Here is a 68,507-nt window from a genome sequence, read left to right as displayed (position 1 = left end):
TTTCATCTCAACTCCCTGTCGATAGCGATTATTGTTGTATTGTTGACTATCTTTGCTTTTCGTGACTGTTCAAGGCTTTTCTCAAGTCAAATCTTGAAGTAAGATTTTTGCACATTGATTGGCAAATAATACATGATTTGGCTGATCATTTTCCATTTAAACGGAACTTTAATGTAATTAATGGTTTTTATTATTATTTATGCTGATTGAACACTTACTCATTATCCAATCAACCAGCAGATCGCCAAAATTTTTGCGGAAATATTTCCGTAGCTGATGCATTTGGCAGTTTTTTTCAATGTCGCTGTTTTTGAAGCCGAAGACTACGTCATAATGTTTCTCAGTTTTCACTATGTAAACAAAATATTGCCAATCAAAGAATCTTTAAAAAACTTTTTTTACTGTGTTAAATAAAATAATCCAGCAACTAAATTAGGCAAATCCATAAACAGCACAAAAACTAACATTAATTTTTCCTTTTTGCACAATTTCAAACAATCGCCAAATTTTACTACTTATTTTGGAAACATTTCGGATGAAACTCTTTAGCGCCATTTTATGGTGACCAAAAGTATCTCAGCACCTGGCGATAATATCTTTGTAACGAAAATTAATAGACCGTTTTACAAAGTAAGGAAAGAAGGAGGGAGCATCATTGAAGGTATCCCAAAACGATTCCCGCAAATTCGGTAAAATCGCACCAAGAGCCCACAATGATTGAAATTTCCCAAAATAACCAAAGCAAGTATAAGGGGATTACGAGCAACGTCAATAGCAATACAGAGAAGGTTTTAGACTCCATGTTTAAAAAAAAGAGTATCAACAGATTAGTCTTTTTAAACATGAGAAGAATAATTTCATGTTTTGGAAATTTGTATATGCTTAAATATAGTGCTTTCGTTTCTAAGTCAATACTATTTTGTTCTTTATACTTATTGCTATTTTACTTTTATGGGTAAGGAAGAAACTCTACTTTTAATCATGTCAAAAAAATGTGTTTTAAATTCTTTCACTTAAACCAGAAAAAAAAGCAAGTAACGATTTTTTCTCATAATTATTACTGACCCAGGCAACGCCGGGTATTTTTGCTAGTTAGGGAATAAATTAACAAAAACTTAAAACCAAATGACTTTTAAGGGTCCACACAATGCAAAAATAAGAATAAAACGGCATATGATAATTTTAATTATGAATTTATTCGAAAATATTTGAGTGTACGATGACTTTTGTGGCGTATTATTTCTCTGTCTCTTCGTTTTTTGACCCATTTCAAAAAGAAAATCCGTCAATATTTCGAAAAAACTACAGGGTTTTATTTAGAATGACGTAGGAATGATGTGAAAAAATATTGGACTTCATATTCGAATTCAGTTTCGCGTTATTTTGGTTTTACTAAAAAATTTCAAAGTGTACGAAGACTTTTGGGAGCCACTGTATGTATGTAACTATGTATGTATGTCCAAGTAACTTCTCCCGAACGACAGTGAACTGACCATCGAACCAGGTATCGATGGATTCGTAATCTTCCCGTCTTTTAGTTTTTTCTATTTAACCTAATCCTCCGATAATAATTAGCGGAGATATCAATCAAAAACTATTAATTAAGACACTTAGATTTCGACATAAAATCCCTACTTTTCGAAGGCTTTCCTCTATTTAAATTATTATTTAGTGCTTCATCTCAACTTTCCGCAATACTGCTTTTATTAAAATTTATAGCATAGACTAATAATAAGAGTAATAATAATTCTTGTTATTAGCATTGAGAAGGAATACTAATGGAGGGAGCCATAGCAAATGTCTCAGTGAAATAAGCTTGGGACCCAATATTTCCCAGGTCAGGTGACTTGTTTTGCTGGGAAGTTGTCGCGTTTTGGCACGCAATAGCTCTTTTGGCATTAAATATTTTTCAGACGACGCGACGGCGCTTATTATGAAGTCGGGGCTACAAATCAGAGCAACTCTGGCTCCAACTCCTTTACAGCATAATAATAAATAAATAAATAAATTACGGATACAAATATAGGCTTATCATTCAAACTCCCTCTCCCACTTCTTTCCGGATTTTAAAATATAACGTAATTGCATTTTTCATGTATTTTGATGTTTTTTCCCTGAAATGACCGGCATGCACTAATAGTTTAAAGTGGTCTGTTATTGACTGAAAAATTATGGATTCATATGTATTGTAATCAATGATTTGAAATGATACCATACGCAGGCATACTTGTATTTAAATTGAACCATAAAAATAGCAAATCTTTATTCTTACGCATCTGCTGTTCACAGGAGCGTGGCGAGAAGATACTCGCCAACCAAGCAAATGTACACAAAATGCTTAAGAGCCGTTAAAATGATTACTAGTGAAGTAAAAAGTGTTTTTATGGAACTAAAATGTTATTTGCACTCAAGATATACATTGTTTTATAACTTTTATAGGTAAAATAAGTACAAAAATTTAAAAATTATAGGCAACTGTCGAATATGTACTCGTTGAATGCATATAAATGTTATTTTTTCTTTATTTAGAAGTAAAAAACATTCGTACATGCTAGGGAAAAGTTACTGGACGCTTTTTCCTCACAATTTGCAATGCTAGAATACTGCACTATTACTAATAAATCTTGTTTTTCCCTTCTACAGTTAAAGGGTGTTATCATGCATGGTTTCAGCTAATGAAAACTTCTTCAGCGGTTACGGTCAACTCGAAATTGCTCCCCATGTCACATGGTACTGTTGTCGTATCGGGTTACACTCTCTCCATCTATTCCTTCTCAATGATTATTAGTCTATGATTTGTAGCGTGAAGAAAATCATTGAAACGAAAGATATGTTGCCATTTTTTGCTTTAAATATGAGCAAATAAAATTCTGGGGTTTTGTTTTAAAGGCTTCTCGTGTAATCAGGGGATTTAAAATGTTTACTTTTTGGTTATTTTTCCGAAAATCTGCAGCAAAATTTTACTGATTTTTTTTTGTTCAAATCTGATTGTTGAACACGCATCACTTGACATAACTTTAATTTTCGAGGTGAACCGTGCTAAGCCCTGTGACGTAGCTAGTAATCATTTTAATAGATGTAGAGGAGTTTACATACACGCATTTTTTTATGTAATTATGTATTTTGTAAAATCATTTTTAATTATTGATTTAGTCGCAGTTTAAGGTATTTTGACTTTTCGTGACAACTTAATATTTGCTAAAATAAATATGTACGTAAACGTATTGTAACGGATTCGGTGCGACTTCCACTTTCTTGAAATGAAAACACAGTTCTTGATAAAAACACAGGAAATTTATTTACACTATGTGCAGGAAAGATCGTCAACAACTGCTAAATTATTCATCAGCAATTAAGCAATTATCACACAACACCGTAAACTCAACGTTTACACACGTATTTACTTCCAAATACGAAAACAACACAGCGAAATGCCTCGCTATAAACAGAGCAAATACACACTCTCAGTTCGAAATCCTCAATCGAAACTCACTGTTTATCCATCGCTAACGGCTTAAATACACCGAAAAGAAATCTCTCAAATATTCCAGAAAATGCTACAACGTTCTACAACTACACTTCCATTGATAAAATCAGTGAATGAAATAAGAAAAAAAAAAGAATAGGGGGTTGTATACTTTAGCCATATGTTAAGGGGTTGTATATTCATTACGGGAAACTATTTACAGGTTACGTTACTACAATAATTACTATTTACAGGATTTGTAACATTGCCCCCTTCCCAAGGACTGCACGTCCCGGGCAGTACAATCCCCAGAAAGGGTGTCGAACTTCTATCACAAGTTTACAAATATTCACATTAATTAATAACTAACAGATACATAGGAAACACAATAATAACAAGAAATATTACTAAACATTAAAAGCAAAAAAAAATTATCTACAACTTTTATGTTATCAACCATGGTTGTTTACGTAATATTCATGAACTATGGCCATAGTATGGGGCTAACCGATCATAATGTACAACCCTAGGTTTTGCAATAGTTGATTTTTGGATCCTCACTACGACGTCATTCAGTCGGTTAAGGACTTTGTAGGGTCCATCCCAATGCGACTGCAATTTGGGTGAAAGACCTTTCCGTCGGATGGGATTCCATAACCAAACCTTGTCGCCTTCGTTGAATTCATGTCCAGTAGACCTTGTGTCGTATCGGGTCTTCATCTTCTCCGCCGCGATGTTGATTCGCTCTCGTGCGAAGTTATGAACGTCTTCCAACCGGGCCTGGAGATCCTGGATGTACTCCTCAGGCGATGCAGGCGCATCCGGAGGACGACCGAAGACGAGATCACAAGGTAGCCGAAGCTCTCGTCCGAAGAGCATCTGAGATGGGGCATATCCGGTAGTCTCGTGGACAGCACTGCGGTAGGCCAGCAGGAATAAAGGTAGCGTCTTGTCCCAATCCTGTTGATTTCTGGATACCATAAGCGAGAGATTATTTAGGATTGTGCGGTTAAATCTCTCCACCATGCCGTCCGATTGTGGGTGTAGTGGTGTTGTCCTAGTTTTCTCAATTCCGAAAATTTGACATAGGCCCTTAAACACAGCAGAGATGAAATTCCTCCCTTGATCGGAATGAATCTGCAAAGGTGTTCCATATCTCGAGATCTAATGTTGGACTAGAGTCTCTGCTACGGTGGTAGCTTCTTGATCTGGAATGGGATACGCTTCGGGCCATTTGGTGAAATAGTCGATGGAAACAAGAATGTATTTGTTCCCATCAGCAGTTCTTGGTAGAGGACCCAGGATGTCGATCCCAATTCGTTCGAAAGGAGCTCCAACGTTGTACAGACGTAGCTTCCCTCTGCTTCTTTTCTTCGGTCCTTTACGAGCAGCACAGGCGTCACAAGAATGGCACCACTTCTCCACGTCATCCTTCGCCTTGCTCCAGAAGAAGCGCTCCCGAACTTTATTGAGGGTTTTCAACACACCAAAATGTCCTCCAGTCGCACTACTATGTATTTCTTTCAGAACATCTGAAATCCTTAATCGGGGAAGTAGTAACTGCCACCTAGATGTTTTGCCGTCGTCAGATTCCCATTTCCGGTGTAGCACGCCGTTCCGTAAATGGAGTGAGTTCCATAAAGCCCAGTATCTTTTTGTTGCAGGACTAAAGATGGAAACGTCCTGCCAGCTAGGTCGCCGGCTGTCACTCTCCATGAACTCCAAAATTGGTTTTATGTCGGGGTCTTCAAGTTGATCTTTTCGAACTTGGTCGTCACTCCATGGATCAGGTTCTGAAGATGTTGGAGTCACTGTCACCTGATAGGCAGTAGGGCTAGTCGTTCCATACTGTTTCTCGATTCGGGAACAATAATTGCATTTCTCAGGACAGGGTCTCCTTGATAAAGCGTCTGCATTACCGTGAGACAACCCTTTTCGGTGCTTGATCTCCATGTCATATTCCTGGAGCCGCTGTATCCACCTGGCTATCTGGCCTTCTGGATTTCTGAAGTTCAAAAGCCAAGTTAACGAGGCATGATCTGTCCGTAGCAGAAATTTTCGGCCGTAGAGGTAATGATGGAAGTGTTCTACAGCTTTCACCATGGCCAGTAACTCCTTTCTGGTGACGCAGTAATTTCGCTCCGACTTTGATAAGCATTTGCTCCAGTAAGCGATGACATGTTTATTTCCGTCAATTTCTTGGGATAAAACAGCTCCGATGCCCTCGTTGCTCGCATCAGTGTCCAGGATGAAGGATTTTTCAGGCTGAGGATAGGCGAGGATAGGCGTTGATGTTAAAGCCTCCTTCAGTCGTAGAAATGCATCTTCGCATTCTTTGGACCATTCAAACTTTTGCTTGCTCTCCGTCAGCTTATGCAAAGGTCGTGCAATGTTGGAAAAACCCTTCACAAACTTCCTGTAGTACGTGCAGAGCCCCAGGAAACTTCGCAGCTGATGGATGTTTTCGGGACGACTCCAACTCTTGACCGCGGATACCTTTTCTGGATCGGTTTGTACACCCTCAGAAGAGATGATGTGACCAAGATAGTTCACTTCCCGGCGGAACAAATTACATTTGGACGGGCTTAACTTCAGATTGGCTTCCTTAAGCTTTTGCAGCACCTTCCTAAGATTTGCCAGATGTTCTTCGAAACTGCGTCCCACGATGATGATATCGTCTAAATAGACCAGACAGGATTCGTAGGAAAGTCCTCTTAACACTGTCTCCATAAGACGCTCGAACGTAGCTGGTGCATTGCAGAGGCCGAAGGGCATCACTTTAAACTGCCATAAGCCTTGTCCAGTTGTAAACGCTGTCTTCTCTCGGTCATCATGGTGTATTTCAACCTGCCAGTAGCCGCTCTTCAAGTCCAGGGTCGAAAACCACTTGTGTCCGGAAAGAGTGTCCAAGGTGTCGTCTATCCGTGGATGAGGGTAACTGTCTTTCTTGGTGATTTCATTCAGCCGTCGGTAATCAACACAAAATCTGGTGGAGCCATCTTTCTTTCGGACTAAGACGATGGGAGAGGCCCAAGGACTGGATGAAGGTTCGATTACATCATTCTCCTTCATCTCTTTCAGGAGGGTCTCAACCTCTTCCTTCTTGGCGAACGGTAGTCGTCTTGGATGCTGTTTAATAGGGGGGTGTTCTCCAGTGTAAATCCTATGCTGCGTTAAATTCGTCCGACCCACATCCTCCGATGTAGATGAAAACAGATGCTTGAAGTCGTCCACCAATTGTTCCGCAGCAGTTCTTTGCCGAAAACATCCATCAGCTGCGAAGTTTCCTGGGGCTCTGCACGTACTACAGGAAGTTTGTGAAGGGTTTTTCCAACATTGCACGACCTTTGCATAAGCTGACGGAGAGCAAGCAAAAGTTTGAATGGTCCAAAGAATGCGAAGATGCATTTCTACGACTGAAGGAAGCTTTAACATCAACGCCTATCCTCGCCTATCCTCAGCCTGAAAAATCCTTCATCCTGGACACTGATGCGAGCAACGAGGGCATCGGAGCTGTTTTATCCCAAGAAATTGACGGAAATGAACATGTCATCGCTTACTGGAGCAAATGCTTATCAAAGTCGGAGCGAAATTACTGCGTCACCAGAAAGGAGTTACTGGCCATGGTAAAAGCTGTAGAACACTTCCATCATTACCTCTACGGCCGAAAATTTCTGCTACGGACAGATCATGCCTCGTTAACTTGGCTTTTGAACTTCAGGAATCCAGAAGGCCAGATAGCCAGGTGGATACAGCGGCTCCAGGAATATGACATGGAGATCAAGCACCGAAAAGGGTTGTCTCACGGTAATGCAGACGCTTTATCAAGGAGACCCTGTCCTGAGAAATGCAATTATTGTTCCCGAATCGAGAAACAGTATGGAACGACTAGCCCTACTGCCTATCAGGTGACAGTGACTCCAACATCTTCAGAACCTGATCCATGGAGTGACGACCAAGTTCGAAAAGATCAACTTGAAGACCCCGACATAAAACCAATTTTGGAGTTCATGGAGAGTGACAGCCGGCGACCTAGCTGGCAGGACGTTTCCATCTTTAGTCCTGCAACAAAAAGATACTGGGCTTTATGGAACTCACTCCATTTACGGAACGGCGTGCTACACCGGAAATGGGAATCTGACGACGGCGAAACATCTAGGTGGCAGTTACTACTTCCCCGATCAAGGATTTTAGATGTTCAAAAGCCAAGTTAACGAGGCATGATCTGTCTGTAGCAGAAATTTTCGGCCGTAGAGGTAATGATGGAAGTGTTCTACAGCTTTCACCATGGCCAGTAACTCCTTTCTGGTGACGCAGTAATTTCGCTCCGACTTTGATAAGCATTTGCTCCAGTAAGCGATGACATGTTCATTTCCGTCAATTTCTTGGGATAAAACAGCTCCGATGCCCCACGTTGGGCGCCAAATTGTAACGGATTCGGTGCGACTTCCACTTTCTTGAAATGAAAACACAGTTCTTGATAAAAACACAGGAAATTTATTTACACTATGTACAGGAAAGATCGTCAACAACTGCTAAATTATTCATCAGCAATTAAGCAATTATCACACAACACCGTAAACTCAACGTTTACACACGTATTTACTTCCAAATACGAAAACAACACAGCGAAATGCCTCGCTATAAACAGAGCAAATACACACTCTCAGTTCGAAATCCTCAATCGAAACTCACTGTTTATCCATCGCTAACGGCTTAAATACACCGAAAAGAAATCTCTCAAATATTCCAGAAAATGCTACAACGTTCTACAACTACACTTCCATTGATAAAATCAGTGAATGAAATAAGTAAAAAAAAGAATAGGGGGTTGTATACTTTAGCCATATGTTAAGGGGTTGTATATTCATTACGGGAAACTATTTACAGGTTACGTTACTACAATAATTACTATTTACAGGATTTGTAACAGTATATATATATATATATATATATATATATATATATATATATATATATATATATATATATATATATATATATATATATATATATATACACACACACAGGGGCGGACTGGCTGACTTTGGCCCAGTCGGCAAAGGAGTATTTTGGCCCATCTCTGTGAATTAAAAAAGTGAAATTAAACAATGCCGAATCTCGATTCTTCCGAGGTCAAGCAAAGACATCAAACTACTGCTAGTTCATAGTTTCCTTCAAGTTTCTTAATCACGTTTTAAAGTTCTAAAAAGAAAAGAAAATTGTAAAACGTAAAATTAAGCTAACACTGGCACTTTTTTATGTGCCTTGAAAGAAGGATACTATTGTTACAAGTCTTAAAAGACACATCTTTAGACTTCCATACTGACAACATGACAACATAGGAAAAACAAGAGGAAAGGTAGGAATCAGGTAAACTCTCCTGGAAATTTTTCGAAATTGGTTCATCTATATAGGAAGGAGAAAAGAATCAGCAGAGAGGGTTCTAGTTCCCTTCTAAGCTATATTTTCAAAATTGATGCCAAAAAGCTAGATTTTGCAATTTTCGGTAACCTTAGAATAGAGGGAAAAAAAGGTTCCGCCATGATTTTGTTTTAATTCCATTTTTTTCCTTTCAAAATTGAAGTCCATATCAGTCTATCTTTGTTTAGAATAGAATGTCGAGGGCTATTCCGGAAATTCTCCGAAATATGAAGTTTTAGGCATGCAATTTTAGGCTACTTTTGGTAAATTTAATGGAACAGGAAAGCATATCGAGACTTTCTACAAAAACTTTTCGATGTTGAACTATTTTAAAACGCAAAACTATCTTTGGTCCGTTAGAAAGAGCACGAGGCTCAGTGATCTCATTTGGAAGCATTTCAAAACTGAAGTCTACTCGACCCAATTTTCAAGTACATTCAGTTACTATAGGAAATTCGGCGACTCAGTTTCGGATTTTTTCGACATTGAAATTTTAAAAACGTAATCTTATAATATGTTTGGAAAGATTAAAAGGAAAGGAGACAGGTTTCCCTTGTGTTTCCTCCAAGATTTTTAACATGGTGCCGTGTTCTTCCGCTTTTCAGCTAACTTTTGACATTAAACTTAATCAACTCTCCTTGCCCCTTAAAAGTTTCAACATAACTTAACAAAAGCAAATTCTTTTCGAAAGGAAAAGATTCACAGAAGCCTGTCCTTGAAACGTCACTCCCTCGTTTCAATCACTTATCCACAAGAATCTGATTAGAATATGTCTGATGTTTTTAGCATTATTTTTGAAACTCAACATTAAAAAGCTTTTCAATATTTTCAAAATAACTGCTATCGAAAACACTTGGATATTGTATGCACCTTGTATACTAAAAAAGGCACCTTTTTTATGTGACAAAACTTCTATCAAAAAGCGCCCTTTTATCTGAAAGCGAACTGCCCCTTTTTTGGTCTTAGGGGAAACATTTTTTCTGAAACTCAAATCAATTTTAGGCTATAGAGCAAATATAAAGGTTACGTAACTCTCCCATGAAAATTTTTAAATATGAAACTTCAAAAGCTATCTTTAGTGACTTTAAGAGAATGGCAAAGGTTGGAAGACTTTGTCTGGAAATTTTTTCGATATTTAAGTCTAAAAAAACACAATTGAGGGCCTTGATGCAAGAACCAGGTAAGTCCAGACTTACTCACTGTTGGCAAGATCAACCAATAACACACCAGTGTCCAATAGAAACTATATTTTCTTTCCTTCATTATTTACAACAAAGCAGAGATCTGATCTTGCATTTGTGTTCTGCTGTTGCACCAATCGGAACATCTATATTGTCCACACGCAAAAATAAATTTAAAAAGAAAAAAAAAAGGACTTACCTGGTTCTTGTATCAAAGCCCTCAATTATAGACAGTCGTGGTGGTTTTAGAAGAAAGACTTGACGTTACCAAAAGTGGAGTTAGGAGACTCTTCCGAAGTTTTTCGAATTTGACTTTCCAAAACCTCGACTTAAGACTTTATTTGGAAATTATGGGAGAAGGGTTGCGAGGTTCGTCCTTCTCGAATCTTTAATCATAAAACCTTTCTCAATTTTAAGTAAATTTCAAATATTTTAGGGTATTAAAGGGTTCAAGGATGCTTTTTTTAAGATTGAAAGTCTTATTTAGGCTATCTTTGCAGACGTAGAAGTGTCAGCAAGTATCCAGAGCTTTTTTGTCATTGAAGATTTAAAAATGCAATTTTGGGCTGTATAGTGCACGTTACGACTGTATGTACGTTAAAGTATTCACAGTCTTAAGTTAAGTACGTGTACTCTCCCTAGGAAATTTTTCAAAATTGAAAACCTAAAAACGTTTTCTACGCTATGTTTGATGACGTAAAGGGGAGGATTCTGGGACTTTCCTAGGAAATTTATCCACTTCGAGGCTTCAAAAAGGTTTTGAGGAAGTAATGGTAGATTTAGGAGCTCTCCCTTTTGAGTTGAAATTTTGTACTGTTTCAGATTCAGTTTATCGCAATGCAGACTTGCTCCCCCGTGTGCGATTCTGAGATGAAGGTACTCGTAACGATAATTTACAATAGACCAATAAAATCTCTTGCCAACTTACAGCATTTAGTTGAATCTGTCACAACCAGCTGAGTACATAGTGAATATTACAGTTGTTTTGTTCCAGTTGGCCCACAATTCAAGATATTTTCCTCTTATATTTGTTGTCCCAATTCTAAATGGGCAGTCAACAATTTTCGTGGCTGCAGAGAGCAAGTTTTTTATTTCTCTCAAAAGTTATTCTAGCCTTAAATTCATTTCACCATGAAATGGATGCATAGAGATAGCTGGTCTACGACTGAAATATCATGTACCGCAGTGATGTCCGACCTACAGCCTGCGGACCACATGGGCCCGCAAATCTGATCTATGTGACCCGTTGTATTCAATGTTATGTGAAACGTAAAATAAATTCTGAAAAATTTCAAACGCACTAATCATCTTTATTCGGTCTTAGGAATGATAGATGCAAAATTTGAATCCAAGTAGTCATATAGGTATTGGTTTTTAAAAAACAGATCCAAAGTTCGTATCAATAAAATAAGCATGCAGTAGTAACGGAAGTAAGCTTTGGTTTATAATTGTCTTTTATTTTCTTTGGTTTCCCATTGTATTTAGGAAAAAAATTACATTTATTCTGACCCGCCATATCCCTCTTAATATGAGGTTTGGCACGAGGTAAAAATAAAAAAGGTTGAGCACCACTGATGCATAGCATCAATCTCAGTTTTGTAGAACTTTTCCCATTTTTTACTTTATGCACAATTTCGACTTGAATTTGAGAGGCAAGAAATTAAGTTATTTTTTAAAGAAAATATATATATACACACACACTCTCTGTAGCGTTAAATTTCACCGCCCTTCTTGAGCGAGCTATTGGCGCCAAAAAAAGAGTCAATTTTTGTACCCTTTTAGGTCTAACTGACGATCAATTTTTGTTTGATTTCATCCATAACTTCTCGACAAGCCACAAGAATCGAGAAAAAACTTCGATTGCTCAATGCTCAACCCCCTTTTAAGTTTTTGACACCAAAATTGATTTAGCATCTGTAACCTCTAGAGCAGCGGTTCCATCTTTTTAAGACTATTATTCATAAAAGGTGGATAATATATTAGCAATGAATGCCCCCCCCCCCTGGAAAATAAATTTAGCTGAGTCCAATAACAAACTAACTATTGCATTATTATATCTACAAGTTACGAAAGGTTTTTAAAAATGTTTTCATTATTTTATTCATTCAAAGAAACTATCTGGTTATTAGTAATTTATTGTTAAATCAAGAAGTAGTCAATGAGACAGTTAATATTGCTTAAGTATGAAAATGTGTTTAAAACTTTTTTTTTCGGCCAAATTACATCGTAGGACGAGCTAAAAGTTTACAGCATTTTTTTTTTTTTTTTTTAATAAATTACTGACGATGTATTTTTTAATAAATTTGATTTGTGACTGTATAATGATTCAATCAATGCATATGTATTTTTCTAACTAGGAAAATTCCGTTTTCCCCATTTGGGCGTAATTACCCCCAGGTTAGGAACCACGGCTCTCGGTTCAGCATAGGGACCAATTTTTGTTCTGCCTCCACTAGTTACTTTTTGAAACATAGCAGACACGCATAACTTAGAAAATTTTCGATTGTTCCACCTCCCTTGGAGGAATCGGCGCCAAAATCTAATGGACACCAGTTCACATAGGGGCACAAGAGAATACTGTTTGACCACGGATTGTATGTAATTTGACAATGTGCCAAGTAAAGACGATTCCATCTGAATGAATCCAGCAGGGGAGAGGGGAAAATAACAATGGGATTTTGATGCACACGTTTTATAATGTCACTATATAAATCAATGAATTTTTGCCGCGAGAACATAGATCGAATATACTTGAGATTTAAAAAATGTTGCTGCGAGCAAATTTTCATTTTTACAAAACAAAGGCTAAATAATAGAGAGGTAATAGTGCGCATCTGAAACAAACCAACATCCCTATAAACTAATAGATACGTCCATTTCCGCCTATAAACCAGATATTAGCCTTTCCATGTAATCGATGGTCAAACAGTACCAAATTTCGTTTGAATTCAACGGTTTTCGTTTGATCTGTAATGACATTTGTTTTGGGGTCAATCCATGTCAAATCATTCAGGCCATGCCACCCACCATCTCCGATTTTGCTCAAATTTGGTGTACTTGTAGATTTTTTCTTGCTGATTATGAAAATATAAATTTTTGTGAGATTTATGAGGGAGTTAAAAAGTTAGGAGCCTTTAAATCTATGCCAAGGTTTTTATTTGCGCCATTTTGATTGACATAAAGACGTGAATAAATGGCTATAACTCATTAACAAATCATCACAGAGCTTTGAATTTTTTATTTTATTTTGTTCAGTATAATGTGTACTTGAATTTAAACTGGGTTTGAATTGTATAACTCATTGAAATTTTTTTTCAGTGAGGGTTTACTTTTAATTTTTTTACTCGAAAACGGAGTAACTTTGACAGAAATTTACTCAAAGTATACCCCCTTCGATTCGCTTTCAATCTTTTTTTTTTATTATTATTATTGAAACATGTATATTTTTCTTAATGGGAAAGTTAGATTTGAAATGACTTGAGCCGCGCTTTTCTTCATTTGTGGTGTCATTTTCTTGGAATAATTAAAAACTACGGGAATGCTTAAATTGTCCTTTTTGATCCAGAAAAGTTATTTTGTCCTTTTGAGTGCGTTTTGAAAAGTGCTTAATACTTTTTCACAAATTCTGTTATTTTATTCTTTTTAGTGTAAATGCATTTCAGAAGTAGAATAATGTTACGATCACGAAACTTCACCTTATTTTTTCATATAAATGCTTCATACTAAAAGAAAAAGAAAATGTCTAAAAAATTAAGCAGTTGGAACTAAAAATTAATCTTTGTCTCTCTTTAAGAGTTATTTGTGTACTAATTTAATTGGTACCATTTAACTATTAAAGATGTCCCTAACTAATTTATAATTCACTTATCGTTACTCGCGATCCTAATCCTCGTGTCTCTTTACTTAGCCCCGTTATCGATTATAGGCACAGATAAGGGAAAAAATCATACGAGAGCAATGACATTGAATTCGTTTAATGTTTAGCCTTGATTCAAAATTTTCTTTATGATTAGTATCAATATTACTTTTGCAAGGCAACAAAGTTTGTAGCAATAGGTTTTACATTTAAACATTTAAACTCGACGTTAAATCCCGGTTATCACAAATTTGCCATTTCAACTGCTCTTGCGCGCGAACATAGCTGATTTCAAAAATCTTGTTAAAATTAATTAAACATTTTTGATCTATATATATGTAAATGAATGTTTGTCGGTATGTCATCCATGAACTCAAAAACTACCCGGCAGATTTGGCTGAAACTTTCACCGTTTGTTATTTTTGGTACTGGGAATGTTTATAGACCAGTTCGAAAAAAATCCGATCGATAGTTCCTTTTTTATTCCAATTTAAGTCACAATCCATTGGATAAATACGAATAAAATTATCGGCTGCAGAAATTGATTCGCGTGAAAGATCTCATTGATAAGAAGTTAGCTGTTGCCATTTTTCTTGAGTTTGAACAAATAAATTCTTTCTTTATTGTTTTATGGCTTTTCATGCAACGGAGGGATTTAAAACTTTTTCTATTTGATATTTTTAGCGATTGATTGATCTTGCAAACTGCGTGAGTACAAAATTTGAGTATAGTCACGGCTTCACTTGATACCTGGACCGATTATTATGAAAATTTCTATATATATGTATTTTTCCACGGAGAACGTGCATAATTTGCTCATTGAAGCCACTCACCACCAGGTGGCACTGCAGAGTAGCAACTTCTGGCCCGTTCAACCGATTGTCATGAAAATCAGTATAATAATGTTTTTTTTTTTTTTTTTTTGGCGTAGCAACGCGCGTCGGGTACAGCTAGTTTGTTAATAAATATGAGAAGGCAACAAATAAAAATTAGAAATCACAAAGCTTTCTCTGATTTAGTTTTTAGGTCTCGGTAAAGATTGAGTTTTGAGTCTTAATTATTAATAGATTCGGAATCTGATTTTTCTATCAAAGGCCCTTTTCAGGGCCAAATTTTCTACCTCAGAATAGCGTACTAGAATTGCAGCATCGCTTCTAATACAAAACCGAACCATCAACCTAAATAAAAATCTATAATACAGCTGTTTACGCCTAACGTAAAATATCCGCAAAAGACGAACATCTGTACTCATATTCCAATCATTTTTGAAGTACAAAATGTGTTTTACGTTTACGTTAAGTAAATATTTTCAAACCTAAATATTGAAGTGTCATTTTTAGCTTTACATTATAAAGATTATCAGGTATTCAATTCCGTACTTTCATATAATATGTCTCGAAATCGCTGTGAAAATATTCTAATCGCTTTCATTAATTTGTTTGTACTCTAGCTGAACCTAAATATAAACAAGCAACACAAAATCTTAAAACAAAAAGCCCAAAAAGCTAAGTCCGCGCGCAAGCGCAGTTGAAATGGCAAATTTGTGATAACCGGGATTTAACGTCTATCGTCTACTTACATTTAATGGGGAAATTAAATGAAATTTGCTGTTTTCCATCCAAACCGGAAATAATTATTTTATTTTAGAATTTTAATTTTCAGTTTTAAGTTGTACCTTTAGAATAAGCAAATCATTTAGTGAAATCCCGAAGTCCCTAATAGTACAGTAAAATTAGGCCAAAAAATGGCCAAACCCAAACATCCAAAAAAAAAAGGTGAAACCTGTTGCAAATTACTTCTTACCCTTCCAGCAAGAAGGGGTAAAAAGTCCCAGCACTTTGCGCGTCGGGTTTTGGGGGGAAGGGGGGAAGGGGGGGAAGGAAAGAGTCCTCTATTTAAATAAAAATAATTTCTATTACTTAAAAAAAATTCTCAAACCTCGCAGAAACCACTCTATAATAGTAAAATAATAAACTCTCACAGAAAAAAATTCTAATTAACAGGGGTGCACAGGCGGGGGGGGATGGGGGGGGTTCATGGAGCAGCTTTGCGTCATTGGAATTTTTAAGGCATTTTTTTCAAGGGGTATTTCTTTCTTTTTTGAGGGCTTTTATTCTGGATGGATACTTCGTCACACTTAAGGGGTGCGCCATCGCTTTTTGGGGGGGGGGAGACCCTGAACTTACATTCTAAAATTAACTATTGCAGTGAAGTTCGCGAAAAAAGTTCCCCGATTTAAACTTTTCCGAAGTACAAAATGCCACACAATGATATAGTAATGTCAGAATGATAATTCTAAAAGATCTAAGCGAGCTCAGGAACCAAATTATTTGTGACTGGAGTTATTCAACTGTTATTCAACTGTTCAGAGCGCTGGAAAACAATATTCCTGTGCAGCATAAAAAAAGTCCAAATTGACCAAAGTTTCTTTACTTCTTCTTGTTTAACAAACTTCAACTATTCTACAATCTTTTGCCATCACCGTACGGGGACAAACCGAAATTGCCAATAGTGAGACGGGCAATGCTGCAATTCTGCACCCTCAAAGTCGGTGGGGGTTCTCATTTGCAAACACCGAGCTACCTCTCTTTTACTCAGCTGGTTATGTGAATTATGTTACATATGCGGACATATACTTTCAACACTATCTCAAACTTTTGAGTACATTGCGCGATAAAAAAAATTTGATCACATCAAACATCAGCTAAAACTTCAGCTATTCAACGATCTAACTCAGTGACAAATTCAGGTGGTCTAGAACCTGTAGTGATTCAACGATAGAACAAGTCTTGATGAGAGAAATGAGCAACACAACAATAGAATGCTAAATATTTACACTTTTTTGTCTCTCAGTTTGGAAATCACAATCCGTTTCTAAAGCCCCCAGAAGTTTCTTCCCTCTTAAGTTGGTAGTGGTATTGCTCGCTGATGATAAGGTGAGTTGCGATGAGACCTTTAACGTTCGGGTAGTAACTCAAAGGATATTGAAGGCAAACAATTTTGTGGCATTTTTTTGTAAAGGAGGTAAACAGTTATGTCTTTGCTTCTGTTACGACAGTAGTTACTATCTGTAAAGATGGGTAAGCCCAAACCATCTTTTACACCGAATGGTATGAACAGTAAAAATGGAATAACAAATTGCTAAAAACTTCTGGTACGAGTTCTAGAAGCTAGTGTAATTTTTGATGGGTGCAAAGAAAGCACCACAGAAATATAATCTGCGTCCTATTACAACAGTCAAACCTTCTGTTCTAAAAGACTTTCTGCGTCTCAAATCTTGTGCTTGCTCTGAGGAGTTCATTGGATATAGTGAATGTTTGAAAAGTCTGAAAGTGGACTGAAGTGCTCAATTATATGCACAAACTGTGTTAGACATAGCTGCAACAATAACGATTTTGCTGAGGATCTAGATTCCAAAAAACATCTTGATAACGAAGACTTTTTATTACAAGCTTAGGAGAAATTATTTGAAAACAAAAAACAGTTCTGCGTAATTTTTCTGGCCATTTAATCAAATGTGCACCATTAGAGGGGGTGGGGGGGGGAGGATAATATTTTAGTTTATAATTTCGTTTTGGGAGGTGAGCTACTGTTCTTATGGGGTGGACAATCCTGATTTAATGCATTTTTGATTTGCATGAAATAATACTTCTACTTGAAATAAAAGAGGGGGGGTGAGGTTTTCATTTATTTGGCGGAGGGGGGGGGGGGTGCTGCAGCTTTGAGAGGAGGTGCATCATCGATCTTGGAAAATGACACACTTGATTTCTAACTTTAACTTAGCATAAAATAATGTTTCCATATGAAATGTATAGAGGGGGGTTCGGGGGTACTGCTTCGTTTTACGGGGATAGGGGGGCTCTGTGGCATTGGTGGGTTATGTCATCCCTCTTGAGGGTCAAATACCTTTAATTTCATGCTTTTAAATTTAGTAAAACATACTATTCTCACTTGAAATTTACTCTAAAAATTCTTGAAAAATACCCAAAACAGCAATTTTTAGATGCCCCCCATTCCAAAACCCGACGCACAATGGGGTGGGACTTTTTACCTGTTCTTATTGGGAGGGTAAGAAACAATTTGCACCAGGTTTAGCTCTTTTTTTTTTTTTTTGGATGTTTGGGTCCGACCCCTATTTTTACTGTACTATAAGTGGTCTAGTTGCTGAGATATAAGCAAAAGCAGGCCTCAGATTTTTCCGTGACAAACAGGCCAAGTATAATATAAGTGCTTAATAACCGAAATATAGAATTAGAGTTATTTATAATGGTTTTGCATCTATTTTTAGCTATGATCACTTTACCCCATGTCGTGACCACTTTCCTCCACCCCATGGGATAAAGTGGTCATAAATACATAGGGAAATGAAAGTGTTATAAAACTACAATTTTTTCCCCTGAAATTCAATGTACCATCTTCTTTAATAATGCGATGTAAAATAACAACAAAAAAAGTTAGTGTTTAAAGAATTTATTGCAATTATTATCCACCTAAGTTTAAAATCTACGATTTTATGACCACTTTACCCCACCAGACCCTACTAAATTAAACTTTCTCAACAGAAAAACGATACCTATTTCTAACTTGAATTGGCCAACTCAGTTCAAAATGACGAGTGTTCTATACCAAGTATCCACTTTTGCCAAACCAGAATTTTATTGAAAACATTCCTTTAATGACAACACTGAGTGCTTTGAGAGTCATTTGGGAACATTATGAATAATATGCAGTTACTATGAAAGTTTCTTACAGCAGTTGTTTTATATAAATATTTTTGAAAAAAATTCCAAACTATAAAACTGCCAAAAGCCATGTCATTGTTTTTTCAATGAAGCGGTTAATTATTTTAGTGTTCAGAGAAACTGCTTTCGTCAAGCCTAATTTAAAGTTCCTTTCCTTCCATGTTTTTTTAAATGTTTCTCGAAGATTTCTAATCCCATAAATATAATACCGCATTTGCTGCATATAAAGTTTTCGTTCGGACCTATCGGTTTTCTACGAGAGAGACGTAAAACCTCATAGTAATCATTCAAAATGGCCTCAAATTGCTTATTGTCGTCCTCTGCAATCTTCTGCATTATTTCATTATTGACTTTGGAACATTCTCTTTTCAAATTCGCGATGTTAATTTCCTTGCCTTTCTTGATTTCCTTAAAAAATATTGATCCAACGAAGTTCATTTTGTGACAATCAGTAATCATATGTCGTTGATAATCCTCCTTGCTCGAAAATTCCTTGTTGCATGACTCGCAAAATCTAAACGGCGCGGATGCCTCTGTTTGATTTTCCGCTGACTGTGCCCTGTAATACTTATTAGAGTGTTTATCTCTCCTGTGCTGTTCCATAAATCTTGGTTCTCGAAATTTTCGATTGCAAATATCACAGGTGGTACTTCTGGTCTTATTCCTTTCTGGACAGCGTGCTTTTTCATCATGAGGCCTCCCAGTTTGCTTCGACAGATCTTTTTCATTATCCGTCGTTTTAAAATTGCAATTTCCAGACATGTTAACCTGTTATAATAAAGTAAACGATTCATTAGTTGTGAATTGGGCACATATATATATATATATATATATATATATATATATATATATATATATATATATATATATATATAAATCTTTTGTGCGAACGTATGTCACCACAAGGCTTTTAAACGGCTGGACCGATTTTAATCAAATTATTTTTTGTGTGTAATTAAGTTATGGCAAGGCATGATTTTGAAGCGCGATGGATCGAATCGGAAACATTTTTGTGAATTAATTAATTAATTTAAATCATGGATGGTTATATCTCCCAAATGATTAATACTTATTTTAACCTATTGTTGAGTGAGAATTGAAATAAATAATTAATCCGTTGCCAAAGTACAGTTATAGAGCAGGCTCTGCTTTTTGTAATGAAATTTCCTACTGTGATATGTCAATAAAACGTAGAGAGAGAGAGAGAGAGAGAAGCCTACATTTCTTAAAAGCAACGATTTTAGGTCCCGAGATATATTTTAAAGTAAAGTACTGGAAGGTTCACGCAAAACGTGTGTTCTGTCGTCGTAGTTGAACCATGTGACCGGATCGGTGCTTCAGGTTTTCCTAACCAAATGATCAGAAAATACCGTACCTAGCAACATTTGTTTCTCGGCTCAAATCCGTCTGAGTTTTGACACCAATGTCAAGAATACTTTAAGGATTATCAAACTAGTCAGTACATTATTAAAGGAAAAGATGATGGAATTTAAAGACGAAAAAAAATTTTTTTTTTTGTCCAGATAAACTACAACGGGGTAGTTCCGTATACAAAAGATCAGTGCAGTGGAAGATCGGGGATGTTTCGATAATTGAGAATCTGAAGCGGTCGTCTCATTTTTGGCGTCACTAACTTTATTTTGGTAACCCTGTTGCTTTATAGTAGCCCTATGTAAGTAGATATTTCCGTTCTCTTTGTTTAACTTTGAAACGAAAAATACCTCTCGCACAGGCGCTAGAGCCAAAAATTGACGCCAAAGAAAAAACATTGCCAGACTCCCAATTATCGAGATATCCCCGGAAGATCTTTATCTTTGGTGGAAAGAACAAATTAGGCAATATATGAACTTTTAAAAGTTTTCGTTCAAAAGATCGGACTGCTAATCGTCGGAGTTGGCTTCACTCACTGATCGGCTGGATTACAGTAACGTGGTGGTTTGGCGACTTTGGCTATAAACAATAGAGTTGCATGATCATTTGTTTACATTTTAAAGCTATTGTTAATGTAATTTATTGTATTTTTTGTTTATTTGGCGAAATATTTCAAATTGCAAAGAATTGTTTTTCGTTTTCAAAGGGTTTTTAGTCATTTTAGTTGAAGAATGTTTATTTTACAACGGGAGGGGAAGAGGAATTAATGATTTTCGATTATTAAGATAACTGTTTTTACCTTTATGATGTTTTTAAACGATATCATTTCGATTGTTTTATTCTTTTTCATATGGGAGATGTTGCAGCGGAATTTCCCGTTTGTTCTAGATTGGTAGTTAGTTTTTTACACTTAATATTTGAGGACGCTTTTTATCGTTTGATTATGGCTGAAGGAGCAAACCATCAAGTACGGGGGGGGGGGTAGAATAGTTAATAAAACAACTGCTCAGTGGGCATTAGATAAATCAAGTTGCAATAAATATACGCATTCTGACACCAAGCAGCTTAAATCATTTTCTTTTTACTTTTTTTTTTTTTCAAAAAAAAAAGTTTAAACACTTGATATTTTATTGAAATTTTTTAACTTTTCAGTTTACAAAGTCTGATCAGAACAACATCTGTCGGGTACTCTAATAGTTTGGTAAGATTAGACTTCAGTTTCACATTATACTCGCCGTTGAAGAAATTACTATCGTGAATTATGACGAACTTCATTCACTAACTGCGCCACTGGGTTATCAGGATCTTCCTTCATATCTTGACGGAAAAAAAAAACTAGTATGTTGTGGCCATTACGAAACTTTCTTCTATATTTTTCTTTTTTTTTTTTTTTTCTTCTGATCCCTCCCCATGCTTGACGAGGAAGCAATATTCCCAACAAAAACAAAATTACACATGCAAAAACTTGACGACCATCCCAATGTCTGAATTATTGCGAAAGCAAAGCAAAGAGTGAAAATTGAAAGTTATTTTAAAAGCCTTACTTGAAAAAATTATAAATATTTTATTTGTTAACAAACATAAGATTGCAACAGTTAAAAATTTTAAATCATTGAGATAATATTTCTGATCATTTCCATACAATTAAAATCACGAGAAATACGCAGACAACAATCTATTACGATTTATCTTTCTTATTGTTGCAATAATAAAGCTATTTTTATTCGCAAAAAAAAGAAAAAAAAGAATCAACACCTCTTGGAGCGATTGGCGTCAAAATTTAACCAAAGCCTGTTTACATATGGATTTACATATATTCCAAATTTCAACCAGAACGTAGCATTACTTCTTGAGATAGGGCACTCACAATGGAAAAAAAGAACGGGCGATTGCGCTACCCCCCTTTATAGCTGTTGACACCAAAATAAAATCAGCTCTTATACCCACTAAAGACTACTTGCCGATAAATTTTTCTTTTATTCCGTTCATTATTTCTTGAGATACAGCAGTCACAATTGACGACAAAAAACGTTCTATAGCTCAACCCCCGTTTGAGTTATTGACACCAAAACTGAATCAGCACCTGTTCCTGTTAATGGCAACATATGGACCAAATTTTGTTTGATTCCGCCAGTTACTTCCTGAGGAATAGCAAGCACGTGTAACTCAAAAAACGTCCCATTGCTCCACCCCCCTTGGAGGAATTCGCGCCAAAAACCAATTGGCACAAGTTCACATAAGGGCACATATGTGTACCAAATTTCGTTCGATTTCATGCGGTAGTTTTTGCTGTAGAGCGGCCACAAAAAACTGGTCACACACAGACGTGACACACACACATACATACACACACATACACACAGACATTTTCCAAAAATAGTCGAAATGGACTCAGCACACCTCAAAACGTTCAAATCCGTCAAAATTCGAAAATTTGCACGAATCCAATACTTTCTTCTATATATTAGATATAGAAGAAAGTAAAAAACATGAAAAAATTCTATGATTTTATAATAGCATAAAAATACCACCCCCGTTATGCACGGCGTGACACATTTCTCGCTCAACTGACTTGAGTTAGAATCGGGTACAAGGACATCGCTCCAATGATCTGATAGGCGGATAGACTCAATATTTGGGGAACACATGATCCTCACTTGGGCATAACTGGTCAGCTAACCCTACTGCTGATGCCAGCGATGTCGAACCGTGAGGTTAACCGACCCCCACTTCGACAATCCTGGTCAGCTTACAAGTTTTTTTTTTCCCCTTTTTTTTCTCTTCGTTCTTCTTCGTCTTCTTTTCTCTTTTCTTTTTACAATTTTACATAATGTGCTGCCAGAGACGACCATCAAGTGCTGATCGGGAATCCAGTATTGGGTCTATCCGCTGCTTTCTAATGCGCGGGAAAGCACTTACAAACATTTGCCATTGGACATGAGATATCCGTTGTCGGGATTCGAACCCGGGGCCTGTTGCGCGAGAGCCGCCTACTCTACCGACCATACCGTGGGTAGCACAGCTAATATTGTTTTAATATGCTTATAAACTTAACAATCGAACGAATGAACAGTGTAAGCAGCTGAATCAACAATATGTGTAACAATTTTTCATTGTTGCAATTGACGAACGGTTCACAGAATTTCAGCCAAAGATTTGATTGTTCCTCGTGCTGACATCTAGCGGCTAGATATGCAAAAAAAAAAAAAAAAAAAGCTAATTGGAGAGATATTACACGCAAAAATTTAAATATTAACTTCTCTAATAATAAAAATAATCTGCTTATAACCTAAATAGGAATAGAACTACAAGGTCCACCTCGAGCATAAAAGTTGTGTCAAATGACGTATTTAGTCAGGCTTAAATAAAAGTTTTAAAAATAGCGTAAACTTTCTTGTCAACGAGTAGAAAAAAGTAGTTTTGTGACTCAAATTTGAAGTTAGACCTCTTTGGATTTTTTTGAAAATTCAAAAATTGAGATGTTGTTGTAAATAGGCGTTAAAATTCCGCTTCATAGATTTTTGTGGCGAAAACCCTCGTTCATAAAGTCTTGAACATCAAAGGACCACTGTGGGAAATTTGGTTGAGATCTAACGCAGCGGTTCCCAACCTTTTCCCCCCTGTGAACCCCTTCCAAGCTCTGAAAAAAAACTGGCGAACTACTTAGGTACTAAGTAAGATGTAACAAGCAAAGAGAAGAAGAAAAAAAAAAACGCGCGCACTCACACATCTATACCAATATTACAAAGAGAGAGGGCGGATTTTTGTGTGTTTATATGTTCGAGGTAATCTCCGAAACCACTGCACCTATTTGAAAAATTCCTTCACTATATGAAAGGTGCTTTCTTACTGAGAAACATAGGCTAAAATTCGAAAAAAATCCGATAAATGGTTCTTTTTTTATTCCAATTTAGGTCCAAATTTCACAAATTCCCGAATATGGGAGTGAACAATTACTTGCATATCTTAATATTATATATCGTCGAAAAGGATAGAATTTTCCGCGTTCTAAACAATTTGTTTCAATGCTGTAACTTAATTACGGCGGGAGTAATTTGCGTTTTTAGCCCGAACTTTTTTAGGCTTAGCTGAAATTTAGGCACTGTTTTCTTCAATAAAAATATCATTGTCCCAAAGTTTTCTTTTTGACATCATTGGAAAAAGCGACATTTTTTACTCCAGATCTCTCTCGACCTATGGTCGAAAAACTTAGCTTCTATCTTCAAAGGAAAAGAAGTTACAAGCGTTTTTAAACCAAGTTCAAAAAATGTCATTTTGATTCAAGTTGTCAACCATTTTATTTTCGTGTTCTCACGGTTACGCTTTTTGAATTCATTGTTTTTTTCCTTATTTTGCATTTAATTTCTTAAACTTATTTTATTTCGTGTTTCCATGGTTACGTTTTTAAAATCCATCTTTCGCATTTTAATTTCTTAAGCATTTTAATATCTGTTGTCATTGTTTGGAAGGGTAAATTTGCATGGCGTTTTTTTTTTTTTTTTATTTAAGCCTGATTGTTGAATATATGTCACTTGACACAATTTTAATTCTCAAGGCAGACCGGGCAAAGCCGGGCAACGTAGCTCTTAATATATAAAGATTTGAAAGCTACTGTTAATGTGATTTCATACTTTTTTGTTTGTTTGGCGAAACATTTATTACTGCCAAAGGAAAAATATCCTTTGCACTCGCAAAAGGGCTGGGTTCCGGTAGCGTGGTCGCTTGGCACGTTAGGTGCTGAACAGGGGGTTCTATCTTGGATTATTGTTTTAAAGCAACCGTAAATGTAATTCACTGTTTTTGCAATTTGTTTTGAAAGAAAAGAAACTTTTGATTTGTTTTTATCCGAGTGAAATGTACGACGTTTTCTTCTTTTTTTCTGACAATGATTTTTGAATGTTCCACTGGATTTTTTTTTTTTTTTTTTTTCATTAGACGGATGGATTATGGTAGCGTGGTTGCTGGGCGAGTTTGGCGGTAAACAATAGAGTTGCGGAATTATTTTTACATTTAAAAGATATTATTTGATGTCTTTTTTGTTTATTTGGCTAAATATTTTAAATTGCAGTAAAAACTGCTTCACTCGCTAAATAGAGTTTTAAAGCAACTGTAAATCTAGTTTAATGATTTTACGAAAAGTTTTAAATTCCAAAGAAACTTGAATAGTTTTTTTTTTTTTTGAAAAGTTGTGTACGCATTTTATACAAAGAAAAATGATCATTTCACATCAGAGGGGGAGAGGGCGTCAATTTTTTTTTATTATTCAACGGACTTCCATTAAATTTTTAGCACGGGCATCGCTGTGCGGGTACTGCTGGTATATATATATATATATATATATATATATATATATATATATATGTCTGCTGTCTGTCTGTGTATCTATCTATTTATCTATCTATCTATCTATCGTCACAAAACTAGGGGCGTCACTTGTTGAATTCCGAATATTTTTTTCCCATATAAATAAAGAACACCCTAATATATATATATATATATATATATATATATATATATATATATATATATATATATATATATATATATATATATATATATATGGGAAAAAATTCGGAATTGAACAAGTGACGCCCCCTAATTTTGTGACACTATAATAATCTGTGAAAAATTTTAACTCGATCGGTCAATAAAAACACTTGCCGCTAGGACGTTGAACTTGAACACTTTTGATAATTTTCCCACATATCTTCTAGTTTTCACTTCAGATCCCGGAAATTGTTGCTTATAGGTTTGCAAAATATTTTTACAGTGAGGTAGCACTAAAATTAATCTTTATATATTAACTAGTGTTATCCGCACGGGTTTGCCCGTAGTTGAAAATTAAAAGGTTATTCGGTTCGCATGTGTATTTACAAATAATGGATGAGGAATTTCTCGCCAATTTGCTATGCTCATTTGCTCGACAATGTTACAGTTCCACGTTATGATAATTTCGTAATTTAACTCTTCCACGTTGTGATAAATTGCTCGGTAAAGTTTTCTTAAAGTTGGAGTAGAAAAGAACAAAATCGAATTTTCGAAAAATCGCTTTGAGGTGCGACCCCCATGATACAAACTAACCTTGTGCCAAATTTCATGAAAATTGACCGAACGGTCTAGGCGCTATGCGCATCACAGAGATCCAGACAAACTTTCAATTTTATTATTAGTAAAGATAAAGATAGGCAAGCTGTTCTCTTTCGGTACCGGTATCTCGTCTGTTTGTGAATCGATTTCCTTCATTCTTTTTTTGTTCAGTAGCTATTGCCGAGTTTTAGTGTCATCAATAAAAATTTTTGAAATCGGACGCTAATTAACGGAGATATTAATTAAAAATGCATTTTCATCCTAAATGGCTCTTTCTACGTGAAAGGCTGGTCCAATTTTTTTGAATTTGATATGGTTGGAAAGGTCTTTAAAAAATACTCTTGAAGAAATTGTCAGGGCACCCAATGTCCAATAACCTAAATCCACTAGAAAAAAAAGTTATAAGCGTTTTTTAGTTAACGAAACTCAAAAATTAATTTTATCTCTTTTCCATTGCTAAAATTCATTATTGGAAGCGTGAAACATTAAGTTTTAATTCATTTTTAAACCACTTTTTCTACACGAAAAATGCATTTTAGTGCTTCGAACTTGGTATGATTGGAAAGCTCGTTAAAAGTACTTCTAAAAACGTTTACCCCCCGTTTTACGGCTCAAAAACGGAAACCCTCTAAGATGACTAGAAAAGGAGCTAGAAGCAGTTATAAGTTTGTGAAAATTCATTTTTATTTACTTTTTCGCGCGACATAGTTAGCGTGAAGAAACTGCTGGATAATATTATGATGTGACCATTTCTCGCTTTAGCATAACGAAATAAAATTCTTGTATTAGTTTTTATCATTGAGGTTTGAGGTTTTTTGGGTGACTAAGGGCATTTAAGATATTTTCATTTTGATTATGCTTTTGCGATTTTAATATTTAAATAAATCATTTTCCGGAGTGAGGGAGGACTTTCAGTTTTGATAAAATCACCTTTATGAAAAAATACACACACGCACACAGGTCATAATAATACTTGAATTTTCTATCAACACAAACAGATGTCAAGGTGAAACTTTCGATAAAATTGACGTTTTATTAGGATGTTCAGTGCTTTCGCATGGACAATTATAAACTCCTATTTGTGAAAATTGCAACACCATGAAGGAAGCATCATAGTTGAATGAAATTTAATACACAGTTAAGTGGTAATGGTACGAATAAATGATTACATTTTCACGCCAAACAAACAATAAAAAGGGATAGAAATTAGTATTTTATGAGCTGCAATAAGAGCTGCTACACGACTCGGGATGGAGTGAAACAAAGTTTGAATATCTGCCTGCAGAAGAGTATTCCATATTGTTCGTATGCGCAAGCAAAGTTCGTCAATCCTAGCAGGAAAGGAATAGCTTGGGGCTGTAAAACTTCGTTTATGTATCGGGTACTGTTCAAGTTGCCCACAATTCGTAGAATAGGATCGTCCATGATGTGCTATGGCACCCCAGACCATAACTCCGGGTGTTCGTTCACTGTGGCGTTCGATAATGCACTCCAGAATGTGCCGTTCACCGGCATAGCGCCTGACACGAATTCGGCCATCATGGTGCTACAAATTGAAGCGGGATTCGTCAGAAAAGACTACTTGCTGCCAATCAGCGCGCCAGCTCCTATGCACATTGCCCACTGTAGCCGCAGGCGGCGATGGTTTTGCGTGAGAGGAATCCTGTACAAAGGAATCCTTGCGCGCAGCCCACGCTACAGCAGACGTCTCCGTATTGATGAAGCACACAATGAAACGCCCGTTGCTGTTGATCACTGTGCTGCCAATTGTCTAGCAGAAACTGTGCGGTCTGTCAGCGCCATACGCACCAGGTGTCTGTCATCGCGAGCTGACGTCACATTTCGGGGTCCAATCACGGATTTCCGAGCTATCCGACTCTTGTCCGCCCACTGCTTCCAAACACGCATGATTCTGCTGCTGTTACGCTGCGCACGAGCAGCTACTGCACGATAAGACAATCCAGCTTCACGAAGCCATCGATTTATATTCGGTTCGATTTGCTGTTCAGAGGGCGCTGCTCAGCATACACATGCTCTACCGCTCTGCAATTCTAATCATTTGCATATCATGCCCTACTTTACATTTCCTGCAATTTTCAGCTCATTCGCGTAAGTCCTTCGTGGTGTTGCAATTTTCACAAACAGGAATGCATATAGCCGCTAATAGAGTTCGTTCATTTGACTGTTGGAAATTTTGTATTTCTAACAGCAAAGTTCACCCCTCCTTTCACAAAGAATATTGTTTGTACAGAAGTGTGTTTTTCGTATTAAATTAGTTTTGTAGTATATTTCGTTTAGGAAGACTTCCATAATTGTGAAATTGGCGAGCTTTATCCATTGGTATCAAATTCTTGGCACCAATGCCAGCGCGAGAATAATCTTTTTCATTCGTAAAAAAATGAGTAGAGAAATGTCTATTAGCAAGAAGGTGACTATACGAGTGGAGTCCCTCTTTAAGGTGGGGTTCATTTAATTGTAACCGTTTGTGACAAGGGAAGGAAATAAATGACAAGAGGGACATACAATGGGGAGAATGTGAGATCAAGCCTTTTTTTTTTTAATAAAAACGTTTATGAAAGACATCACTCCCCAAGGGCCCCTTGTTCCTGTCACCGAGGTAACTTGCCCATGTATGGGAAGTGTGACATGTGGCAAAGGGAAGAGAGGGTATGGTGAAGTGTAAAATTTTGTGACAAAGAGGAGAGGGATCAAAAATTTTGAAAAATGCATTAGCCAGTGTTATCCCCTAAACCGTAAACAAATCACAAAGACGATTTTTTTTTTATAAAATTGCGCTATTATTGAGACGTCCAGTGTTTTTGGATGGAAATTTTTTTAAATGTAGCAAGTAGGATTCGTTCAATTGACCGTTTGAAATTTTATATTTCTAATGGCAGAGTTCAAGGTAACTTACTGAAAAATATTAAACTTTTTAAAAGAAATATTGTTTATGCAGAAGTTTCACGTATAATCTGAGTTTTGCAGCATCATTTGATACGGGAAAATTTCGATAATTGGGAAATTGGAGCTCTCCATCTATTGGCGTCAAATGTTTGGCACCAATTGCAGCGCTAGGAATGTTTTTTCTTTGCATACGTAAACAAAGAGTAGGGAAATACATATTTGTATACGGTTACCACAAAACAGGGGCTGTTCTCGAATGAAGCCCCGTTTTAAGGTGGGGTTCACGAAATAGTAACGGTTTGTGACAAGGGAGAGGAAAGAAAAGACAAGAGGGACACACAATGGGGAGAATGTGACAACAATCAATTTTAACTCCCGACACACTAAGGAAGGGGTTATAAGTTTGACTTGTCTGTGTATCTGTATCTGTGTATGTCTATCTGTGGCATTCTAGCGCTTAAACGGATGTACCGATTTAAAAAAAAAAAAGAAATACGTTCGAAAGGAGACTTGATTGAGAGTGTTCTTAGCTGGGTTACATCTTTAGATGACATTAATTAACGAAGATATTAATTAAAAACCTCTATAAGGTTTTTCGCGATTTTTGCAGTGAAAACATAGTTAAAAATTTTAAAATGTAATACCAAAATAAAGAGAATTTTTTTCCGTGTCTGATAGAAGTTGTTTGGAACTACTATGTTTCATAGAATTCGAATTATAACGTTTTTTAAAGCAGAATTTAATAACGGCTAAGCCTTTATCCACGCGATTGATAACCGAATCCATAGTTGGCCGACAAGGAAATAAAACGTTATGATTTAAAATTTTTATGTGTTGCCAGTTTCTATTTAATAGCAAATAAAATACTTTACATTGATTTTATAATAATATAAGGCTTTTAAAAGGATTTTCAATTTTCCCTCTTGATTCTACAGTTGCGACTCAGACAGGGTTTTTTAAAATTTTTAATTTTATCGTTGCTTGTTTAATAGGAAAGTTTATGAAAAACAGTGTGACATGTGACAAAGGGAAGAGGAGGTATATTGAAGTGCGAAACTTTGTGACAAGGGGGGAGAGGGTCGAAAATGTAGAAAAAGTGACATCAATTATGCACCGCCCTTAACCATAAACAAATCACAAAGACGCCTTTTTTTAAAAAAATTATACTATTATTACGACGTCCAGTGTTCTCAAATGAACAGTTATTTGTTGCCGCGAGTAGAGTTCGTTCATTTGATACTTGGAAATTTATATTTCTAATGACGAAGGAGCAACTTACTCAGTAATACTGGACATTTTATAAGTAATATTGTTCACAAAAGAAGTTTTACATTTAAACTGAGTTTTGACGCTTCATTTCATACGGGAAGATTTCGAAAATTGGATAATTGGCGATTTTTATTCATTGGCGTCAAATTTTTTGTTTTCAATGCCAGCGCGAAAAATGATTTTACTTTTCGTACGTAAACAAAGTGTAGAGAAATATCTATTTGAATAGGGTTAACACAAAGCAACATGGTATCCAAAATAAAATCATTCAAGCCAAGAATTTCACGACCACACCTATTTCTCAATGGAGCTATTTCCTTCAGTCAAAAGTACTACTTTTAATGAATGAAATTGATAGAATAAGGAAAAATAAATAAATAATAATGTTGAGCCAGAAAAATTTTTTACTTTCCCAGCAGTTATTTTTTTTTTAAATCAATTTTTTGAATGCCCGATTTTAGAAATAAGGCGTGGTCTTTAAGACGTTACAAGTGATGTACTATGGTGCTCTAACCCATTGCCGCGAGCTAAATGTTTACATTCTGCTGTCAACCACATTTCCAGGTTACGCTAATTTGCGCTGTGCGCTAATGGCATCAGTGATTGGCATTTCATCGCTTTTGGTGCCATGTGCAGAAGCGTAAAAAATAAATTTCAATCTGTGCACCGAATAAAATAATCGTTAAAAATATTAATTTTTTTCAAATTATAAAAATACTTTTAAAATTTCGGAAACGATCTAATTACTGAAATATCCCCTTTCATCCATTTATTTCGAGACTAGCAAAAATACCCAGCGTTGCCTGATTCAGTAATAATTATGAGAAAAAATCGTTTTTTTCTTTTATTTTCTGTTTTAAGTGAAAGAATTTAAAACACATCTTTTTGACGTGATTAAAAATCGAGTTTCTTCCTTACCCATAAAACTAAAATAGCAATAAGTATAAAGAACAAAATAGTATTGATTTAGAAACGAAAGCACTATATTTAAGCATATACAAATTTCCAAAACATGAAATTATTCTTCTCATGTTTAAAAAGATTAATCTGTTGATACTCTATTTTTACTTTCTTCTATATCTAATATATAGAAAAAAGTATTGGATTCGTGCAAATTTTCGAATTTCGAATTTTGACGGATTCGAACGTTTTGAGGTGTGCTGAGTTCATTTCGACTATTTTTGGAAAATGTCTGTCTGTCTGTGTCTGTGTGTGTGTGTATGTGTGTATGTATGTGTGTGTGTGTGTGTGTGTGTGTGTGTGTGTGTGTGAATATGTATGTGTGTCACGTCTGTGTGTGACCAGTTTTTTGTGGCCGCTCTACAACAAAAACTACAGCATGAAATCGAACGAAATTTAGTACACATATGTGCCCCTATGTGAACTTGTGCCCATTAGTTTTTGGCGCGAATTCCTCCAAGGGGGGTGGAGCAATGGGACGTTTTTCGAGTTACGCGTGCTTGCTATTCCTCGGGAAGTAACGGGCGGAATCAAACAAAATTTGGTCCATATGTTGGTATTAACAGGAACAGGTGCTGATTCAATTTCGGTGTCAATAACTCAAACGGGGGTTGAGCTATAGAACGTTTTTTGTCGTCAATTGTGACTGCTGTATCTCAAGAAATAATGAACGGAATGAAAGAAAAATTTATCGGCAAGTAGCCCTTAGTGGGTATAAGAACTGATTTTATTTTTGTGTCAACAGCTAAAAGGGGGGTAGCGCAATCACCCGTTCTTTTTTTCCATTTTGAGTGCCCTATCTCAAGAAGTAATGCTACGTTCTGGTTGAAATTTGGAATATATGTGAATCCATATGCAAACAGGCTTTGGTTCAATTTTGACGCTGATCGCTCCAAGAGGTGTTGATTTCTTTTTTTTTTTTTTTTTTGCGAATAAAAATATTTTTATTAATGCAACAATAAGAAAGATAAATCGTACTAGATTGTCGTCTGCGTATTTCTTGTGATTTTAATTGTATGGAAATGATAGGAAATATTATCCATAGACTAATAATAAGAGTAGACCAAGCTTTCTCATTCTTGCTGATAAAGAAAATTGGTTCATAGATGTATCATGTGACTAGTGGAAGGGCTTGGCGAAGACTTTGGCAGCATGGTTGCTATATGGCAGCATTATCTATAGTTTGGCACTCGACATGTATTTTAAGACAATGTGTTTTCATTAAAAAAAACTTCCAGGTGCAGAGATTGAACTGTTTTTCTTTTAAATATGCATTATTTTGACATTAGTAACAGTTTTTGATCAGTTTTCGGTAACTTTTATTTCATTTGGAGCTGTCAGCGTTGGCGTGAACGAAATGGCGTAAACGTTTTGCGTTAACGCAAAAATGTACTAATCGGTATCTTAAATTGAAATTGAAACTGTAGGTAAAAATCTTACCGTTTGCTGATTCTTCTTGGTCGCTTGCATCTTTTATTGCTTAGAGAGTTATTGAAATTGACTAAAGAAAATGCACAATACTATCTAAACGAAAAACTCACTATATTAACAAAATATTTACAACTTAGAATAACAGATTTACAAATCGGACTCCATAAAAGATCATTCTTCCGTGTTCCATCAATTTATTTTATTTCGCGCTGTCGTTGATCGTCTGCTACGATTAACGCCCGCTGTTGCTAGGATATCCACCAGTCACATGGTTTGGTTTATGAACAGCAAAAGGGTTGCCATAGCTCGGTCTACTCCATAGACTAATAATAAGAGTAGACCGAGCTTTCTCATTCTTGCTGATGAAGAAAATTGGTTCATAGATGTATCATGTGACTAGTGGAAGGGCTTGGCGAAGACTTTGGCAGCATGGTTGCTAGATGGCAGCATTATCTATAGCTTGGCACTCGACATGTATTTTAAGACAATGTGTGTTCATTAAAAAAGACTTCCAGGTGCAAAGATTGAACTGTTTTTCTTTTAGTTATGCATTATTTTGACATTGGTAAAAGTTTTTGATCAGTTTTCAGTAACTTTTATTTCATTTCGAGCCGTCAGCGTTGGCGTGAACGAAATGGCGTAAACGTTTTGCGTTAACGCAACAATGTACTAATCGGTATCTTAAATTGAAACTGTAGGTAAAAATCTTACCGTTTGCCGATTCTTCTTGGTCGCTTGCATCTTTTATTGCTTAGAGAGTTATTGAAATTGACTAAAGAAAATGCATAATATTATCTAAACGAAAAACTCACTATATTAACAAAATATTTACAACTTAGAATAACAAATTTACAAATCGGACTCCATAAAAGATCATTCTTCCGCGTTCCATCAATTCTATTTATTTTATTTCTCGCTGGCGTTGATCGTCTGCCACGACTAACGCCCGCTGTTGCTAGGATATCCACCAGTCACATGGTTTGGTTTATGAGCAGCAAAAGGGTTGCCATAGCTCGGTCTACTCTTATTATTAGTCTATGGTCTACTCTTATTATTAGTCTATGATATTTTTTTTTTTTTTTTTTATTTCCAATGGCTGGCAGGAAGAAAAGGTTACAAAGAACAAAATAGCAAAAACAAACACAATACACAGAACAAGGAAAAATACAGAAACAATAGGGTGAAATATTTAGCTGCCGATACGCTCTCTTGCTTCCCAATAACGGTCACACAGGCTACGTCTGGAAAGCTGGGTGCAAGTGTGCAGGTGACGAATGTCCATTTCTTCGTTTGAATTGCAAAGGGGACAATTGGGACTCTTCACAATCCTTAAGCGGTAAAGATGTTTTGGTAAACAGTCATGGCCAGTTAAAAGTCGAAACAAAGCCACTGACTCTGCTCTTGGTGCTGAAGGGACAAAATCACGGTTTATAAACCAAGCTTTGTGGTTGCTTCTAGCTTTTAGGTCTTGCCAAAAAAAAACTCTTGATTTTTTCCTCATATATAACTTTATTGCATTGAATGAGACTGGCTCATTTGGTAGTTGAATAATAGCAGACCCCCTCTTGGCCAGAGCATCAGCAAGCTCATTTCCTCTAATCCCACAGTGTGCAGGGATCCACTGCAACACCACTTTTATATTCTGCTGCACCAGATCGTTAATGAAACTGCGACATTCAGAAATTTCCTGCGATTTGCAGCTCTTTATCGATGCTATCGCCTCAATAGCCGCTTGAGAATCCGATAGGACAACGCATCCCTTAAGTTTAAAATCACGGTATTTCAACTGATCTAAAGCCAGGTGTATAGCTTTTACCTCTCCATCGAATGCAGAGGCATATTTTCCAACAGGAATAGAAAAAGAAAAGTGCTCACTGTAGACGCCTGCACCTGCATTTATATGGTCTGCTACTCTTGACCCATCGGTATATATATGTATCCATTCACTTTCGGGGTATTTGGTGTAAATCGTCTCCAGAGCAATGGCCCTAAGAACTACTTGGTCAGTCTCACTCTTTAAAACAGGCTGTATCAAATTTAAATCATAATTCACTGGTTCGTATTCGCATGGGTTTGTTGGTAAAGGGAGCGACTGTAGGTTAGAATTGATGTCATACATTCGTTTTGTATCAAGCGCAAACTGCACAAACCCCTTTTGCGTTTTGAGAGATCTCGGGTGCAACTCCGGTTTCCATTCGTTTCTAAATGGTATTCTTTGCATTTTTTCAAATAAAAGTAGAGTTTTCTCCTCTATGTATGATTTCATTGATCTGAAGTTAGTAAATAAAAACAATGCATCCAGTGGTGTTGATTTCACGGCTCCTGTTATTAGGCGGAGTGCTTGGTTATGTATAGTTTCAACTCTGTTCAGGACATGTTTTGATGCAGTGCTCAGTACCTCACAGCAATAGCTCATTAATGGGAGAACAAACGTCCTATAGGTAATTTCAAGCGTATTACGACTACAGCCCCATTTGCAGCCCGCTAGGCGTTTCAATACGTTTAAACGTCTGCATACCTTTTCAACAGTCTTCTCAACGTGGGATTTCCAATTAAGCTTGCTGTCAAAAGTTACTCCCAAATAATCATATTCATCAGTATGGGATAGAATATCCTGTTTAAATTTTATTTCAGGTTTTATTTTCTTATGTGCAAGCGAAAACGTCTGAACAGCTGACTTTGAAGCATTTAAAAACATGTTATTATTATCACACCAACTGGACAATGCCCCCATAGCTCTGTTAAGTGTCTCCTCAATGTTCTTGACTCCATTGCGTTTTTTAGTTTCAGTCCATATGACCAAATCATCAGCAAAAAGAAGGCATTTAATACCTGGAATAGATTTAATCGACTGGATCAAATCATTGATGTAAATGTTGAACAAAATGCAACTCAAAATTGCTCCCTGAGGCAATCCAGTATGAAGTAATTTGTATTTTGAAAAGTCAGTTCCACATCTTACCCTACACAAACGTTGATTGATAAAGGTGAATAACCAATTAAACATATTCGAATGGACGTTCAAATTTTTTAACTTAAGAAATAGTTTTTCCTTCCAAACCAAATCATATGCAGATCTAAAATCGACAAAAACTGCAGTTAAATAGTTGCTTCGATCTAGAGCATCTTTTACATCTTGACTCAATAGAGCCACCTGCTGGTTTGTAGATCTATGTACTCTAAAACCTGCTTGTTCTATGATATTATCTCAATGATTTAAATTTTTTAACTGTTGCCATCTTATGTTTGTTAACAAATAAAATATTTGTAATTAATTCAAGCAAGGCTTTTAAAATAACTTTCAATTTTCGCTCTTTGCTTTGCTTTTGCAATAATTCAGACATTGGGCTAGTCGTCAAGTTTTTGCATGTGTAATTTTGTTTTTGTTTTGAATATTGCTTCCTCGTCAAGCATGGGGAGGGATCAGAAAAAAAAAAAAAAAGAAAAATATAGAAGAAAGTTTCGTGATGGCCACAACATACTAGTTTTTAACATGGAGTCTAAAACCTTCTCTGTATTGCTATTGACGTTGCTCGTAATCCCCTTATACTTGCTTTAGTTATTTTGGGAAATTTCAATCAGTGTGGGCTCTTGGTGCGATTTTACCGAATTCGCGAGAGTCGTTTTGGGGTACCTTCGATGATGATCCCCCCTTCTCTCCTTACTTCGTAAGACGATATGATATTAATTTTCGTTACAGAGATATCGTCGCCAGATGCTGAGATACTTTTGGTCACCATAAAATGGCGCTTAACAGTTTCATCCGAAATGTTTCCAAAATAAGTAGTAAAAATTGGTGATTGTTTGAAATTGTTCCAAAAGGAAGTTTTTGTGCTGTTTATAAATTTGCCTAATTTAGTTGCTGGATTATTTAACACAGTAAAAAAAAGTTTTTTTTTTGAAAATTCTTTGATTGGCGATATTTTGTTTACATGGTGAAAGCTGAGAAACATTATGACGTAGTCTTCGGCTTCAAAAACAGCGACGTTGAAAAAACTGCCAAATGCATCAGCTACGGAAATCTTTCTGCAAAAATTTTGGCGTTCTGCTGGTTGATTGGATATTGAGTAAGTGTTCAATTAGCATAAATAATAATAAAAACCATTAATTACTTTAAAGTTCCGTTTAAGTGGAAAATGATCAGCCAAATCATGTACTATTTGCCAATCTCGTGCAAAAATCTTACTTCAAGATATGACTTGAGAAAAGCCTTGAACAGTCACGAAAAGCAAAGATAGTCAACAATACAACAATTGTCGCTATTGTCAGGGAGTTGAGATGATACACTATATACTGTATTGAGTTGAGGAAAGCCTTCGAACATGGAACTTTAAAGATAATAATCCGTTTTTTATTCTACTTAGAAATTTCGAACAGGTGCCATCTTCAGCAGAAAAATCAGAGCTTTCGATGGACATATAATGTAAATATGTGCAAGTATTTTTTCATCCCAATATTAGAGAATTTATACAAAAATTGTGTTTTATTGCCCCCCTAAGGGTGTTTTGCCCCCCATAATGGGACGAAAACTACCCTATGTGTTATTCTGATGCATAAGCTGTATTATTGTAAAGTTTCAACAAAATCCGTTCAGTAGTTTTTGCGTGAAAGAGTAACAAACATCCATACATCCAGACAAATTTTCGCATATATAATAGTAGTAAGATTAACAGGCAAAAAGCAAAATTGGAATAAATTATTACTGCTTGGTATTGTGTGTACATATAAAAATTGTATCTTTCCAGATGTACAGTAAACATGAGTAAGACTAGAAATAAAAATGTTAGAAATAGTTAAATTTATACAAGTTTTCTCAAATATTTCGATCACTGGGCGAACACTAGTCTTTTTAATTACTTCATATCAACTAAAGATTTTACATTGAATAAAAATGAAATAGTGCTTTAGAAACTTTACCTTAATTGTAAGTTTTTATCAATGTATCTGCATTTTTTTTTTCCGATAGTCTTGGACTGTCTGTGAAATAAATTGCTTTTGTGACTCATATTAGGTAAATTGAAATTCTTCGATTAATCGTGCTCCTCTTTCAGTTGTATCATTCACAACTTTGAGCATTTTAACGATCTCTCTTCCCTTTAAATTGCTTTCTTCATTTTGCCATGAATCAGGATCAAATAGAAAAACATCTTTTGGTGTTTGTAACTCATCAAACAGTTTCATTGACTTGTAATTGATTTTATAAAGAGGAAGATCTTTCCTTAGAAAGAATTCCAAATTATCTACTGTTATCTGAAATTTTTTATAGTCATCAGAAACGTCATTCTTATCAGCAAGCATTTTTTGGAGCAATCTTTTCCTATCTGCAAAGTTAATTCCTTCATCCAAAACGGACAAAGCCACTAGTTCATCCCCTAAATGCAATAAGTGATTTATGAATTTTCCAATCACTGCTTCTGCTGCATGTTTGTCATCATTTTGTACGCTGCTAATTTTTTAAACACATTATATTATTTAAAGGAGCCTAGATTGGATTGCTGCGAAAAGCATCTAGCTGTAAAACAGCATTTACGGGCTTCCTCTTCATGTAAGCCCGGTCAGTTTAAATTGTATCAATGCCGAAAACATATCCCTGTAGGAGGGATTTCACCAGGAAATATTATTACAAGTTATGAGAATGTTCTGTAATCTTTCTCAATTCCGCTTTTAACAAACAATAATATTTCATCAAGTTCGTCTTTTAGAAATTTAAGTGGTATGTGTACTTGATAGAAATAATGTTAGTTCTGTTTGATGCAGAAGTTCGTGATAACCAGTAGTAATCGCCTCAATTTTTCAGTTATTAAACGTTTAGCCTTCATTACAAAAACTAAAAAAGTTGAGCAACTTGAGACACATTTTGTCGAGTTGCGTCATAGTTTCAATTAAGCAGTTAAACTAAATCGTGCTAAACTAAAATATCGAAATCATTTTAACAATACGAGGTGGATTTTTCTTAAATTAAACTGTACATCAACGGCTGAACCAAATTATTATAAAACTAATGCACAACTTTAAACTTAAATATAGATTGCAACTCTGATAAAAAGGGGGGGGGGGGGGGGGGCGGGTTGTACCTAGTACTTGAAATTTTGAAATTTAATTTTTAAAAATGACCGATTAACAAAACGTATGATTAATATTTTTATACCAATACATTGTTTCTGAAAATTGAGATTTCACGTGTCTGTAGACCAAATGGTATTCAAGGAAAAAAAAAAGACTGATAAAAGTATTCAAAAGAATTATTAAACGAGCTAATGTGTGCATCACATGACTTCCTTTTACCCTAATTTAATGTCATTTTCTCATTATTGGCAGTTTTAATGTGATTCAAAAGTTTACTCTCTACATATCACCAACAGTGGCCAAATTAAAACCAGATTTTTATTTAAAAAATCGCCAAATTTGTCGCCAAGTTGGCGACAAAAATTGGCGACTAAAAGACTGGTGATATACCGCCAAGTGTCCGTCAAATTATAACACCACTTGAGTTTACATCGAAATAGCAATGATCTCCCCCCAAAAAGGGGCAAAAGACCCCCTTTAGAAACACCCGAATGCAACCAAAATGGTAGGTGCACAACTAGACCCCACTAGGAATCTACGTACTGAATTTCAACCTTCTAGGACATTCCGTTCTTGAGTTATGCGACATACATACGCACGTACATGCTTACATACGTACATACAGACGTCACGAGAAAACTCGTTGTAACTAACTCGGGAATCGTCAAAATGGATATTTCACATGTCTATACGTTCTTAGGCACTTATCCACGTTAAAGCCAGTCGAAAAAAAACTCGTCATTTCATTCGAGGGTGAGCAAAATGGAAATTAATGTCGATTTTGAGTGAAAATGTGTTCGCAAATACAATACTTCCTTTTTTGTAAAAGGAAATAAAAAAAAGGAGTATTTCGTTATTATTCTACCATACACTCTGAAAGCGCTATTATGGTTATTCAAGAATTCTTAAATATTGATAATCACTTACCTTTAACACGAAACGAGAAGCTACAGAGAAGTGAAACTGCTTTTTTGAAACTAAAACCAAAAACCAAGAATGAAGTATCGACTACTCACGTTTCACCACAGCAGCTGTAGCCATAATGTGTCATTCCCAGTGAATGGATAGGTTACTTAACTACCAAGCTAGTTCATTATTATGCATTCAATCTTGCTATTGTGTGGGGTATAGGAATAGCATAAAAGATTTTTTTAGTTTTTAAAACTGTATAAAAAGCGATAAAAATAAAGCTTGCAAGAATTAATTTTATAGTTTACACTCCCGTAAAAGTAAATAAATAAATAAAGAACAATAAAAGACAAATATTTCAAAAGCGGAGGCTTTTGTATCTGTCAATACAAAAGCTTCATTTAAAAAAAAATAATAATAATAAATTTATTATAAGAAAATTCATTATAACTTGTATGGTATAAAGGATTTTTGAAGTGAAACATCTTATGTTATTGCTCTGCAATTCTGATTCACAAGTTTTTTGTGAGATGGAAGTGACGTAGTTGTTTTTTAATTGTTGTCAGTTACAATAAAAAATAATAGAAATTATAAAAGTAGTTTTGTTAATAAATTTAACAAACTAATTTTATGATTGAAATTCATCAAGCATATATCAAGTCATCAGTTTACAGCTTGATCCACATTGCTTAAATTGAGCCTTGAAATTAGTTTAACTTTTACTAACAAAATTAACTTTATTATTAACAATATTTTTCAATACTTTTGGCAACAATTAAAAACTGCATTTCGAGTATTGTTTAGTTTTCTCGCTGCTAGTAATCTATTTTCTTCTCTTCATTAAAATATACAATTTAGTTGTGAATATGCTTAAGTCAGGTGCAGAAAGAACAAGAGCGGGTCGTGAGAGAAAACGTGACAGTTCAAAATGTAAAAAGAATAAATAAAAGTTTGACTTCTGTCGTTTATCGTTATAATAATTTTTTTTAATATGAAAAAAGAAATACTTCATGTATCTTTATATAAATAAATCCAAATTTGTATGTCCGAGGTGAACTGAGAAACTACCGAACAGATTTCGTTGAAATTTTCAGTTTGTCTAGGTTACTGCTGAGGCTAGGTCTTAGACTGTTTCAGAAAAAAATCAATGAAGAGTTCTATTTTTATTTAAACCTAAAATTGTTGAAAAAAAAAGGCTCTTTCTACAGGAGATAATTATCATAGCGTTGCGATTTTGGTTTAATTAGAAAGAGCGGAAAAAAACTTTTTTAGAATATTCTTCACCTACGGTATAAAAGAACGGATAAATTAACGAACAAAAAAGCGATAAGAATTTTAAGTAAGGGCAAATCAATTTTAAATCCGACATTTGAGTCATTGCCATTTTTGGTCAAAAGTCGAGAATTGCTTTTAGAAAACCAGAATCCGAGGCTCACCTAAAGCAAGCCAAATTATTAAGCTCAAGAATTAAAGATGAATGGAATTTAGTTTCATAACGAAATTTAAATTGTTGTTTTGTTACCATGGTTACGTCTGTTAGTTCCTTCGTTTCATTTCGTTTCTTCTTTCCTTGAGTTTTCTTAAAATGAAATTCGCAACTCCAGCGCTCGAATACGCTACCTTGCGGAGATTTACAAAACTGCCGACAAAACTAAAACATTGCGTTCCATGTGCTCATTTTTGGGCAAAACAAATAGTTTGTTATGTGTATTTATTTATTTTTTTTTTTTTTTTGCGTAATTCATCATTTGGAATCGTCATCCGCAACAGCCCAACATCAAAAATATTTGATATAAACTGTGAGTACACATTTTATTTATCTTGTTCTGAGTGAATTTGAATAAATATCAGTTTTTCAATTCGATGAAAAAAAAACGAACTTAACAACATTGACTGGACACTTTTCCTTAACCTAATTCCACATAAATGATTTAAATAACCTTTGTTACTACAGTATCCTACTGAAATAGACAGTATGCAAATAAATTTTCTTGAAAATATTTATCGCAGAACAGATTGAAAAATCCAGAAAGAACGTTAAGAATTTGAACAATAAAAAATAAAAGTTCGCCGAAAATCTGTTTATAGGGTTATGGTTTTAAAATTGTGTGAAAGAATAATGTATCTTGACAAGATTTCGCATATCAGGTAAATCATTTCCATGACGAATGAATTAAATGCATGATTTCTTTGGATATCCAATCATATAGTCATAGAAATAAATTATCTAGTGTTAAACGTTACTCTTGACAGTCTGCCACGTATGTGCACTATGTGGCAAAAATGTCAACAAATGCTGGAAATGTCACGAAACTGAACTTAATATGTACTAATGTATAGAAAAAACGGTACAAAATGAAAATGCCGTTCGAAGCGAACCAAAAATTTATGAATTCCGAATTCAACATCGTGAAAATGGCTGCTTCAGAACAACTTACTGTGTGTTCTGCATAATTTTATACTTTCGTAATACTTTTTGATTTCTAATCTCTTTCTACATGGGTCAGAATAACCAAAAGACTTTGAAAAATCTTTTCAAATGAATAAAGAACAAAAAATCATACATGCGGACAAAAATATCTATCATTTCCTGAGTTTAGAAGCAATTTATATGTTACAGCGTGCGTTTGTTTTAGTTTTTTCATCGGCCATTAGACAGTGGCTGCAGCGCCCCCTATAGTTTGTTGGAGTTGCGAATTCATTTTGGTTGGAGCGATCCAAGCTCTTTTGTTTCGATAAAATGAATTAAATTGAAATATTTTAACTGTTAAGTAAAAGTCGTCTGCTTTTACTTTCCCAATTTTTATGAAATTATATTCAGTAAATTCGCAACTCCAACAAACTATAGAGGGCACTGCGACCACCGTCTAATGGCGGATGAAAAAGGTAAAACAAACGCACGCCGTAGCGTAGAAAATGCTAAAAAGCCTAGTAATTTTTGTTTGTATGCATGACTTTTTTGTTTTATTCTTTTTAAATCAATTTTCAAAGTCTTGTGAACATTCTGGTCCATGTAAAAAGAAGTGAGAATTCGAGAAACATTACTAAACATTAGAAATTAATACAAATTTCGTAGTTCGTAGTTGTAAGCAGAGCCATTTCCACGATGTTGAATTCGAAATTTATCAATTATTGATGAAACTCATTTTTATTGTAGCCATATGAACACTATAAATATTTCATGTAAATAAACATTTGTTTATCAGTGTTATCAAAAGAGGAAGATGAAAGTTCTTTGTTTTGTTTGGCTAGCGCTAATTGTTTTACATTCGTTTTCGTATGTTTCTAATTTCTGAATTATGATTTAATTCTGTCATACATCATCAATAAAATTCTCGCGGATACATGGCGGTAGTTTTCTTTTTAATTGATCTTCCATTATTTCTTTATTTCGAATTCTGTTATCTTTCTACCATTTTAATCCACACACGATAAAAAATAAAAATGGTTTACAACTGACAAGCAAAATCTCGCCAAGTTTTCTTTGCTTACACAATACTAAAACTATAACCCTAAACTATAATCGTACTATTTTGGCGGTGGAAATTCTCAGCGCGTTAAACAGTTTTCATTCCGTTCTACGATAATATATTCAAGAAAATATTTTGCATACTATCTTTCTTTTGAGCTTAAGATTAAAGGGGAGAAAAAACCATATTCTTATAAATTCACACAAAACAAGAAAAACATTTACCTGGTATAAAGAGGATAACTTTATAATCCTCTTCCAAAAAAAAAAAAAAATGCTTCGAATAGACTTGCAAATGCGAAGTTTGTTAATCCAGAGTTTTCTTGTGATTAGGATTTCACGCCATTTACGACACTCAACTCACTTTTTAGAAAGAAATAATAAAGATTAACATTATTTTGAGAAGCTCGAGAATACCATTAAGGGACAAAACACTTTCTATTGCTGAAAGTAATCCAAGATGCATCGAATGCATTTACAAATACTCATAATAAACTGCCTATGTTTTCGTTAACAGGCTCACGTAGAACGCAATGTTTTAGTTTTTTCGGCAATTTTGTAAATCACCGCAAGGTAGCGTATTCGGAACTCCAGCGCTCGAATACGCTACCTTGCGGTGATTTACAAAACTGCCGATGAAACTAAAACATTGCCACGTTGCGTTCCACGTGTGTCTGTTGACGTAAACACAGGCAGTTTGTTCTGAGTATTTATTAACGCAATCGATGAGTCTTAGTTTGCTTTCAGCTACAGAAATTAATTCGTCCCTTAGTAGTATTCTCGAGCTTCTCAAAATAATGTTAGTTTTCCTTATTTCCTTCCAAAATATGAGTTGATTGAAAATAGTGAAAGCGAAAACTGGATTAACAAACTTGGATAACGTTATACAAGGTAAAAAAATTTATTGTTTTGTATGAACTTGTAAGAATATGAGTTTTTTTTTAATCTTAAATTAATTTAACTAACCGTATTTTACAGCAGCATTTAGTTGGAATGGACGGTATGCAAAATATTTTCTTGAATATATTATCGTAGAACAAAATGAAAAATTTTTCACCTAGAAAGAATTTACTTTATTCCTTTTATTCTCAGCTGAAAGGTTTCGCCAAATTTGTTTAGGGTTATAGTTTTAGTATTGTGCGAGCAAAGTAGCCTTGGCGAGATTTCGTATTTTTAGTTAAACCATTTTTAATTTTTATCATGAGTGGAATAAAATGGTAGTAAGATTACAGAATTCGATAAGTAAAAAGAAATAATGGTCAATCAACTGAAAAGAAAACTACCACCATATATCCTTAAGAATTCTGTAGATGATTTGCATAACTTGACATAATTAAATCGTAACTCAGAAATTAGAAAAATAGAAACAGAAAAATTTTAAATTAAACGATTCGGGAATTCGAGAGAAATAACTCAGCAACAAATGCAAAACAATAAGCGCTAGCCAAGCAAGGCAAAGAAGTATCATCTTCTTTCGATAATAATTTGTAATGAGATATTGAATTTTCTAGCATTAATTGTTGTTCTTGTCAGGCCACAATTATTATTTAGTTTTATCAAGAATTGATAAATATCGAATTCAACATTATGGAAATAGCTGCTTAGAACTACGAACTACGTAATTTGCATTAATCTTTGACGTTTAGTAATGCTTCTTGAATTCTCATTTCTTTCTACGTGGGCCAGAATATCCACAAGACTTTGAAAATTATTTAAAAAGAATAAAGCGAAAAATATCATACATACGAACAAAAATCACAACACTTTTAGCATTTTCTTCGTTACCACATGCGTTTGTTTTAGTTTTTATGTCGGCCATTAGACAGTGACTGCAGTGCCCCCTATAGTTCGTTGGAGTTGCGAATTCGAGCGCTGGAGTTGCGAATTATTAAATTATAGTATAACTTCGATTTAACAATACCCGATTTAACGATTTCCTCAATTTAATGATACATTTCACTGGTCTGGATTTGACAGCATTGAATGTCTAGCTCCTCGATTTAACGATAACCTTGATTCAACGATAACTTTTTCTAGTCCCTTGACATTCGTTACATCGAGGTATACTGTATCGTACAATAAACGCTCTTGCAAAGTTCTTTCCTAAATACGTATTGAGTTTCGGAAGAAACGTATTAATTTGCTTTTTAAGGAAAGAAAACTTCTTTTCTCTTTTATAAACTTTTGTAAGGTTTATGTGAGCAACAAAATTTTACTTTTTTTTAACAGTCACGAATTGCTTAGTTTTCGCTTGACCGTTGAGTGACGTCCGTCCGTCCTCTGATTTCATTTTTGAACCGCCTCTCTTTGCAGTGCCACCGTCGCAACGTGGCAAAATTTGTTTCTTTCAAGAAATTTAAAAGACTATATTTACCCTTTCAAATCTTAATTTGCCAGAAAAGCAAAATTGAAGGAAGATGCATTCATGTTTCTCAAAGGAGATTAAATGTCAATAATGGGCTCGTTTCCGAAATTTTAAAAGTATTTTTTTCTGAAAGAACATTAGCTTAAAAATATAGGATTCAATCATTTTTTTAAATGATTTGACAAAGTTAAATATTTTTAACAAGAATTTTTAACGGTGCAATTTCATTGTTTACGCTTGTGCACATGACATCACAAATGATGAAATGTCATTCACTGATGCCATTAGCACAGAGCACAGTATTTAATTCGCATCTTTACTCACGTGTACTGGCAGCAATATGGTTGATAGCAAGCGTAGAGCCCAATGTTTAATTCACGTGGTAGACATCAAGCGTAAGCATTCAGCACGCCATTGGAGATGCGCCACAGTACATCATATGTGACGTCATAAAGACCACAGCTTATTTTCAAAATCAAACATTAATAAAAGTTACTTAAATATATAAACGTTGGGAAAATAAAAGTTTTTTTTTTCTTTTTTTTTTTTGCTCTTTTTTTTGGCTTATTCTATGAATTTGAGTGACTAAAAGTAGTACATTTGACTGAAGGATACAACCCCATTTAAACTGAACTAAAAATTTCTTTGATAAGAACAATATGGCAGCCTATATTATATCAGTGTCCTGAAAAAGTGCTATCTTTTAGCTATCCAATTTTTATTCTAAGAATTAAATGCTAATTTGTTTTAAAAATACATTGTTTAGAAAAGAGAAAAAGTTCCCTCAGGTATTTTACAGGCTCGCCATTTAGAAGGGTTGGGGATAGGAGTGGATGGAGGGATCAATACCCATCACCCCTTCTGGTTTTGAGAAATTAGTATTTTTGCAGGTAGGTGGGAGTGGTTTTTTCTAGTTTTTGATAAATATGTGCATTCAGTATACCCCCTTTTACCTCCCATAAAAAAATTCGAAATGGCGGACCTGGGTTCAAAGTGTTTCGGTACTGCAGGTGACATAAACTGAAGAACCCTGTCACATAAGGCTTTTGACACGGCAGCAACTAAATTAAAGTGCCCTGATTTTTACAATGATACAATCAGGGTTGCGGAATCCAGGGGTGCTCACCTAGGGGAGGAGGGGTCATGGCGCAGGCTGCGCCTTTGAAATTTTTAGGGGGAATGTTTTGAGGGGTATTTTACACTTTGGGGGGGGGACGTTCTTACTTTAGGTGGCCTTCGTGATATTTAGGGGGAGGCGCCCTTGCTCTTGGAGGGCACCACTGCGGAATCATAGAGAAAATGACAGAGTCTGACTCCGGAAATCTTAGAACCTTCGACCCAGCACACCTGGATACAATCAAACATTTTTCTGGAAGGAAATCAAACCCTGAATTAATATTGAAAATGACATTAGAACTCAAATACAAGATTATAAATATTCTATAAAAGTAGAAGAGGGAAACCCCCTCCCATTCTATTATTCCAGCTGGCTCACCTTAACGTGATGTTGATTGCATCACTTAGTGGAAATCTAGGACTGTCAATGCTTTCTTTCTACTGACGTCGAAAATCCGATGTTTCATAATTTTCACCCTCTCTTCCTGTTAACATATCAAATAAATTAATATCATTGTGAAATAAAAATTCACTTAGTATTTTTCAGGGGTCGGAAGGCAAATGGCAGCCTCCGGCTCCGGTAATTTTAGGCCTCCGACTCCGATTTCGACTCTCTTGCCCCAAAGTCAGGGTTGCCCACAAGGGAGGGGAGATTATGACGCAAATTGCGCCGTCAAAATGGGGGGAGGAGTTTTAAATTTTGAAAATTTATTTATTTAAATTTATTTTTTGATTTCAATTTATTTTATTTTATTTTTTTCTGTTTATTATATTTTATTTCAGTAAAAAAATTATTTTGTGTGTGTGTGTGTATGTCATTGGAGTAGCACGGAACTTTTCAAATAAAAAACAAATAATAATTAAATAAATAAATAAATACAAATATTTTTAAAAAATTGACTTAAATAAAAAGGAAAACTGAACATAAATAAAAAATATTTTAAAAAGTAAATCAAATAAAAGAGAGAGCTAAAAAGTAAAAAAGGGAAAGAGTTTTTAGAAAAATTGGGGTGGGGGAGGGATTAGCGCCATTGAACTTGGGGGGAGGGGGATGGGCACTCCTGCCCAAAATTAATCCAACTCCAACTGTTGAAATTTTAAAGCATTCGACTTCCGACTCTGACCTCAGCTACTTTGCTCCAAAATCAGTCCGACTCCACGAATTCAAACTTTCCCCTGATACTTTCTTTTTAATTATAAAGCTAATTTTCGATTAGATACTTATACGAAAATAAAAATGTAATTATAAAAAAAAATCGTAGTTTTTTTTTCAAATGGAGTACATGTAAAATTAAAAACAACGTGTTTGAAGAATATGTTCTACAGTATGTTTAGATTTATTGTAAAATAAAATTTTGAATTTACTTACAGTGTATTTGGATACATTTTACGCAGCAGAAGACAATTTAAAATAATTAATTTAAATGCATTAATACTTTTTTTTTTTAATATAATTTCGCTCAGAAAGTTTTCTTTTGATCAACAAATAGTAGTCGTCAATTTTCGTTTAATATAAGAATTAAAATTAGTTTTTTGTTTTCGTTTCAAAAACTTACTGATCGAATAAAAATGAAGAAACCGAAAATAAGTTGCATTTTCTCTTGCGTAATAAGCGCTTTTAGCTAAAAATGGTTTTGGATTTGTTTTATTTCAATAATCCAGTCATGGTTATGAGGGGCATCGCAGTGAAACTCTTATTGTCTTGAGATGTCCTTGTTAAGTCGTTGCCAATGGTTCATTTCTTCATAGCAAAATGAAGAAAATGTAACAGAATATTTTTCAAATGCTATTAGGGGACTGGAAAGTAATGTCGGGTTTTTTCCTTTTTTTTAAAAAATTTATTAATTTATTTTATTTATTTAACCTATATATGTTTAAAGATTTTATTTTTAATCAACGAAGTAATTACCCTCGTTACCCCAAGTCTTTCGTCATCTAGTATGCAAATTTTCAATCCGGAATAGATAAAATCAATTGATTTTTGGAGCAAAATATCTGGAAGCTTCATCTGGGATACAAAGCAAATTTTCAAGTTTTGTCTCCGAAAAAAGGCGTTTTAGCAATTGGAAGAAAGTGAAATCAGGAGGTGCAATTTGTGGCAAGAATATTTCCACTATTATCAGCAGAAAAGGACTGATCCTGAAACATGATAATGCAAGACCACACTGCTCAGGGCCCTTAAAAAATTAACGCAGTAGGCTGCTTCACTCACCATGCTCACCTGACTTTGCACCATCTGCTTTCCCTTTATTCCAATTTATGTGTGACAAAAAAAATTGAAAATTTGTCCAATCTCCAAAAGGTCCATCTCCTGATATTTTGCTCAAAAGCCAAATAATTTCTATGTGTCCGGAATTAAAATTTTGTGAACTACATGGCAAAAGAATCTTGATAACGAGGGTAGTTACATTATTGATTAATAATAAAAACTTTGAGAATATATTTTTCTTGGTAAAAAAAAAAAGACAATCTGATATTTATTATTAACGGGAAAAAATACGTACTTTTAACTGTATCGTCACAAAAAAAAAATCGAAAGTATGTTCTGTTTTTATCGAACCAACCTAACGACCCCCCCCCCCCCTTTTAAAAATAAATAGGACGTGATAGGAAGATTCCGACTTCGAGTTCGATTTCCGCATACTAAAAATACCCCAAAAACCTTCAAATTTCGAGGGCACCAATGTCATCACAGGCTAGTGTAATACTTTACAGCGGTTGAAATTGACCAAATAACTAACCGAGAAAATAAACATATAAATAAATAGACTCTTATATACATTTAAAAAAGAAATCACACCTCCTATGTTGCATTACACGTGTTTTTTTATGTGTTTAAGTAATAAAATCATTACTTAAGATTAGTAACTGCCCAGGAAAATTATTATATTTTACAGTGCACGTTACAACTGCAGCATTCCTGGAGACAATAGTTGTGTGGAAAAACAATTGTTACTGTACCCTTGGTAATACTTTTGGCGTAAATAAAGTAGTTATTACAGCTGGTGGTGGCCACCTGCTTACATTCTAGGTGCATTTACTGTACATTAAACTGTAGACCTTTCCTTGTTGAATATATTTTTTCTATAACTTTCATAAGTAGTGTTAAGTTTGTTTGTGCTTTTTAAACGCACTTACGATCTTAGAACAAATTTATTTGAAGTGTAATACAGAGGTGTCCCCCCCCCCCCCGGTCATGGCGCAGACTGCGCCATTGAAATTCTTAGGGGGGTATTTTAAGGGCTATTTTTCACTTTTTGGGGGGCTCATGCTTTTGGGGGGGTCTTCGCGACATTAAGGGGGTCGTGCCTTTGCTCTCAGGGGGTGGGATCCTCTGCGTAATAACAGTATTTGCACAGAGAAACACTTTACATCAAAACTATTTAAGATTCCTTTTAAAACAAATTACAGTTTTTGATGCATTTCAAACTAACACTTTTTTCAGTGAAACATTTTTTAATCAATTTCGTACAAAATACTAGTAACAGCAAACAGAAGACATAACTTTGACTAGCACAGAAATATAGAGTATTTAAACAAATAGAATGCAGAAAACGTTTTTACGACTTATATTAAAGTAAAAAAGAAAGTGACTAATTACCTTTTCAGAATTTATAAACGTGCATAGATTAGTTGCACTTGATAGAAAACAATGAATTGCGTTAACTTACTCTTTTTGACCACGAAATATATTATAAGTGAGTTAAATAACAATATCAGTTACAAATTAATATTTTCAGCCCATATGGTGGTATTATTTTCATCCTAAACATCTGCCCTGCTGGTTACAGTAAGTTATAGGGAGGTTTCTTTTCCCACCAACTGCTTTTCATCAGTTTTGAAATTAGTGGAATTATTCTCATTTGCCTCGTCGGTGTCACTTTTTTCAGATTCGGATTTCTTGGGCAGCGGAGTATCCTGATTCGAAAAAGATGGTTCACCCCTTCTGTCTCCTTCTCCGATGGAAGCTTTATTTTTGTGTTCCTTTTTCCATTTTTGATTTTCCAGTTTTCTGGAATGTCTCTGTCCTTTCACGTGACTTACGGCGCTTTCATATCCACTGACTGAAGTTTTGCATAAGTCACACGTAATAATACCGTCAACAATCTGCAGACTAGACATTAGCTTTCCTATTTCTGACATAGGTAAACTTTTGATTCTTCCAGTTGAATTTGATTTTAGCATTTCATAGAATTCCATCTCCTTTTCCACCTTAGAATGTCGCTTACTTTTTAAATGTTGGATGAATGGGGCGAGACCAGTAAAAACATTTCCGCAAGGTTTGCATTCGTATGTATCTTCGCTTAAATCATCGAAAGATTTGTCGTGCGCCGAGCCTGGCACATGTTCAGTCGATTCATTTGATATATCATTGTGTGCATGGCTATCACTTTTTACTGTGTGCTTAACGCTACTCAGCTTGTACATCTCCTTCAAAAGATCCATGTTCACATTGCCAGCTTCCTTGACTAGCTCTAGTACAGCATGTTCCACCAATTTCCTTTTGTGGCTTTTGCTAGTTAAGTGTTGCTGATACGCCTCTGGTCCTCCAAATTCCTTCTCACAAGGATCGCATGTTTCATACGGCTCAAATGAAGCTAACTTACCGATATCCACTTTCGTATTTTCATCAGTTTCTGCGTCCATCAACTTAGCTTTCATGCGCTGTCGCTTAGCTGCCTTGGCATGCTTTCTGCTTTTAATGTGTTGCTCGTATGGTGTGACCCCAGAGAACGATTTGTCGCATATGTCACAACGCATGTCGAAGTCACTGTCGTCGTCAGAAGAGTTGTTGATGACTGAATCCTTCTCAGAAACTTCCATTGTTATAGGTTCAGGGTTCTTCTCGCAAGAAAATTTCTTACCTTCTGCCATATTGACCTGAAACGATTAAATAGTTAATTTTTTTTCTATCTGTCATCGTTAACTAAGCTTCGTTTATTTGTCATAAAGAGCCATACCATGTGACGGAACACGGAACGAAACATTTAGAGCAGTTTTGTCACTAGATTTTGTTTTATAAATACAAATAAAACAAAAGCGACAGTAAGGATCTGTCATAAGAATTATGTAGAACATTAAAAAGCATTGTTTTTAGATAAAATAATTGAAGAATATGCAATAAAACGCCCGTGGCGGTACGGGACTCAATGTGTTCCGTTCTGTCACTGGCATTTTATTGCATGTTGTTCAATCATTTTCTTCAAACTGACTAACTTTAGATATTCTGTAGGGTCTAGTGGGGTAATGTGGTCATAAAATCGTAGGTTTTCCACATAGGTGGATAATAAATACAATAAAGTCTTTAAACGCTTCAACTTCTTTGTTGTTATTTTACATTGCATTATTAAAGAACACGGTACATTGAGTTAGAGGGAAAAAAATATTGATTTAAGAAGCTTTCTAACACTTTCATTTCCCTTTGTATTTATGACCACTTTACCCCATGGAGTGGGGGAAAGTGGTCATAGCATGGGGTGAAGTGGTTATACTTAAAAATAGATACAAAACCATTTCAAATAACCCTAATATTTGTATATTTCGGTTATTTTTATAGTTACAAGTATATGCACAAGTTTATGTGTGTATACACGAGTATATACGCGTCGTGTAAAAATCAGTAAACACGTTTAGCAAAGAAGCTGAATACATTTTCACACTGGTAGCTAAAACTTTTTCACAACAATGAGAAGTCTGTATTCGTGAAACTTGTAGCCGTTCAGGAAATTTTATTACATTAAATCATATAATATTTCATTATAAAAATATTTTCATTATCACTTTGCCCAAGCGATAATTTTCTTCTTATGATTGAAGGCACAAATTTACTGCCAAAAATGACCTTTCGATACAAGCTCTATTGTTAAATACATTTTTCCATCTTTATCTTCTGTAGTTTTCAAAATAGGCTTTCAATTTTTTTTTTTTTTAATTTCGAAGAAATATAATTTACTTGAGCTATTTCCCAAAGCTCCACATTCTCCTACTTCACATTTAATGAAGTGTAGGGCAAAAACTCCCCAACACGGAAACAAACTTTAAGGAAATTAAGAGTAGGTCATTAGAAAAATAAAGAATTAGAAGATTATTACTATTTCCGGATAACAGTACACAAAACCTGTCAGCCATAATAAAATAAATATAATTTTTTTAAGGGCTAAAACTTCAAAAATTCTCAAATCTTTAGCGTAAGATCTCATTATTATTTTTCTTTCGACTGAAATAGGTATTACAAAATAGAAAATAATCACCCTATAACATGAGACAAAGTCTTTGGTTATCATCAACCTTAGGCACATAAACTTTTTGCGATTCTTTTAATTATATTTTTAAATGTAGCAAAGAGTTATTCAAAGCGTCGCGTCGTATTCAGAAACAGTGGCTGATTTACCACATCGCAGGCGTCGCAATTACGAGGGACCCCGAAGAGAACTCAAAATATTTTACACCATATTTATAATAGACGAAGGGCCCGCAAAAATGCATTGCTACGAACCCCAAAACCCGTAAATCGGCCACTGTTCAGAAACGAATGTTGACTATACTGCCGTAATAAATGCAAAAATCGTATCTACATTTGAGATAAAAATGAGAATTTGCAGTTTATATATATATATATATATATATATATATATATATATATATATATATATATATATATATATATATATATATATATATAAGTTGTGTGCCTCCATGTATTTGATACAGATGCACCTATTTCAGCTTTTTTTTAAAAAAACATTTCCCATTCACAAATGACCGTAAAACATTGCATTTAGGTAAAATATGTGACAAAGAACCACTTTTGGATCGTAACGCAATTTTGATAAAAAGTGCAGATACAACTTTTTTACTTCGCACGGCATTATACCTATTCTGTTTTAAAAAATTATAATATATTCTTAATTCATAACCTACTAAAGCAGCAACTAACTAAGAAAATGATTTATGGATAGGGATCATATATTTATCAATTTCACAATATTAAAAGTTTTTTTCAATTACCTAAAAGACGAGAAAAAGAAGCAACTTACTTATTACACCTGTATTTCAAGACACAAACGCAAATGACCTGTGTTTTAGCGCTAGAATGCAAAATGTATCTTTTTTGTTATCAGTCAAGTCGGGAGAAACGTGATGTAAAAATTATCTCTCATGTATCGAAACCAAAACCTTTTATCAGTCAATTTGGATTTCGTGTCGATGATCAAAATGTTGAAACAAAGTGAGAAGAATGCAAACTAAAACTTTTTGACTAAGCGAATGATTACATCATGTATTAATATATACAGTGAGGCACTAAATATGCAAAAATATAAAGGCAAAGAATTATAAGCAGGGGGGTGCACCCCCATGCAATATCACAATAAAAGAAATTTCATATGTTTTTTTTAAATTCTTTATTTATTTACTTATATTAATTTTATTATTATTACATTTGATTATTTATTTCTATATTTATTTTAAAGCGAATTCTGAGACACTTTCAAGAACTCTAGAACAGTTAAAATGATTTATAGCACTTCGTTTGCACTTTGTCTTCGCCACTTTAATACTATATTGTATAGTTTTACAGAATTGTTCCAACTTTGTAAGAAACACCTATTTTAAGATTAAAAAAAATATTTACATAATATTGTACAAGTAACGATTTCGCATAACAACAGTTTTTTTTTTTTTTTTTTTTGAATCTCAAGTAGTGCAGAGAAAGAATAAGAATAGAGGAAGTGTAATATTTTTCACTCGTGATAAACAAATTAACAGTACGCAGTAGAAGTAAGATAAAAGCAAGCAGTAACAAAAGAACTTCCAAAATACTAAGTTGGGGGTTAAATAAATAGTAAAATATGAAATATACAAGTCCCAAAAATTTGTCTCAAGTAATATGTTACAGTACTTGAGAACTACAGTTTTTATATTTTTGATGCAGGATGTAGCAAAGAGATGCCTCTTTGCACCTTTATAGAACTTAAGCAAATCGGAGACGGTCGAGTGGGGTACACTTGACTAGGAATGACTCTTTAGCTACCATTTTGTTGGAATCTCAGCTTCAATGAGAGGACATCTGCCTCGAGCACGGTAATTGTCTATTCTAGATTGATGAGTCCATAACATGAGCTCCTCAGGATGTCATAATCGGGCTCTAGGTTTATTGCATATACTGCCGTGTGCAGGTAAATGGCAGTATCTACAGAAATGGGTTTTCGAGAGATTTGAAGAAATGTGTGGTGGATTCAATACTAACAATAGGAAACAATGTTGGAAGTAGACTGTTTTTCGCTCCTTTTTTTCAGCGGAAACCAAATAAGCGAGCTTTTACAATAAAGATAATGTACAATAAATGACAAAAATGAAAAAAAAAAATGCAAAATGCAAAATGCAAAATTTGCAGTTTTTACCCCCTAAATGCACACGGCAGTATAGTTTTGATCCAGTCCAGGCTTGTGGGTAGCAACTTACTGCTTAGTCCTGTTCTCTTGTTCAATTTTTGCAATTTAGATTCTGTATTTGATCGGATTCTGCATTTATCTTTCAAGTAAGTGTATGTTTAAAACAACTTAATTAAATTAATAAATGTTTGAAAAATGCAAAGGAAAGAAAAAGAAACAAAAAAAATCGCATTTCCTGGAGTTAGCATCTGCACAAGTTCCCCGAGAGCAAAGAATAATTCACGAAAAACTTTTACTTCATGTATAGCTTTGAAATACAAAAGATTCAAAGCAATTGAAAATTCTTATGAGTTTCACTGTGTATGTAAAAGATTTTGACTCTCAAAAGCTACTTTAGTGATTGACACCCTTTTCGTGAAAGGAAAGCAAATTCTCACTTAATCGAACGTCTTCCTTTATAGCGTTCCATCTCCTGAGGAAAATGAAATTATGGTACAACTTTTCCCGTATATGCTTTTCCCGGTTTCCTTTTTTATTTATTTCGATTATCTAACAATAAATCGAAAAGTTTGCTTCCTGCAACAGGTGCAGAAACTTTTCGAATCTCCCATGAAGACAAAACATCAGACAAAATCTCAGATGCAAAACAAATAACAAAAATGACTCACCATAATACCATTCCAGACAGTAAAATGCAGTCGCTCCTGCCAATAACTGTAAATGTGTTCTTAATTACAGCTTTTCTTAAAAGTTAAAATGTCAGTTCTGACAAATTCAATATCGACAACTGGTGTTGTTATACTTGTTGCAGAAGAAAAAAAAAGATTCACGCACTGGAAACGGTTTTTGTAGTGTTCATTGATCTACTTCCGCTGTGTTATTTTCCATGTTTTTCCAACTCGTCTCAATTTTGTTTTACGCATTGTTGAATGAGTTATGTTGTTTTGCTTTCTACTAATGGCCCTAGATTCATATTCCGCTATGCAAGTAGTAGAATTCGAGAAAAATAATGTACTTCGTAAATCATTTGCAGGTATTATTATTTTCCTTTTTTCCCCATATTTTTATGAAACAAATTAAGGTGAAAATTTTTAACATTGTCATTATTTTAGATTTGTGTGATTTTTAAATGTTGCATTGTATACATGCAAAAAGTGAAGAACATTCATGTAATCTAAATCAAAGTGTAATAATCAAACAATTGGAAGAGCTCCGGGCAAAAATGTGACAAGCCACAAGGAGTGACTTTTCGATCAAAATTTTTGTTTCTCATAAATAAAATTAAAACAAGCATGACAATGGATTATTCCATTTGGAGAAAAACATATCTGGTTTTAGTATTGCAGTAGCATAGAATGCACAATACCTTTGGAAAATACTACTTTTTTTTTTTTTTTTTTTTAGTTGGAAATTGGGCTACTGAAAAATTCACATCGTGTTATTCTTCCATTGCACTTCCTAAATTTTAATCAACAATAATCCAAAAGACATATGAGTAAATGTGGAAAAAAAGTTTTCAAAAACAAAAAGAAATAAGGAAAATGAAAGACTAAATGTTAATTAAGTTTTTTTCTGAAGGTTAATACAACATTGAACGCCTGTTAAATTTCAACTTGATATTTGCATAAATAATGGCTTACTGTTTCACATTGTTTGGCTATCAGTAGAAAACGTGTTAAATACGACAGCATAAGGTGTGACGTAACATTTCTTTATTACATCGAAATTTATAAAAATCTTAAAAGGTGGAATTCTTTTTTTTTTTTTTTTAACTACCAAACGAATTTCTTTCAGATGAAGCAGTCCTTGATGCAAACTTTGTGTTGGATGTAACAACAAATTACCTAAGCATACCGGATGTTGTGCTTTCGGTGTTCGAGAATACAAGTAAGATGCTTCACATTTTAACTAAAACTTGATAAACATCATTTTCTGTTTTACATTTTTGTGCAAAATGCTACCGAAGGGTTTTTCCATTGTTCTCTCAATGAGGTTGTATCCTTCAGTCAAAAGTAATACTTTTAGTCACCGAAATTGATAGAATAAGCTATAAAAAAAATAATAATAATTAATTTTTGAATTATTTTTTTTAACTGTCCGATTTTTCAAACAAGGCGTGGTCTTTATGATGTCACAAATGATGTCCTTTGACGCATTTTTTCACTGCGTTTCCACGTTATGATAGTCAAGCAGCGAATTAAAAATTGCCTCTACGCTTGCTATCAACCATATCGTTGCAGTACACGTGAGTAAAAATGCGAACTAAATATTGTGCTCTTCTGAATGGCAACAGTGAATGGCATTTCATCATTTGTGATGTCACCGGCAGAAGCGTTAAACAATAAAAACCCACCGATTGAAATATTTTTTTAAAACTATTTAACTTAGTCAAATTATTTAAAAAATGGTCAGATCCTATGTTTTTAAGCATGCTCTTTCAGAAAAAAAATATTTTTAAAATTTTGGAAACGACCCCATTAAATTAGCTAACAAAAAAAATAAGAAAGTAATTATTATATGAAATTGAAACTGCATCAATGACCAAGGCGTTGCCCCAATGTATGCATTAATTTCCTAGAAATAAGCCACTCATCGAGACAGGCTTTTCTGCGCTTGAGATACGTTATTCTTTCAGTACTAGAAAGTCGCCCGTAAAGGTTTGACGGGTGAATGCTTCTACTTCTTCTACGTTTGAACGTAGGCATTGCCTGTTCCGTGATATTTTGATAGTTGAAATTGTAACCCTAACTCCAGTGGATGAACCCTAAACTCCAGTACGTAGCGTTCATTGTTGACCATTTTTTCGTTTCTTCATTCACTGAAATGACTGTCTTACCAGCAAAACGGTTAAGTTACCGGATCGAGTGTCACTAAAAAACAGCGGTCAGCAACCTAAATTGACTGAAGATCTACTTTCCAAGTTTAATGTGAGCATAAGATCGATTTGTGTGTTGGGGGGGGGGGGGGGGGGGGCGTGATGCATACCCTTGAGACCAAAACGAATGCTTTGCATACAAAGTTGAGACTACGCTGACTCCAAATTGCAGGTCAACTCTTATAAAAAAAAAATGCTTTGATACTTATTAAGTAGGACTCGACCGATGCATCGGCCTGGCCGATGCTGGTTCGGCGCCGATGGTTCAACAATTTAGCCATCGACATCGGCATGGGCGACCGATGCTAACTTGCAGGAAACATCGGCCCATCGGCCTTAAAAAACATCGAAAAGCCGATGGAATTGGCCGATGTTTTTGAAAATAAAGGAGCTTTGCTGTTTTATTTTTTAATACAAAAGTAAAGGGGAGTTATTGTTTTCATATAAAATTGTTTACTTAAGTTTCAGTATGAATTTCTATTTTAGTCAACCCTGAATGTGAGTTTTTAATAACTGCATTAAGGTACAAAACAAGTTAATTATTGCGTTGTTTCTAGCAGCAGGATGTACGTATGTATCTCTCATAAGTAATAACTCAAAAATGGTAAGCTGTAGAAGGATAAAGTTTTGCATGTGGGGTGTGCGTACGTTCTAGTTGTGCACTTCCCTTTTTGTTTTCAATCGGGTGTTCTGAAAAGCCTGTTTACTCATTTTTTTGGCTATTAATTAAATATTTCAATGCAAAACTAATATAGCGTCGACGATTATTTGGTGATATATTGCCGAATTGGAGACTATGCAAACAAATATGAGACGGCGCAACCGGCTTTTGTGTCATTTTGTTACATTCCTGTTGAACCGACGGTAATTTTTAATTTTTCGATATTTGTAATATGAATTACAGTAATGCAGTCTTTTTTATATCGCTTCGGCGGAGTTCCAAGTTTGGGGCCCTATTTCTCTATCACAGAAGTTGTAAAACATTTATCATAAGCATCTTTGTAACTCTACGGTGCCACTATGGTTATGGGGCCTCTCGCGCAATCGCAACATTTGCTATATTTTTAATCCGCCACTGCACGTCAAAACAAACTCGGGTGCAAGTTTTGAAAGGTTTTTTCTGCTCACTGTTTTTAATTATTTTGAACTCTATTTTTTTTACTATTTTTTGAATTTCCGAGAACACTTGAGTGCCTCTCCTCCCCGCTCCCTCAATTTCTAAAATTAAACTCTAGTTATACTTCTGAGTTGTTTAAAACTAACACCATTCATAAAATTAGAGATTTTTTCTTTCAAACTTTATCTATTGTTTAGAAATAATTTAGAGCATTAACGTAAGAAATTGATTAAAGATGTTTTGAATGGTGACATAAATCGGAAATCAAAGGGACTTTTGAATTTTTTCTTCGGAAGTGCGGAAGTAGATTCGGAAAATTCTTCCGAAGCGTTGGTGGTAGCGGATCTGTACTTAAAAAATGAGGCCGAGGTGGGGGTCAAAGTGTGAGTTACTCCAAAATCAGAGGGTTATCCCCCCCCCCCAACCCTCTCTCATCGTTTGAAGCATTTCTTAAATATTTAGCGATTACCGTAAACCGGGGTTACTTTGATACAGGTTTCGCATATTTTGTATTGTAGCACCCTCATTTTTCAAGATATTTCAACAATTCTTCAACCAAACGATAGCTTAACATCTCAGCTTTAAATTGCCGTTTGAAGTTCTTCGATATATTGAATAGGGAGGGCTTGGGGTCATTTTTTATTGTTATTAATGTTACCCCCATCATCCGGGGTTACTTTGTAACAACGTGTTTTCTCCATCTAAAACAACTGTTTCGGTGGTTTGTAATAAAGTTATCCCATCCAAAAGATAGCCTGAGTTTTTTTTAATAACAAAACTCAACTTTTCCATTTTTTTTTTTGGGGGGGGGGGGTTTAAAAAACTGGTTTTAAATGAAAAATTGTTCTTAAGTCACGTAGAGTGGTTCCTACCACTCTAAGCATGCTCATCTAGCAGGAATCAGGTTTGAATCAAACTAAAAAGAGAGAAATTCATAGGAAATTTCTTTTATTACAAAACATCAGTTGAAAAAAGCTTGAAATCACATCAAGTGTGTTTTTTAAATGTAAAACCCTAGCCATCGTAATATTTTTCTTCATTTCGACAGTAAAAAATATCAAGGTAACTTCACTTGATTAGAATAAAATAGAACTTGAGCTAGAACTTCAAAAGAATAGATTCAAAAATTATAAACGCTCGAAAAGAAATTAAGAATAAGGCACAGAAATCACAAACTTTTTAAAATAAATGAGGCACATGAGATCTTTCTCATATCGTGAACATTATCCAAGGTGCACTTACAGCAGTCTTTGATCTATGGCTTCAAGTCAAATGAAAACAGTACATTCTCTCCAAGTATGATCCTTACGATTCGAATCCTGCAGCAGATGCGGCGAGATTCAGAATTCCCCATGTATCAAAGTTACCCCTTCAACATGTGTTGTTTTATGTTTTAATTCATAGTAAATCGTAGAATTGAGTAACAGAAATAAAAAAAAAGACAAAATCATCTTAAATAGTTGTGTAATCAGAAAATAACTCACCCGAATTCAAAAGGTTGCTCAGTTAGTGGCACCAGAAGAGGTTAGGACAACAAACTGAAAACAGCTGATATCACGGATAACACATAAATCAGTGTTGCCAAAACCATTTTACTGCTTCAATCAATTGGCGATGTCGGCGCACTCTGAAAAGTGATTCTTGAAACCCTGATGCCACCAGGGTTCGCCAATTGTAAAATTAAGCCCGCAGAACGGTTCAAAACTAAAAAACAGGTTTTTATAAAGTTACTCCGTCAGTCTAAAGTAACCCCGGTTTACGGTATTTATTTTGGTCAAGAAATGACATTTTGCGCATTTCTCATATTTGTTTCACCTATATTTCGTAATGCTCCATCTTTTTTGCATTATTAATAGCGATCGATTTTTTTTTCTGTTGTAAGTTACGATTTTGATGTATTTATATAAAATCAATGAATAAGGTTTTTTCGTTTTTATAGAAAAGTTTCAAGGATTTTCTATTATGCAATTTTTTAAATTTCAGAAAATTATTGTTAAATTAAAGAAAAAATAATTTGAACTTGTTTGTAAAGCTTCATAAAAGATCAAACAATCAAATTGTTCAATATTATGTGTGCAAACATCAGATCAAGTAGTATATGTGTTCAGTTATTAACTTGATGTAAATATTGAGTTTGTTTGTTGTAACTGTGCGTTTTAAGAACTTCACTCTTTTAATAACTATCTCTTTTTTCAGCAAAATTTATGTCACTGTTATAGCTTTTATGAAAAATGGAAACTTTTCTATTCATAAATTTTAAATAAGTATAAAAATATTCCTATTATGATTTAATATTGTAATTTATCTGTTATCTTTTTTGTTTAACTTGACGACTAAAAATGTCTGCGTGCAATCTTTCCACTTTAATTGCATAATTTGTGGACGGCTTCATAGTTTTATTCTTAATGTTTTTTTTTTTTTTTTTTTTGAATGATTAAACAACATAGTTTAATGTTTTTTAACTATGTTTAGTGTACCTAAATCCATGCATTATTACAATATTACTGAAATCTTAGTTATATGTTCAATTAAAAAAACAAACAAAAAAAAAAAAAAAAAAACAAATCAATTGGTTATTAAACAGTCTCTTTGTTTTTCTTACTTTTTTTTTTTTTTTTTTTTGGCTGTTGTTCTTTCTCTTTCATCATACAGCAGTCAAAAAAGGAGAAGCATAACTACACCCTATACAGATTGAACGCAGTACGATCCAAAAGTTCGGGGAGAAGTTGTATAAAACCTTACCCAGAATAGTTCGCATACCGAAGCACATCCACCTTCAAAAGGTCACTTTGAGGGACAATGTACTTCTACCAGTGTTCATATAACGTTTGGAAACACTCCTGGAAGCCATTTTTCGCTACCTTCTATGATGCAGCTTTATCTTCTCCTGACGGAAGAAAGCGGTGTCCATGCAAATGTTTTTTCTTTTTACTGGGAACAGGTAAAAGTCACACGGAGCTAAGTCCGACGAAACTTTATGTTATTTCTTTGTCATATCAAAGTATTGACAAATCGAACCTTGCTTCCTCAACATGAAAGTCTCCTTCTTCCCCACGATGAAGTTAAAGCAGCAGCACAAGACAGGAGGAGCTTACAGGGGGTTGCGAAAAATGTCTTCCAGGAGTGCTTCTAACGCTATACGAACGTTGGCAGAAGTGCATAGTCGTTCAAGGTGACAATTTTGTGGATAGATGTGCTTCGGTAATGTGAGCTATTAGGATAAGGTTTTATACAACTTGTCCTCGAACTTTTAAATCATACTACGTACGTATGAGTTTTCAACTTACTATTTCATAACGTTTTTGAATGACACAAGTTTAAGCGCATGAAGACATTACAAGAGAATTTGCGATAATTAACTAAAGAAGCGTTCAAATGGATATTTCGGTCAGTTATATGTTCTTTGGTACATATGCGTGTACAGATGTGCCGAAAAAACTTGTGAAGTATAAATTTGGTGATCGTAAAATAGAAATTTAAGTCGAAATCTGATTTTTTTTTTTTTTTTTTTTGTGATTACAATTCCTTATTCGTAGGAAGGAAGTAAAGTGAAATGAATCAATCATCCTTTAAATCCCTGACAATCTTATCAATTTATTTCTGTTTGATTTTTTTTTTTTTTTTTTTTTTTTTTTTGCCATCAGCCAACGGCATCGGCCATCGGCCATCGGCAATCGGCTATTTGGAGGAAAACAATCGGCCATCGGCCATCTTTGAACAATCGGCCAACAATCAGCATCGGCCCATCGGCCAAAAAATGCCATCGGTCGAGCCCTATTATTAAGTAGTTGTTTTAAATTGCAAAAATAATGTTTTGTTAACCAATATCAGAACATTTTCAGAAACAAGTATAATATTTTATTTAAAATTGATACAATTGTGACTAAAAAAGTTCCAATGACTATAAAAAGTTTGGAAAATTTACAAAAAACTTTTAATGTAGATGTTAAACCGAATTTTTTAAACAGAAATTAACGTTTAATAATTCTAGTCAGAGAAAAAGCAGGACTCCAAATATTGCCGCGATCGACTCATAATGGACTCGAGATCGACCGGTCGATCGCGATCGACGGTTTGCCTACCGCTGCTATAAAGCCTTTCCTTGCATGCTAAACATTACCAAAACATATTATCAAATTATTATGCCGTGGCGCGAGTTTCATTGTTAAAATTCGCGGGTTTCTCTATCATTGGCTATTGTTTATATGTGGATTAGGAAGGCTATCATTTGTTAACATACCCTCTGTGGTATGAATCAAAAAACACTTCCATAAATTCACCTAAAGCTACAAATATTTTGTAGACATTATACAGAATTTTATCTGCAAGGTTTATTCAAACTTTAAAGTAGAAAAGAAGAAGTAAAAGTTTATAAGTACTGCCGTAAAAGATAACAAACGAGCCAGATCACACAAGGTATGTCTAAAGTGACCATTTCGAGAATACGAGTGTTTAAACTTTTTGGCTTTAAATGACACTTAAGTTTCGAGATAATTTATACTTAGTAATATAATGACAGAAATTCACAAAGTGAAAGTAAGGTACGATCAAATCTTTCTCGGAAAAGCAAACTTGCTTCATGTTTTGGTCACTCGTTTCAGTTAAAAATAATTTTTGCCAAGATTCGTAAAAATACTTTGGTAGTAACTTTGTTTTTAAGAACTGTAGTACAGTAGACCCTCGTTTTACGCGGGTTTGTTTTACGTGGTTTCGATTATATGCGGTTTAAGATTCGACACCATTATTTTATTTTACTCGGATGAGTTTTGGTTTTACGCGGGTTTGACAATGCAAACAGATAAAATTTTCCCCTCTTTCAGAATCCAAACTCCTAACGATTACAGGATACAGATAATGAACTGCATTTTGGCGGGCTAATAATCGAGCTTTGGCCACTGGAGACATTTTATGCGATTACTTCCAGAGTTCTTTCGTGTAGTCAATTTATTAAACTTACACAGCTCAGAACTCACTAGAAGAAGAGCTTTTAGGAGTGACAAAAGAGGGCAAAAAACCTACGACGATACCAACATCGGTGACACACAACCAAAAACGTTCACATTGAAAATTTTGGGCCATTCCTAGACAAGAGAAATGATACATGGAATACACCACCAGCTCAGCCAAGTCCAACCGAGGACCGCAGTTTCATGCTTATTAGCACTCATGAGCCCGGCATAGGAGAAACTGAGCTGGAGATGGAAAACCTCTTAAGGAAGTCAAGAGTATCAAACAAACTGGTAGCTAATACAGAATTAGCCCTGACCAGACGAGTGACTGAAGCAATAGTTCGGTTCAACTCGAATATTTAAGGCAAGGCAGGTATATTCAGAAGTTACCGTTCTATAGCCAAGACAAAAGCAGAAATACATGGAATACACCGCCAGCTCAGTCAATTCCAGCCGAGGACTGCAGTTAAATTGTAGTCCTCGGCTGTATTAATTCTGTACTAGTCGACCCGTGCGGAACTCCGCACTGTGATTCGAATCGTTTCATAAAGCATTTCGCTCTTTAAAAATTTCAAAGGAAGAACATTTTTTTGAAAATAATAACTATTTGTTACCGCAGGCTGCTTGAACCGTTATGACTTAGATCGCAGCAAGTGTTCATCATTTACCAGCACGGTTAAAATACAAAATAAATTGAACTATGCTCTTTTTTAAGCGTAGATTTTCGAATGTAGTAAAAATGCTTTTTCTTTTTTTTTTCTTTTTGCAAAAAGAAGAAAAAAATTATATTTTATCCTTCAAATTGAGGTAGTAATTTTTCTATTTGTACAAAGAGTCAAAAACTCATTCGAAGAATACATATTTCAATATACGATTTATTACTTTTTCTAAACAAAAAAGAAAATTCTATTGTAGTCTGAAATCTTAAACCTGATAATTATATTTTCGCTTACATTATGCTTTAATTTTCTTACCACAGCCAAAGTTTTTTTGGAAAAAAAAAAACTTACAACTCTGAAGTAATTTAGCACAAAGTTACATCAAGTTTTCATAACAGCAAGAAGCGTTTCCTTCTCATTTATTCTATTTCCTCATATTTGTTACTCACTTAATTAAGCGTTCATATAATACGCGATATTTTTCTACTTTTTTGATGCAGATTGTCCGGACGTGGGCCCGAACACTCATTCTCCTGATTACCAGGAGAATGCCCTGCCAATCAAGCTATTCAGCTGTGTCGGTCATAGTGCAAGTTTAAGTTATAAGTTTAACCAAAAACCTCATTCTGGTTCTTTAGAACGGGTTTTTTGGTAGAAAAAAACAATTTTTAGACCGTGGGTCTATTTTTCGTCAGTAGCCAGCACGATAAGCTTTAAAATAAGGTGTAAATCAGAGAAATCGATCAAGAATTGAGGAAAATCTGGCGTAGAAACCAAAAACAAGCTACAGAAATAATATATAAGGATTAGCTACCAGTTCGGCACTCTTAGCTTCCTTAAGAGGTTTTCCACTTCCAGCTCAGTCATTCCTATGCCGAGCTGATGAGTGCTAATAAGCACGAAACTGCAGTCCTCGGCTGGAATTGAATGAGCTGGCGGTGTATTCCATGTATTTCTGCCTTAGTTCTGGCTATAGGTAACTTCTGAATAAGAGAAATGATCTTTCTGATTTGTTAGTGAAGGAAGTTTCTATCTTAGAAATGATCACGGATGCGTTAATTCTCTGCAAAGAACTATAGAGAAAAAAAAATCTTGCCTGTCAGAAGACTATCATAGCCAGCTCCTTTTCATAAAACATTAGTGTTTTCTTTATGCATGTTGTGCATAGAAATCGATATAAGTACACATTAAACTTATTAGGCAATTAGTCATTACTAGAATGATGTAATTTTTTTTATCCACGGAACCTAACCCCTGTTTTAACACTACTATAAAGTCTTAATTTACGCGGTTTTGATTACGCGGCATTTCCGAGGAACGTAACCCCAGCGTAAAACGAAAGTCTACTGTATATTAATAAGAAAAAAAAAAGTTCATTACTTGGTCAGATATGAAATTTATTTGATACGAATTGAGCTAAATTGTTTTCCGAAAAGTATTTTTAGCATTCATTTATATTGTTTTAATCACACATTTACCAAGACTGTGTGATCCAAGAATTTATAAGATAGAAATAGAAGAAAGTTTCGTGATTTTCACTACGTACTAGTTTTTTCTTGGAAACATAAGGGAGTTTCATACAACAGTTTACCACATTAGGTAACTTTCTGTCGCATAAGCCGGTACACGGTGCGGCAGCATTTTTAGAGAAAATTTACAGACTCAATTGCAAATGACTACGGTACAGGAATAGCAATGTGTGTTTTATTATGGTTCCATGAAAGCAAGTTTGTAGTAACCGAGTGTACGCAGCTCCAGTTCTGGGTATCGATAAGCTAACACAATGAATCATTCAAGTCATTGCAGGAATCCTTGTTGAAATGCTTTAAAATTAGTATATAACTTAATTTAGGATTCATATTTCACGTGACACTAAAGCAGCTCATGTGGAACAATGTAACATTTGAAATTGTGTTGTTTAAAACATTGTTATGCTATTGTGCTGTCCTTAAAAAAAAAAAAAAAAAAAAAAAAAAAAAAAAAAAAAACATAGGTACTGCAATTTGTCCTTTTTTTCTTTGCGCTGAATACTTTCGACCGACCTTGTACCTCATTTCTTAACTTTTCTTATCAAAATCAACTGCAGGCGTTTCCGTGGACGACCTCTTGTTGCTTTTATACCAAAACGATGTATTTGCTTCGATCTTCGAATGGAAAGATCAAAATGGTCTGGCTGAATCTATACAGTTTTTGAATTTCATCCACGTGGTCTCCAGTGGCCGGCAGAGCACTATTGTATTTTTCTTAGATGCCAGAAGTAGTAATATTTTCTTCAATCATGTAAGTAAATATTAAAATACACCATTAGAAGATTGCATTTTATGATAGTTTTTAACTCGCAACGTAACACGGAAAGGAATTATAAGTTTGACGTGTGTATCTGTGTGTGGCATCCTTGCTCCTAAACGGATGGATGGAGTTTATTATTTTTTTGATCGGAAGATGACTTGATAGAAAGTATTCTAGCTAGACCTCACCTTTTTAAGACTACAATTACCACATATAAGAATTAAAAACCTAACAAATTTGCATTCTTTTGTAATTTTATCAATCAAAAGGACACATTTTTCTTCTTATAATGGAATTTGTTTCGAACTTCCAAGCTATATAGTACTGGAATTATCTAATCTTTTTTTTTAATAAATTTTAAAAATAATTCAAAGTCCTCATTCCAAAACAATCGGAAAGGACTTCATTGTTGGCCAGACAAATCGAGAAATCTCAATGATTTAAAATGCTTATGTTTTGCCATTGTCTATTTGTTAACAAAACAAAAAAACTTGTAATTGATTTTGCATATAAAAGCAAGGTTTTTAAAATAACTTTCAATTTCCCTCCCTTGATTTTGCTTTTTTCAGTCTGAGCACCGATTAGATGGAAAGGCAAACTTCCGGTTTACAGGCGGAAATGGAAGCATCTATTAGTTTTCAGGGATGCCAGTCTTGATGTATGTTAGCCTCTAAATTAAGCAGAGTCTCATTCAAATGGGCAGAACACGCGTATCACATTTTGACTTTCCCCCTCATTCAGATAGACTCGTCGTCAGTAGACGTTTGCCAATTTCATATAATACGTGGTCAAACTGTAACTACCAAAACTTAGTGGTTGTAATTATTTTTCCTTTTCCATGTTTTGTTATGTTATCTAAAAAACAATTAAATATATTTTAAGTTTAGGAAAAGAGTAGGTACAATGAGATACAAAAATTCAATTACATGTTTTATCATAAAAAACCACGGAAATCAATTATTTCAAATGGTACAAAATTTGTCCCTGTAATAGGTGTTATAAAAGTATATCTAGAAAAAACTACGAATTCACACAAACGAAAAAATAAATAAAAACAAAATTCAATTTCGTCTCCGTGTTCCCCCAGTTAGTGAGAGCAATGGAAACACGTGTGTTTTGAATTAGCAAACTTTAAAATAATTTAAATTTACCTGAAAAATATGAATAATAGTTCCCGTTTGGTTTTGGCATAAGGTATTTCTTTCGGCAAGGTAAATTTCATGTCGTCTTGACACACAGCAAGGACATCTACGGTGAATTTGCTTGTGACTGAGATAAAATGATTTAGATGATTCTGGATAATTAAGTTGGCTTAAAATGTCATCTTGTGGTGTCGCATTTGATAAGGATGGAAAGCTTTCACTGTAGCTTTTGTCTAAAGTATGTCCCAAAAGTTTAGAGACAAAAAGGTTTTCGTGTTTTACTAGTTAAAAAGAGAAGTAACGAATTCAAAACAATTTAGAATCATAAAAAATATCATTACAATATTAACACTTTATACAAATTACATTAAACAATCACAGCCTTTATGATAAAATTTTAAACTCAAATTTTACTGTCCCAAAAGTTTATAGACAAATCATTATTTTCACAGCTGTTTGTTTCACAG

General features: G+C 34.7%; 2 protein-coding genes across 4 annotated transcripts; both read right to left on the bottom strand.

Annotated features, from left to right (window-relative positions):
* Nucleotides 1–18,392: 18,392 nt before the first annotated feature.
* LOC129216214 (zinc finger and BTB domain-containing protein 49-like) lies at nucleotides 18,393–39,784 on the bottom strand. 2 transcript variants are annotated; one of them, XR_008580175.1, is made up of 2 exons: nucleotides 39,685–39,784; nucleotides 18,393–19,437 (listed from the first exon to the last, which is right to left on the bottom strand). XR_008580175.1 is itself a non-coding variant. In XM_054850405.1 (2 exons), exons 1-2 carry the CDS (start codon nucleotides 33,430–33,432, stop codon nucleotides 18,805–18,807), a joined length of 663 nt encoding a protein of 220 aa, XP_054706380.1. In that variant the 5' UTR covers nucleotides 33,433–33,465; the 3' UTR covers nucleotides 18,393–18,804. The 2 variants fall into 2 exon arrangements, 1 of the variants encoding a protein (XP_054706380.1); XM_054850405.1 differs by lacking the exon at nucleotides 39,685–39,784 and adding an exon at nucleotides 33,403–33,465.
* A 10,282-nt stretch (nucleotides 39,785–50,066) lies between these two features.
* On the bottom strand, nucleotides 50,067–53,760 carry LOC129216213 (zinc finger matrin-type protein 1-like). Of its 2 annotated transcripts, none has more exons than XM_054850402.1 (2): nucleotides 53,654–53,760; nucleotides 50,067–51,497 (listed from the first exon to the last, which is right to left on the bottom strand). In XM_054850402.1, exon 2 carries the CDS (start codon nucleotides 51,489–51,491, stop codon nucleotides 50,412–50,414), a length of 1,080 nt encoding a protein of 359 aa, XP_054706377.1. In that variant the 5' UTR covers nucleotides 51,492–51,497; nucleotides 53,654–53,760; the 3' UTR covers nucleotides 50,067–50,411. The 2 variants fall into 2 exon arrangements, with proteins under 2 accessions (XP_054706377.1, XP_054706378.1); XM_054850403.1 differs by having other exon boundaries at nucleotides 53,625–53,654.
* Nucleotides 53,761–68,507: the final 14,747 nt, after the last annotated feature.

Source organism: Uloborus diversus, chromosome 2, assembly GCF_026930045.1.
Source record: "Uloborus diversus isolate 005 chromosome 2, Udiv.v.3.1, whole genome shotgun sequence".
In the NCBI taxonomy this organism is placed as follows: Eukaryota; Metazoa; Arthropoda; class Arachnida; order Araneae; family Uloboridae; genus Uloborus; species Uloborus diversus.
This window is presented reverse-complemented; position numbering and strand designations above follow the sequence as displayed.

Coding starts and splice junctions, on each gene's coding strand:
- LOC129216214 (XM_054850405.1), bottom strand. CDS start 33,432: ATGCAAGCGACCAAGAAGAATCGGCAAACG. Junction 19,438..33,402: donor CCAAGAAGAATCGGCAAACG/GTAAGATTTTTA, acceptor TTATTATAACAG/GTTAACATGTCTGGAAATTG.
- LOC129216213 (XM_054850402.1), bottom strand. CDS start 51,491: ATGGCAGAAGGTAAGAAATTTTCTTGCGAGAAGAACCCTGAACCTATA.